Source organism: Aulostomus chinensis, chromosome 8 (genome assembly GCF_037954235.1).
Source record: "Aulostomus chinensis isolate RoL2024-O1b breed Wild chromosome 8, RoL_Achi_v1.0, whole genome shotgun sequence".
NCBI classification, from domain to species: Eukaryota; Metazoa; Chordata; class Actinopteri; order Syngnathiformes; family Aulostomidae; genus Aulostomus; species Aulostomus chinensis.
Window position 1 is genome coordinate 3,095,696 of NC_141327.1, and position 53,528 is coordinate 3,149,223.

The 53,528-nt window shown below is 44.0% G+C and overlaps 3 protein-coding genes across 7 annotated transcripts in view; 1 reads left to right on the plus strand and 2 right to left on the minus strand.

Moving 5' to 3' along the window:
• LOC147256827 (deoxycytidylate deaminase-like) overlaps positions 1-808 on the minus strand; it is a 9,064-nt gene extending 8,256 nt beyond the window's left edge. The window contains exon 1 of the mRNA XM_086210463.1: positions 629-808. Within this exon, the coding sequence (XP_086066589.1) occupies positions 629-675 (47 nt within the window). The 5' untranslated portion in view covers positions 676-808. The remainder of the gene's footprint in view (positions 1-628) is intronic.
• A 3,716-nt stretch (positions 809-4,524) lies between these two features.
• cep44 (centrosomal protein 44) lies at positions 4,525-14,970 on the minus strand. 5 transcript variants are annotated; one of them, XM_086210460.1, is made up of 11 exons: positions 14,695-14,968; positions 13,106-13,203; positions 12,715-12,862; positions 12,293-12,430; positions 10,452-10,526; positions 9,105-9,296; positions 8,695-8,811; positions 7,178-7,279; positions 6,105-6,172; positions 5,156-5,193; positions 4,525-5,075 (listed from the first exon to the last, which is right to left on the minus strand). In XM_086210460.1, exons 2-10 carry the CDS (start codon positions 13,195-13,197, stop codon positions 5,184-5,186), a joined length of 942 nt encoding a protein of 313 aa, XP_086066586.1. In that variant the 5' UTR covers positions 13,198-13,203; positions 14,695-14,968; the 3' UTR covers positions 4,525-5,075; positions 5,156-5,183. The 5 variants fall into 5 exon arrangements, 4 of the variants coding, with proteins under 4 accessions (XP_086066586.1, XP_086066585.1, XP_086066584.1 ...); XM_086210459.1 differs by lacking the exon at positions 14,695-14,968 and adding an exon at positions 13,734-13,754 and having other exon boundaries at positions 4,534-5,075; positions 6,105-6,176; XM_086210458.1 differs by having other exon boundaries at positions 4,543-5,075; positions 6,105-6,176; positions 14,695-14,858.
• Positions 14,971-15,032: 62 nt separating this feature from the next.
• Positions 15,033-28,773, plus strand: fbxo8 (F-box protein 8). Its single transcript, XM_086210462.1, has 8 exons — positions 15,033-15,269; positions 16,657-16,780; positions 17,615-17,698; positions 20,518-20,662; positions 20,800-20,926; positions 21,224-21,342; positions 22,587-22,783; positions 26,344-28,773. The coding sequence occupies exons 2-8, from the start codon at positions 16,657-16,659 to the stop codon at positions 26,529-26,531; spliced, it is 984 nt and encodes a 327-aa protein (XP_086066588.1). The 5' UTR covers positions 15,033-15,269; the 3' UTR covers positions 26,532-28,773.
• Positions 28,774-53,528: the final 24,755 nt, after the last annotated feature.

Here is a 53,528-nt window from a genome sequence, read left to right on the forward strand (position 1 = left end):
GGGATTGGGACTTTCCTATTGAGTTTTTCCACAGTGGGTGTGAGGGTCTAGGGACACAGGACGTTGTGATGATGCCATGTAAACCCTTTGAGACAAACTGTTTGTGAAAAAGGGCTCTACAAATAAAATCGCCTTGCCTTGCCACACTCTGCTCACCTGATTTGGTGAAGGAGGTGACGTCATTCCAGTTTGTTTCTTTACTGTCTCAATGTTTAAAAGAGATGTGTGTTGTGACTCCCAAAGGGGCGGGGCAGTGGAAAAACTACAGGAAATGACTCTCCAGTCCACCGTCATGGGGCAATGACACTGAAGCAGTGACTTCTACCTGCTAGTTTCTATGTTTCTAATTGGTGAAACGTGGAAAGAGCAGCTTTTGCCCTTCAACGAACCTGATAGCTCCTTAGCTTTATCAACTATTACATTTCTCAGCTCCTACGTGAAGAGCAGCAACGCACTCGAGCTTCTTACGACACAAACCATGTGCCTGGCGAAATGGAACAAATTATTACAAGAAAAACAAGTAGGAATTCGGTAAAAGAACCATGTGTTGTGTTGTGTTGGTTCCACGCCCTTCGTTGAAAGGTGGAGGGGTCCAAAATAAGGTTTCGTTAACCAGAAAAATTCTTACCCGTTGGACGAACCGGACCTGTCTTGCTGAACTGCCTCCATGTTCATCTGAATTCTGGTGTTGCCGACACTTTCCTTCTAATTTGATTTGGTTGTTTGTTGAACGCGTCAGCCTGAACGCGACACTGTAAGTCAACATGGAGTAGAAGGAAATTTCCCGCACCGTGTCGTCATTTCCTGTAGTGACCCCGAGTTCTGCGGTACAGGACAAAACCTTGGAAGAAAACTTTATCGATAAATACAGCTGCCATTTACAACAGAAAATAGAGGGTGTGTTATATATATTTCTAAAGATAGTGTCGCCATTGTGAGTCTGACCCTGACAATTTAGTGTAATTCGAAATAATTAATCTGGACAAGGGTTGCCTGGCAGGCAAACTCTGGGGCACAGTACGGAGTTTACTTCTTGAGCTTCCATCTCTGCTCTATTGCTGCCACCTAGCGGACAATCATAGCGAGGAGTTATGTAAGGGTATTAATGGACATAAAAGGTGTTCTTTTTATTCAAAGAAGTTCTATTTGAAATCTGAGAGGCATCACAAATACAAAATTACCATAATGTGACACAAAATGTAAATGAAAAAGAGGACACAGATTAATGAAGTTACACTGAAGAAGTTGAAAAAAGAACAGAAATAAATAGATGAGATCAAAACAAGGTGCTGTTTAGGTATGCGGCACATTTTGTATTTATTAATTTAAGGGTCTGAGAATAAAGTTTGATCTCACTTTTAGTGTATGAGGACCCTGATTATGCATTAGCCCCTGGTACACATACTCTTCCTGGGGGTACACACAAAATACAAACACGACAGAATATACTATTAGTAGTAGTATTAATGATATGATTTAATGATAATAATTAGTACTTCTAGATTTATCTGTGTATTATAAATACACGATAAACATAATACTACTACATAAACAAGGCCACAGGCTAGTTTGCTACTCCAGCTTTAACTCCCTAGTGAATGAGGGTGGTCTGTCTCTCTGCACTTCATATATAAAACAACGCACAAAATTGAATACATGATATAAAATACTACACTATACTACAGAGGAGCATGCAGTCCTATATTGATATATGATAATAATGTTACATGTGCTATCTACAATGAACATTACTGAAGTCTTTCAATTAGGAACCCAAACTGATTTCAGTATGAAGCAGGCATCGCGGGGGTTCTGCCATCTGAACGTGCTTCGTCTCCCCTGCGTACCGTGGCGAGAGACAAAGGGAGTTCACGTGGTTTCACCTTTACAGAAAACACACACCTTTCACAGCTCGAAGCGGTCTTCAAAAAATAAAACAGGAACATTGGTCTTAATCCTTTCATAGATCCCACTGAATAAAAACTGATAACATCTGCATGAATTGCATAGAGTTAAAGAGTAACGAAGTATGTACGCATAAATTAATAATATCTCTAGTATGACAATAAAATGCAGTCGAATAAATACATAATTGGTTGTTATTTTCATGTAATCAGTAGATTAAGGAGCCTAATGGGTGGGTCAGTCATTGGATAAAAACATTATTATATACCGTGGCTGCACGGTGGTGCAGTGGTCAGCACTGTGGCCCCCCAGCAAGAAGGTTCCGGCTTCGAGGCCCGGCTGGAGCACGGGATCTTTCTGGGTGAGTCTCCATGTTTTCCCTGTTCCTGCTTGGTTCTCTCTGGTACTGCGGCTTCCTCCACAGTCCAAAGACATCAAGAGGGGACGAGGCTGATTGATTCTCTAAATTGACCGTAGGTGTGACTGTGAGTGTGAATGGTTGTTTGTCTCTCTATGTTGGCCCTGTGATGGACTGGTGACCTGTCCAGGGTGAACCCCGCCTCTCGCCGTTGACGCTGGGATAGGCTCCACCCCCCGCGGCCCTTCATGTAGGAATAAGCGGAAGACAATGGATGGATGGATTATATACTGTATGTAAACATGTATCCAACTTTTCCCTCCATCTATTTCTTCAGTTTGGCTCCAGAATTACAGCATGAGACGTCACTGCAGGTTCAAGTCTTGGACAAAAGCCTGTCGGCAAAATTCTATACAATTACTTTGGCTAAAAAGAGACTCGTGAGGCCGGCCCAGGACAAGGCTGTCTTAGAGGAGGGAGGGTAAAGATTCAGAAACTGAGGGACAAAAAACATCATATCATTTGTAAGATGAATTGTTGGCAAATATAACTTTCGGAGGGGTTCTCATTCTTCCATGGCCTGGATATTGCTGACGACAGCTTATTCACTAGTTTTAGTATCATTATTACTTTCGTTATTACTGTCGTTGACCTGGAGCTCTCAGGCAGCCAGGTTCATTTTTGCTCAGAGGCTCGACTCTAGAATGTCTCTGTAGAAGTGTATTTTTTAGGAGGCCTGCTATCATAGCGACCTAAGCCCACCCAAATGTTTCCATTCCGTCCTCAAGTCCCAGAGTACACGTTGACAAATTTGAAGAAATTGACCCCTTGACCTTTCTGAGATGTGACTTGAACGAGAACGGGCCAGACGGACCGCGCAAACACACGGCAGGCTAGTTCAAGACACGCAGCTGTTCTCCAGCAGCAGATGGCGGTCGGTGTTTGCCGGCTTGCCTCCTCTGCACACCTGCAACGGGCTTCCTCCACTAACTTTCCTCCGCTACTCGCTCCTGTATGGTGACATCTGAGGCCTAAATATTAACTACCTGGCATTAAGACTCAATAAAACCCTGTAAAAATAGTAAAAGATGACATCTGATACAATACACATTCAATAAAAGTTGATAGGAGCAGTTTGTCACACTGAGTAAATATGATACTTAGATACAAATAAGAGTGTAAGAGGTGTATGAGAGGAGCTAGAAATGATATAAAAAATGTGACAAATGCATGTGAATTAAGTCTTTACTGATTTTCATTATTAGACACAGAGTTTAGGTACTTCAAGCTTCTAGGCTGTAAAACAACACAGCGGCTGTGTGATGAAGGTACTTGATACTTTCTGCACAAGTCCATCCATCCCTCCATCTTCTCCCTCTCCTCCTGTTGAGGGTGGTGGGGGTGGAGCCTATCCCAGCAGCCTTCCCCCTGGACAGGTCACCAGTCCATGGCAGGGCCAACACATAGAGACAGACAACCATTGGCTCTCCCAGCCTACGGTCAATTTAGAGTCTGGATTAACCTGGTCCCTCTTGATGTCTTTGGACTGTGGAGGAAGCTGGAGTACCAGAGAGAACCCAGCAGGAACAGGGAGAACATGGAGACTCACACAGAAAGACCCCGTGCTGCAGCTGGGGCTCGAACCTGGAACCTTCTGGGGGGCCACAGTGCTGACCACTGCACCACCTTTCTGCACAAGTCAAAATGTGTAATCATGGAGGAGCCAAGTAACTGGGCAGGATTTGCTGCTGTGGAAATGTGACATTTTTAAACACGCCAGAGCGAATATATGAAATGTCTCATGACTCATTTTCATTTGTGTTTTCATCTGCGAGTTGCGTGACAGCAGCCTCGCTGGAGCCGACGGGGTTGAAACGGTAAACCAGAGATCATTTCATCGTTTATCTCAGCACACGTCTGTTTTCTAGACGCAGGCTGCCTTTTAATATTCTTCCATCTTCCCTACTGATTTACAGCTGACAATGTTGACTCAGCACAAGACAATCTTGGGGTGCAAAGAGAACAGAAAAGCGAGTCAGGGAGAAGCTGCTCAGTGAGCCCGTCTGAACAGCACCTGACGCTAACCTGAACGATCTGTTATTACCGTTCTTATGCAGGACTGATCGATGCACGTCTTCAGTTGATGAAGCTCGCTGCATTTTGCTGTCTTCAAAGTGCTGAATGGTTCCAACTACAGGCTAAAAGAGGAAAAGTAACTGGCTTGTGAAGAGAGAAGCATCCCCACATTTTAAAAGCAAACCTTTGTTGGTGGATGGCAAACAAAGTGGGAATTATTTATTGACTATTCTCTCGCAGTAACTTTCACATATTTTATTTTGAGACCATGTAAAAAGACCAGTGGGAGTATTGGTTAGTATAAATGTAGCAAATAAAAAAAAAGAAAAACAAATTTATAGGTTGATAAATGTAATAATTAAGACAGAAAAACAAGCAAACAGCCCAGCTGATATTACATTGAAGAAGACCGAGTTCTACTTCTGCTTATCTGAGGTCACATACAATAGTTTTTAATGGTACAATGTGAGGTGCTTCAATGATGCATTCATAAGTCATCAAACTTGAGAGAGCCCTGAAGATTGTCTCCAGTATATTTCTACATCATGCAGCGCCCCAGGGGTGCTGCCCCCCCAGCAGGTTGCCAGGGGTTGTCCAATTAGAGGAAAGTGGGCATTAAAGAGGCAGGAGCAAGAACAGGGGACCAGTGGAGTAGAAAGTCTAAGCAGAGATGTAAATGTGTGCTCACTCCTGCCCTCAGTGGGCTGTTGTGGAGGATTCAGTGCTCCTCGTCAGCCTGCAAACACAAACACACCAGTAAGACTGTAACAATGACAAATGCTGATTATAATGTGTTATAGTCAACTCATAGCTTACATGTTGGTGATCCTCTCCAGTCTGCCACTCAGATCCTCCTGGACAAAGACACAGTAAGCAGCAGTGAGTCATGAGCTCCCAGCCAATCATCTGGCGTCAACACAGAACACAGCCAACCGGACAGGCTTCTTCTTATACGTGGTTTGGATTTTTTTTTTTTTTAAGTCAAATGATCCTCCATAAAATGAGTATTTTTATGATCAATACACTCACGAGATAGTAAAAAATGTCAAAAGTTCAAGAGGTTTCTTTTTTTTATCATTGAAGATCAAGAAATGTACAAAGTCTTCCAAACAGGTACCTAAAACTAATAAATATTTGCCATAATACCTTCCCCCGCTGTTAATTCACGGCTTATGCTGACTTGTTCTGTTAACTTTACTGTCTACCTACAAAACAGTGGACAAAAGAACCATCAACAACCTGAAAAACCTGTCTAAATAGTTCCGTATAATATGTTTAGCTGAGGGCGGCACCGTGGAGCAGTGGTCCTCACTGTGGCCCCCCAGCAAGAAGGTCGTGGGTGGAGCCCCGGCTGGAGCACGGGGTCTTTCTGGGTGAGTCTCCATGTTCTCCCTGTTCCTGCTGGGTTCTCTCTGGTACTCCAGCTTCCTCCACAGTCCAAAGACATCAAGAGGGGACCAGGTTAATCCAGACTCTAAATTGACCGTAGGCGTGGCTGGGAGAGCCAATGGTTGTCTGTCTCTATGTGTTGGCCCTGCCATGGACTGGTGACCCGTCCAGGGTGAACCCCGCCTCTCACCTGAAGGCTGCTGGGATAGGCTCCACCCCCCACCCCACCCACGACCCTTAACAGGATAAGAGGTAGAAAATGGATGGATTGATGGATGTTTAACAGTCTCTTGTTTTTCTTTTTTCAATGAACATTTAAAACAATAATGATCCCAATCACAGGAGAAGTGAGTGCATTCAGAGAGAAGGATCTCACCTTCGATGCATCTGACATGGAGCTGGAAGGACTGGACGTGGCAGATGCCTGGCACCGTGGAGGGACGCCTGACTAGGACAAAGAGGTGAGATGACTCATGTCACAGCAGTAGTTCATGATATTTTGGATAGTCCAGTGAGAACAGAGCCATCCTTTGAAGATCTTCCTGTTCTTGTGGGAGGTACCCATGATCCTGACGTTAACCACTCAGAGGATCTTAACTTGGCTGCACAGGCTGTCAGTTGTTAGTCATCCAGGGAGGGGCGTCTAGCAGCATTCTTGACTTTGCTGTGACAAGGCCTGCTGAACCTACAGGGTTCAAGTTGTCAGGTGGTGATGCAGGTCTACTCTAATAGCCACATTATACCTAGCCCGGAACGGCATAAATCCTGAGGTCATATTCCTCTAATCACCGTTGTTAATGAGAACCACATCCATCAGGGCGGGTCTGTATTGTGACGTTCCACATGTTCCTCTTCAAGTGGCCTGCTGCTTCTTACCCGGATTCCTCTTGGTAAAAGTGCAACTGCAGCCTGAACGGTAGAGGCTGTACAGACCTAGAACCCACACACCCGCACGATGAGAAGTTATTGTAAGAACTGTGATGGTCCAAATACTTAACAAGTATGTGCACCTTTGAGCTTACAGGTCCAGCTGGGCGCTGGGCTGGACTTGCACAGGGGTTTAGACTCCACTCACACCTGCTCGCAGGCCTCGTTGCTTGTCGTGCTTGACGGACAGTCGCTTCTTGAGATGAATGTACAGCTCTATTCATTCAATTTAATGTCTTTTCATGTCTGTGTAAATGATCAGCAAGACAGCAGAGCCTGTTTGCAGAGTAGCCTAGCAGCATGAACTACAATCACCACGGTCATGTGGACATTCACATGAATGCACGTGTCTAAGCCCGAGTGTGATCTAAGAATAAGCCTAGGCTTGAGTTTGGTGGACTGGTCTTAAAAAAGACAGACTTAGCAGTTTGGAACAATTTTGTCTACATTGCAAATCGTAGCAAGTTTCACTGTGTGAGTGTGTGAGTGTGTGTGTGTGCGTGCACGTGTGCTGTGTCCTACCTGTGTACAGCTACAGCTCAGTTCTAGTTTGGTTTCCAATAACAGGACTCGGCTCGTCAGGTTTTCCCAGCTCTCTCTGGATATTGTGATGACCTCTTCTTCCTTATGGAGCAGAAAAGAAAAGAATAAAACAGAATCCGTTCTCACATGTAAAAAGTGCATCTCACAGAAAACAAGTCGACAGCACGAATATATTTTATTATATTTCTTTCCAGAGTCTTTCAGCCAGACGTTGACCTCACTGCATACGTCGTAAGATTTTGGGGGATCTCTGACCACAGCCCCTATGTACGACTATTGTCTGTCTAGTAGTGATGTGGGGGCTCAGGTTTTTAAGACCTGCACTCACTCCGCCCATTTCAAGAGCCAATCCACTCCATCAACCAGCAAAACCAGCCGCCCAAACTAAAACTCCAACCCACAAATCAACCATGCACTCCGTGGTGCGGACACTGCTGCTGCTCCTGCCTACAGCTGTGAGAGGAGGTGAGATAAACACACCCCTTATTCTATTGCATTCTATTCTAATGAGGTGAAACCAGAAAGTCCTCATTCAGGCTCGATGTACCATCACCATCTCATAGCACAGTTTCAGGGGGAGGCTCAGTGAATGGTGATTAAAAAAAAAAAATCATCAGATATCAAAACCACATCATGGAGAAGAGCTTAAATGTGTGTGGTTTGATTAAAGACACATTTAGGAGCCACAATAACCTGGAGAATTTGACAGTTTTCCCTACTTTCCAAGACTCTGCCAATGATAGGTGACAAACGACAAGAGTGTTCTTATGTACTTGACGTATCAGAAGTTAAGAGTAACAGCAACATTAGTCTAGATCAGATCTCATGTAAAACCACTGGGTGTCACACAATCCATCAAATGGCGATGTCAGCCCTTACAATAATGCAACTGCAAAAAAAATGTGCTCAGCCATGGAACAGGGAAGCAGAAGTGGTCCTGCATTTACAATCTGTCTTATTCAGATAAACTATTTTGGGGGGGGGGGGGGGGGGGGGGATGATCACATTATCAATAAATTCTCCACCCTACAATCTACTGTTCCAAAAAACAAAACAGGCTTTCCAGATATTTTGTGTTATGGCCTTTTCACAAATGTTTTTTTTCTGTAGGGTTCATGCTCGTTTAAGTTTGGATGTTTGAACTGAGAGATGCACATTACAACATAATCAGTAAGGAATGCAATTTTCTTAATAACCAAGATAGTAGATCTGATGCTGTTTGTATATCATATCGCAATCACAAAGTGTGATATTACACATAATATGACCTCGGCCTATCACCAAGCCATAAAGCACTACTACAATAATGATTCTACGCAGGCGTCAGAAACAAAACGAGGAGTAACGTTAGGAAGGGTCAGAATTCTAAGCTCCGACTAAAGGGAGACCCACCACCTCAGACTTTTAAAACCCCTGTTCTAGTTGACCCAAAACTGCCTCACTACCACTCATCGCCCACAAATACATGAGATAAGAGCAAGAGTTGTCCTGTCTACCTCGTGTCTCTCAAGCTTTTCCAGCTGTTTCTCCAGGATACTCAGACTGTCCAGCCCATGAAGAAGTCTCTCAATTCTTGCTTCCAGTGCGGAGAGCCGTCCCTCTACCTCTGACGTCTGAAAGACAGAAAACAATTGGGTACTGAGAGTTTAAAATGGCATGCATCTTGATTTGGATGAGGATCCAGTGAGCCACAAGTAGAGGACACAAGTTCAACCTTAACGTACTGAAACCAACAAGAGGGCGCAAGTAGCCGCTGAGACTCTGTGTACTCCTAAGTGACGGAAATCTATCTTATCTATTACATAAGCTGTAGCTTTTACTGAAGCAAACTAGCCTAAACATTTGCCATGATGAATAAAACACACTCACATGGTATATGCAGTATATTGTTTTAGGAAATGCTTACACGTAGGACATCCTCCTGGTCGTCCTCCCCTCCTGCCGGCTGTGTCGTCTCATTCTCAGAAGCACAGGAGGAGTGGTCATCAGGAGAGGGGTAGCTGACATAACGCCAGCAGATTTCCTCCTCTTGACCGGGCTTTTCTGAGGAACTGGAAGGATCTTGTGAATGATTCACGACAAGTGGCCTGACAAACACCTGAAACGACGACAAACTGTCATACACCCCAAGAGAAATTCTACCAATTTACATTTCGTTCCATTCACAAACTCCCACCTGACTGATAACACCTTTCTGACTATTTCCACCCAATTAACTACAACGATTCATTAGCCAGTGTATAGAATCAGATGTATGCATCTAAGCTGGTGGGTGTGTGGGCCAAAATGAAAACATCACTTTAAAGATTATAAAGCAGACATTTTGTCATTCCTTTATCCAGCAGAGCCTGTTCAGACTTCACTGTTTACAATCCTCTCTGACCACCACCTGCTGCACAGCTCTGAGTACAATCCAAAGCTACATTTCAACAGCCTGCGATTTTGTCAGAGCCCACAGGAGAGATGCTCAGAATCTTTCAAATTCTTCCCCCATGATGCACACGAGGGGTCGAAGGTGAGGAGGAAAAAAAACTACGAGAAGAACTGCAATCCTGCTTCTGGTTTTGATGGTCAAAAAAGATTTTTGACAGAGCAACAAAATCTTGATGCCACGAATACTGAGTGAACAACTGATTGCTATTGACCGGCTAATCAGAACTAAATGGAAACAAATGATGTGTAAAAAATTGCATCTAGGTTCTTTGGGACCACGGAGTGACAAAAGTGATGTGTGAATCCGCTCTGGCGTCAGCCAAATCTGCATGTGTGAATAACCCAGCCACCTGAAGGATACATTTTCTCCACGATACACATAACCGTCACACTCACGACCACATAAATCCTGTGGACAGGCAGTGGAAAAAAATAAAATAAAAAAATCAGTTGAACTCCAACCAGTGAGACCTTTAACCTCCACACACTGTAGGTTGAATGGGAAGAAAACAGCCAATCTACTTTTCAAGAACATCAGGTTCAATCCTGCGTTGTGATGCTCTTCCTCTCATTCTCCTTCAGCAGGTGTGCACAAACACCATGCAACTGTTCTGTGCTGAAAACTCCCCGCTTTTCAACCGAGGTTTACGATCAAATTAATTATCATATTATTGGCTATTACAACAGCAGTCCATGGTTGGAACTACAACCATGACCACCATCATTATTTTCATCATTTCTCTGATGCTGCCCACAGTCAGGGCCTGCCTGGTTCCTTAGGTAGGAGACTGGATGCTGAGCAGTGACCTCCACTACTTACAGGCTCTGGACTGGTCAGGGGTGGAGGGGCGTCTCCTCTGCCATGCCGGTGTGAGGCAGGGTGTCTGACTCTGGGCTAGGGAGCAAACACACGATTACACAGCTGTCGGGTCTTCTCACAACTTCATTGCTAAAAGGAAAAATAATTTTTGGCATACAGTAACATTTTTACCACCAGCTACAGCTTTGACTTGAGTAAAGTCAGAAACGGCCAGAGAAAACAGCGAGTAGTCCTGTGGTAGAAGTCTATTCAAAGCAAAGCAGTACTTGATGCTGATTTTTAAGTCCATCCATCCATCCATCCATTTTCTATACTGCTTATCCATTAAGGGCCATGTGGGGGGGGGGGGGGGGGGTGGCTGGGGCCTATTCCAGCTGACATTGGGTGAAAGGCAGGGTTCACCCCAGACGGGTCACCAGTCCATTGCAGGGCCATCAGGAGCAATTAGGGGTTCAGTATCTTGCTCAAGGACACTTGGACATGGTCACCGGGGGAAGTGGGGATTGAACCAGCGACCCTTCCACTCTACCTCCAAGCCCCTGATTATTTTTAGAACGAAAGTAAAAGCTCACAATGCAGTGCTTCAGCTTGAACCTTTGATGAGGTTACAGTACAGTGCTTCAGTGGTGTGTTCTAGTTGTTTTTGTATACACACACACTTTCTTCAAAGTACGTAGCAACTGATGAGCTCAGGTAAGTGCAGTGGATTCAAAAGCACAAAATTTCAATTGCAGTATTTTCTCTGTACTTTTATATTAAAGTACAGCTACCTCAAGATTGTAATTCAGCACAGCACTGGAGTAAAAGTACTTTCCCTCTACCGCTGTCCCTCGTTATATCAGCGTGACAGATGCTAGGTTGCACAAGTATGACAGGAAGGTCTTGAAACATCGTCACCTATCAGTTACAATCAGAATGATTAACAATAAAGCCAGGGGGCACTCGGAGAGCTCATAGCTCTCAAAAAGATGAGATGATCAAGTGAGTTCTGCCACCCTATCAAACGCACTCTGTGCGCTTATAGAACTTATTTATACCGCCAAGAGAGGAACAGACAAACATTCTAACAATCACCACAACAGCAACAATGAAAGGGGCAGGGTCAGTTTACTGAAGAGGTCAAACATCTATGAGTGTGATTTCTTGAGCCAGGGAGCATTGTGCTCTCAGGGCCACAGACACCTCCACTACATTGCTGATGTTTCCACCTGCATGTTTGTGTGTCTGTCAGCAACCTAATACAAAAACTACCTGACTGATTTTCCTGAAACTCAGGGAGGCTAAGCGAAAGCCTTTCAAATTCTGGAGCACATCTGAAAAATGTCCTTAATATCTCAGACGACAAGGACAGCACGTGGTGCAATGGTCAGAACTGTGGCCCCCCCAGCAAGAAGGTTCTGGGTTTGAGTCCCGGCTCGAGCACGGGATCTTTCTGTGTGCCTGCGTGGGTTCTCTCTGGTACTCCAGCTTCCTCCCACAGTCCAAAGACATCAAGAGGGGACCAGGTTAATCCAGACTCTAAATTGACCGTAGGTGTGACTGGGAGAGCCAATGGTTGTCTGTCTCTATGTGTTGATGGACTGGTGACCCGTCCAGGGTGAACCCCGCCTCTTGGCTGAAAGCTGCTCGGGACAGGCTCCACCCCCCGCGACCCTTTACAGGATAAGCAGAAGAAAATGGATGGATGGATCTCAGACCACGACAGCGGCCGGATATTGACATTGGCCTTTAATTCAAAGGCTGAATGCCTTACTGCTTGATGGTTCCTGATTTCAACCATTAATATGCTGACCAGTGGTATTGGTATTTACGATAAAAGAACCCATTCAAAGAAACTGTACCTTCTTTAGTTGGTTGTGTCTCTGCAAGACCAAGCTAATGATATCACAGGTGGTGGAAATTTTCCTTTGAGAGAAGCCCCACTGGAGGAACTGTTGCTTGGAGACGACGGGTTTATAGTGGAAGATGTCTCGTAGAACCTTCACACACACAAACACACACAAAAAGACTCTTGTGGTAGCAGGATCATGGTGGACGTAAGGTAATGTAAAGTTAGACAGTCACTGAGCTGTGTAGGACTAAGGAGATAAAAGTGACTAGGAAATTAGGGGAAAAAAAAGCATGTTTTAATGCTGCATGCAACCACCTTTGTGCACCCCTGAGAACAAAATATACGGAGTATGTGTGCATGTGAGAGACAGAGAGAGAGAGACAGACAGACAGACAGAGAGAGAGACAGAGAGAGAGACAGAGAAAGAGTTACCTTATAAAGCGTGTCAGTGAATCTCAGGTCTGTTTTGCCTGTCAGCTCCAGTCCAGCTGCCACTAGTTGTTCAGCGAAAGGTGGAGAGAAGGAAGTGAGGGTGAAGCTCAACACAGGGAGAAAAGCTGAAGGATCTCCTTTGGAAAGGCTGATTGGGAGAGAAAAGAAGAAGGTCATTGCTGAGTTCACCAAGTTTCGCAGCTCAGTTTACTTTTCACCATATTGAGCAGCATTCATACCTAATTTGTAGGCACTGAAAGTTATAAAAAACAAATAGTTACATTATCATTGCTTATACTAGACACAAAAAATAGATAGATAGATAAAATAAAACAAAATAATAACATAGAGGAAATCTAGCTGCTCTGCCCCCCGTTCACAAATGTCGTACCTGCTGTAGTCGACATGTCCCGGGTACCTTATTACCCGAAGGAGAGTTTCCAGTTTGCGAAGACAGCCTTGCACATCTCCAGTAGACAGCATCTCCCACTGTTCCAGAGGAGGGAAGAACAAACCCAATTCACTCGCTCTGTGTTTTATTTATTTAACAGGTAGTCACTTGAGATCAGGTGATCTCTTTTTCGAGCGAGACCTGGCCAAAACGGCAACATCTAAAACAAACAATATAACACAAAATCAGACAAGAACAAACTAAGCGAAGTAGATAAAAGTCGAAGCAAGAAGGCAGGGGGAGGCGGGGCTTTACAAAGGGTCACTGAGGAGAGGTCAGGTTAATGGGAATGTGACACATTATCCAGCAAAACAATTACATTGTCCCTTTTCAGTCTTTAAAATGTCCAAAGTCTGTGTTTTAAAATCAGATATGGTGGTGAGAGCCTGCAGTTTGAGAATTCTTTGGAGTCCATTCCAGGCAACCAGAGCAGAGAAAGAAAAATCCCTTTTCCCAAACTCAGTGTGAGTTCTGGGTGCTGAGGCATGTAAATGATCCTGTGAACGTAAGCTGGAAGACATGTTTGGTGTGAATGTGATGTATGAGGACAGGTAGAACGGAAGGTTACCAGTGATGGCTTTGTAAATGAAGGTGGACCAATGATGCAGTCTACGGGCAGAGAGAGAAGTCCACCTTACCTTTGTGTTCAGAATGCAGTGATGGAATAATGCTCTACAGCCAGTAATGAATCTTAAAGCACCGTGGTAGACAGTATCCAGCATATGCAACGTGGTGGAACAAGCAGACATATATAAAAGCTCATCTCTGACTGACAGTTACAGTGGGGTGACCATATTTTGAATACCGAAAAACCAGGACACTCAGCCTGGCAATAAGATACTCAAAGTTTTAATTTCAGTACATTTAAAGTATGCCTCCTCTGAATTGTTACAATTACAAATACTATCTATAACTAAAGACACAAATTCAGATAGGCTTCTCAGATGTGTTTATTATGCCTAAAATAATACCTCTTTGGGAAATTTCAATGGGGCAGAAATAACTTTAAAACCAAATTGAAATTAAAATGCAAAAATGGTCGAAATAACGTGTCTTCTGTGTTAGAAATATCGACCTGTAATAAAATAATGGCTCTCTTTTAAAGTCTTAATGGACAAATAAAAAAATGAAATAATATCAGCTATATTAGCAAATCCAGCTTTAACAAAAAAAAGCTTAAAGCTTTCAATGTTATGAAGTAAAAAAAAAATAAAAGGTCTTACTTCAACGAACAAAAAATATCTATATCTTGCAGCAGAGTGCCTTAATGCAGGTCAATTTAATGGCCCATTGAAAAACAATGAAACATGGACACTTTCATTACCTTCTATAAAAAAATAAAACAGGAAAAAACAAAACAGGACAGGACGTGGAACCAAGACGTTTGGTCCCCCTAAATTAGAGCTAATTAGCTAACAAGATGCTTCCTGAAAAAACGAGCCGGATTCGCCGCTACTACCGGCACACGGCGGCGTCACCGCTGCTTCTCCGCTCGACAACTTTTTGAGGACGATTTCAGTGTGTCTTACCTTTATTAAAACAGTTTAACGAGTCCAAACCGACAACGCGCTGGTCCCCTGAGCGGCCCACAACGGTTCCTGAGTTGTTTTGTGTCTGCCGGGTCAACTGCAGAACGGAGCGGGATTGGCTGTTGGACTCACGTTCTTTTACGTAACGTAGCACGTTAACGTCAGTGACGTATCCTCGAAGATATATGCTTTTCCGATTTTTTATTTTTTATGTTCGCTATGTTTACGCGTTTGTCATACACCGCGTTAAGTTATTAAGAAAAATGTCTTTGTGACGCAATGTGTAAAAGTGAAATCCTCGCCTGAGTGCTGGCCGAGAGTCCGTGGAAGGGGAGGGGCGGCAGCGGTGACGGGAGGAGGAGGCGGAGGAGGGTAAACATGATAATAGTGTTAACATCGTTATGAAAGGTGAACCCTCGGCCACCACAGGAACTGCTTTTATCGCCTGTATGGGAGCTTTTATTTGTAGTTGACTAAATGAAGTGACAAGTGAACGCGTCTGAGAGCAGGGGAACTGTATTTCCAGCTGTCCTTGTGTGCGCTGATCGGCTCGTCAGAGGAATCTTTAAACTCAGGTAAGTATGGCGGGTTACGGAGCTTCGTCGCTCTTCCGAGGCACGGCAGTGTACTTTTAATATAGACAAGTTAGACGACCTTCTGTTGTTCAACAAATAAGCCACTTTGGTGAGGCTAACACTGTCTTCGTCAACATGAAACTAGCTGGCTAAGCTATGTCAGCCAACTCAGTGCGGTGTGAGTGACGGTCGGTCTAACCAATGGCGTTCCACGGGAGGGCGCTTGATCTCTAAGTGGCTGCTGGGATTGGTCGGTGGGCGGGACTACCGGTCTAGCTAGCTTGCTAGAACTTCCAACGTTGATGTTTACAACAGTGTGATGGATTTGTTTATGCAACACAGCTGACGTTAGCTAGGCTAAGAGTGGAAGGACAACTGGGTAGTCCATGACTGCTTTGTTTATACACACACACACTCACACACACGCTCTCACACACAGAGTTTGAGCTCAGAGTTGAGTGCACTGTGACTAACATTTCATTTTCTGCTGTATTTCTCTGTTGTCTACGACTGGATTTCGAGAGCTGCGTGTAATCTCGTGTCATACAGGAACAGAGGCTCCCATTATCGTCATAGTTTATGTGACAGCTGCAGGTCCCTTGTTTGCAAGTGCGTCACTCTTTTGCCAATAACAGGATTCATAAGGCCATTAAAGACAAGGACTTGTGGTTTTCAACAGAAAGGGAATTCAGATCCCCAAAATCACAATATTCTGGGATCCAGTACATTGTCAGATTAGATTAATGGTGCTGAACTACTTACTGACCCAGATTCCGTTGCAGAACTTGCACTGGATCATGAACTTGCTGGAAAGTAAGGTCCATGAACTGGTCCATATACAATTCAATTAAATTGTTTTGGAAAAAGTTTAAATTTAAAATGTGTACATTGTTTTGATGTTGGAATTCAAGATGCTGTGTGGTTTACGACAGCATAAAACTAACAACGTTAACAACAGTAATACTGATCATTTTCAAACAAATTGCCTCTGGCATCAGAATCGATGGTTTCTGGTACATGTGTTTTGAGAGCAGATCGGAACTGAAAAATGGATCTGACCAGAATTGAAGAAGTCAGTCAGTCAAACAAGATTTTGTATCTCCTTATTGTTGATGTTTATGATGAAGCTACAATGAGCAATGAGCTTTTTCAAATATTTTTGAAATAAAGAAAAACCTTACATTTTCAAATTCCCCTTGATTATGTGGGTTTTTCAGTTCGAACAAAATGTCATTATCATTTATCATATTGTACAGATAACATTAGCATCGGCAAATATCAGCTACAGGCCAAGTATTGGCTGATGGGATATACCAGAGCGTAAGCATGTGGTCCTTTTTCAGTTGTCTCACATGTTGCTTGTTCTGTGACCTGTGCTGCCTCGTAGATGGGTCAGGCACTGTGGAGGCTGCCTCCCAGACAACAGCAGCAGCTTCAGGAAGAGCTAGCCGACCGACTGGCCGACCGAGGAGGAGGAGGAGGAGGAGGAGGAGGAGGAAGACTAGAGCAAGGTAACCCTGAAATGAACATCACTTTTCAGGCCTCCGTGCCGTGATGTTGTCCAAACGTCGAGGTCATGACCAGGATCCTTGGACGCAGGACCTCAGAAAACGTGTTTTACGGCCCTGAGAACATGAGATCCCAGTCATGCGTGAATGGAGTTTGATTTGATTTTTGTGGTCAAGGTCACTGTCTCCTCATATGGAGGTGATATCTCAGGAACACCTTGAGGGAATTTCTCCAAATATGGTACAAATGTTTAAATGGACTTAAAGGAACACGCCAACTTTTTGGGAAATGAGCCTGTTCTCCATTATTTTTAGTCACAAGCAGCTCGATCTCTTCTTTCCTCTCTGAGTGTGTTATGGAACTCCACTGGTTCAAATCAGGATCAGGGTCAGGATCAGGGTCTTGGCTGGTTCAGAAGCAAACCAGCTCATCCTAACCAACAAAATCAGCCATGATTCATAGCAGCAGTTGCTGTTCTCGTTGCCAAGATTTGGGTTTGTTGATCTGAGAGCTTTTGAGAGGCTGCTACCGATTTTAGAGCAGAAGAAAATCACGGAGAAGTGCAACTGATATTTATGCGCTGGACTGTAAATAAACCCCTTCTAAGTTCAGTGTGCACCAATATTGTACTGAAGAAACCTGATTTCTCAGACAAATAACTTACTTTATTAAAAAAAATGATCATTGTCATACAAGACCATTTCAAGACCAAAATTAGTCCAATAAAGGCAGAGGTGCTGTGTCTTGTTCTGGCTACAATGAAGTGGGCAGAAATGATTGTATTCTGTCAGAATGCAAAACAAAGACTGAGTAGAATGACTGTTGTGTCTTCCCAGGGAGGGATGGAGGCCCACAGAGAAGAGCTCCACAGCACTGCTATGGCCCCGACATCTACCACCTGCTGAGAACACGCAGGGGAGGTACGACAAGCCCACGGAGCTCTACTTTGTGACTTCTTAGTGTATTTTATGGTTGGTGGAGTTTCCTGTGGTTGCTTCTGTGATTTGCTACGTCACGCGTGGTGTGTGCTTACAGGGACTGTTAGCAGCAGGACTTTCTGAGACGTCGTCAAGCTCATGAAATGAGAAGTTAAGCAGAGCAGAGCAGCAGCTTGAAAGTGAGCACCAGTTAACCCGTAGTGTTAAAGCGCTGCGTCTCGCCATTTAGTTGTCCACTTTATGCCCCTTTGCCAGTTTAATAATTTATTTATTGATTGTTTAATGTGCTGGAAGGCGGCTGTGTACCAAAGTGTCTCAGTGAGGGCTCCTTTATCAGCTCTAAACAAGACAGCGGTGGAACAACGGTGCTGACGTAGGCTCATTCTTTCATATGGCTCAGTCAGAATCAATGGTACTTTTACTTTTGGAGATTTGGTGCCATTGTGTGCTCTAAAAGATGAACTGGAACTGCTGCTCTCTTGTCTGAAGTGACTTCTTTGATAAATAGCTGCAGTTCACATGACAAACTCCAGAGCAGGTGGAGTCACATGTGGCTTACGGGACCTTTCCCTGAGCCGCCTCAGCCAGTTTCTCAAGGTCAGAGACACAAATCCTCTGGACTCTCCACAAGGGATATTCTTTATTTCTGGCACTGATGGAAATACTTCCAGACGTGTGTCATCTTTTCAGTTGCAAACATGCATTTCACACAGGCCTGGGCTGCTGCTCTTGGCTCCTCTCTGAGTGCATTTCTCGTTAGGCTTGCTTCGTATGCGTCACCTCTCTCATCTGAGTAGACAGTTAATTGAAGACGGTTGTCTGACTGGTTGTTCGGCTCTCAGTCTCTGTCATACAACCTATGAAGTCCACTTGGCTTCACCAGTTTTCTTCTTTCATGAGCGAAACACCAAATACTGGTAACGTCCCCACCAGTGGCCGGAGCAGCCACAGCCCGTGAGTGGGCCGTGAAGATTAGTTGAAGTTCACGTTTTTCAACGATTTTTTTTTTTCAAAAGTAGAGTATTAATATAAAAATATGATGGAAATATATATGTTCAAACCATATCAACTTTTTATCGATACTAAGACAATTGATTATGTGTTCTAATAAATCCATCACCAAACCTGAATTTGAGATGCTCAGCTAGACACGCTAACGCTGACGTTAGACTGCTGTGTTAAATAATGAAAAAGTAGAAGTGCACACCCATAAAACTTTAAAGAGCCTTGGTCTTCTCAGTGTACTTGTTGAACTCCAGAGCTCCTTCTTGTACAACAAGAAGAGGTTTGGATTAGATCAGATTAGATTAGATCAGATTAGATGAAGCCAAATAATTTGGGATTTTCGGAAGGTTTGAAATTCACAGGAACATTTCAACAGCATCGCACGTAAACAGGTTCATTTAGCCTTACGATATATCATTAATTTACTATTTCTTCTAAACAGGCTGGTTTTCGTTGATGTATCTCGATGGTTTTGATGACTGCTTCTGCCATCTTCATCGGAAGACCGCCAGGTGTTGGTTGGCGACATCACCTGTCAGGTGATTTATAGGTGTCATCCCATTACTGGGACGACGAGTTCCCCCGAGTTACTCTCGGGGGAGGGGGTGGACGCCCCTTACCACTCGGTGGTCCACCGGGGGGGGGGGCTTTTGTTGTGGGAGGGCTGGTGTGCCCCTTCCGGAAGCGCGGCCCAAAGACTGTAAACCAGGACAAAGGGGCATACCAGCTCTTCCACACCTATAAATCACCTGACAGATGACGTCACCAACCAACACCTGGCGATTCTTCTGATGAAGATGGCAGAAGCAGTCGTCAAAACTGTCAAGGTACATCAACGAAAACTAGCCTGTTTAGAAGAAAGAGTAAATTAATTACAACAGCTTGTCACTCTGCAGGGTTCTAATTAGAGGTCACTATTGGTCGGTTATCTCCTCTCACAGCTGCAGGGTACATAGCATCCAGCTAGCAAGCCAGCTGTCGTCTGTGCAGTGAAGCAGTGTGGAGGTCTGTCTCTTTTAACCTCCAATGTTTGAGGTGAGCCTGGCGTGTCAGCGACTCTGCAGCTGCCCCCTGTTCTCAGATTTATAGTGACTTTCCCCAGGACCAGAGTTGCTCCTCGAGATAAAGGCTCCAAAGGGGAGAGAACCTTCAAGGGGTTTGAGTTTCTTTGGCAGAGCAGAAAGAGGCAGACAGGAATACACATCAGTCACAGAGTGTCATCTATACCCAGCAACAAGGTGAACCGCGCCCCTCACTAAAATAAGTGAGGGTGTCACTTCTGTGAATGACCTTCCCTCACTCCTGAAGTCCTTGCTGGAAATGTAAAGTTAGGAGAATTCTGAATTCAGGCCCCAGGTGAATGCTGCTGCTGCTTGTGGCTGCTGGAGGTGGAAACCAGCCGCTGTTACTTGGTTCAGCACAAAGCTCTCAAAGGGTTGATGCTGTTATTCAGGCCTGACACACACAAACATGCAGGGTTCACACGGCCGTTTTTTACGTTAAAAAGAAAACGCAAAGCAAAACAAAACATGCCTTTTTTGGAAAAACCCAAGCTTTAAAAGGTTTCAAACATGATTACTGTCTTTTTTTTTTTAATGCATAAAAATAGTCCTAACAAATTTCTTTATTTGTTTGATCGTGTGTAAACTTATGTTTCAGAGAATGGACGGTTCTAAAAATATTCCTCATCTTCATGGAAAAGTGACGGGAGTTCGTGTCTGGTCACGTGCCTCCTCATGCTGCAGCTCTGCTACCAATGCCACCGTCTCACTCCCTGGTGTCCTTTGTGGTTGTAGGTAAAGAACAACATGGGTTTATAGATTTGGAGATGTTGCCGCCAGAGTTGGGCATCACCATACTGTCCTACCTGAATGCTACTGACCTGTGTCTGGCCGGCTGTGTGTGGCAGGACCTGGGGAACGACGAGTATCTGTGGCAGGGGTAGGTTCCCGGTCCCCTTTTTGTGGAAGTCAGAGAACTTTTCAGAAAAGCTTTTCTTTTTTTTTTCTTTTCTTTTTTTGTCACATGTTTGCAGTAAAATTCTATTCTGTTCTTTTTTCCCGGTGTGGATCCACCAGACTTTGTAAGTCCACATGGGGTCACTGCTCGATCTACAACAGAAGACTGCCTGCTGGTTTCTCATATAGACGATTGTATCTCCAACTAGATGAAGGCAGCCTGACGTTCAATGCAAATCCACAGGAGGTAACACATGCTGCACATCAAAGATCTCCACTCTTATACATCCCCAGCCTCTGGTATTTGTGAATGAGGTCACCACCAAATAATGTGCTTGATGATGTCATCATTTGGAGGGTCTGCCGTTTCAGCGATCCTTCACTTCAACATCAAAGTGTGTGTTAGTGTGTCTGGATCTTCAGATGGGTGAAGGCCCTTTTAGAGCTCAGCTCAGAAGATATATGATCTCTCTCTCTCTCTCTCTCTCTCTCTCTCTCTCTCTCTCGCTCTCTCACCCCCCCCCCCCCACACACACACACACAGGGCATCAGTTATTTCATGTCTAAAGGCATACTAGTGGATCATCCCACAGAGCTGGCAAAGTTCATCTTCTATACCAGACGGCTCAATTGGAAGATGTTGAGGATTTACCTGGATGAGAGGTTACACACACACACACACACACACACACACACCATCCTCCACAACAGTGTAGAAGCCAAGTGTCACTAAACCCTGAAACCATGTGTGCTGTAACAGATTTGTGCATTGTCTATGTAATAAATATGTAACACAACACAAAACAGGCCATTTCTATATTTTAGATTGAGCCATTTGTTTATTTTATTTCTGTATTTTCTGACTTATAGATTTTTTTTTTCCAAATGCATTTATTTCTGTATATCTGTGTCTGTCGGTACATAAGGTGGACAGTCCTGACATCAGTAAAGTGAGATTTCCCAGTCAGGTGAACCTCCACCAACCAGTCCTGCCTCAACCACACATAGAAATACAGAAATAAAAATGAATCTGTTCTTAGATAAATGTAGCACTACATGAATAAATACATAAACCTAGCAATACAAACATAAATAAAATCTTGTAAAAATTCACATATAAATTAATAAATACATAAACACTTAAATAATAAATGTAGAAATGCAGAAGTAGTGTCCTCATGCCTGCCCTCTACTGGTTGAAGCACAGTTGTCACATTTAGATGCAGTTCATTGTGAACCTCACCCCCTTTTTTAAAAAAACATCTGTCAAAATTCGGTTGCGGCTGGATTTGGCCTCGTCCCGGGGTGAAGCTGAAGCAGGGCTCCACAGTGTGGCCATCTGACCTGAGTGTGTGAGGGTGGACGAATGTGGAGGTGCGCCGGGGTGAGGGAATTTCAGCCACGTTAGTGTCAGTCTGCTGTAGGAAATAAACTAGATCTGCACCTATAAATACATGTGGAGGAGAACAAGAGCAAATCAACGCATATTGAGTTTCTAACTATGGTGCACAGTTTGTAAAACTGAAAAGTTGAATGTTAGATTAAGAAAAAAACAAACATGGAAGGCAGCATAAAACAAAGACTAAAACCATGATCTTTAAATAATAGAAATCCAGCTGGAAGAGGTCTAACCCTACCCCAGAGAGGTCTAACCCTACCCCAGAGAGGTCTAACCCTACCCCAGAGAGGTCTAACCCTACCCCAGAGAGGTCTAACCCTACCCCAGAGAGGTCTACCTGAGTGGGTTTTTTTTATTTAATGTATTTACTGAGATTAAATATCATTATATAACACTTTAATATGATGGATTTTTATTCACCACTGTTTCACATCAGAAGGCCGTATTTGGAAACCTTCAGGACGTGTACAAATAAACCAAAGACGTTGAGCATGTATTGTGTGTGCAGGCGGGACGTTCTGGATGAGCTGGTGACCCTCCATAACTTCAGTAACCAGTTCCTCCCCAACGCGCTGCGAGACTTCTTCCGACACATTCACGCGCCAGAGGAGAGGGGAGAGTATCTGGAAACACTCATCACCAAATTCAGCCACAGGTTTTGTACCTGCAATCCTGGTCTGGTCCGGGAGCTGGGCCTCAGTCCTGGTTAGTACACACACACACACACACACACACACAGAGGGAATGTTTACTGTATCTTAAGTGGTAAAATATTAAATTGGCTTCGTTTGTGGTTGTGGTAGTTAAAGACTTATTGGCAGTAAGGAGATCTTTCCCATGTGATAGTTGTGGTTTTTTGTGCGTTTATGACAACCTGCATATTAGCAGAGAAATTCTTTGCCTGATACTGATTTGTGTCATTTGATGTCAATTGAACTGTAATATTTAATGTTTAAATTGAGGGAACTCAGTCATAAAATATTTTTGCAGGAAAAATGTTTTATTGTACTTTAATGATCAGTGTCTCTGCGTGCGTGGCAACGGGACCTGATGACTAATCAGCAAGCCTTAAACCAACACATGAGGGGTTCATGGAAATGTTCGTGATGACTGTGTGTGTGTGTGTGTGTGTGTGTGTGTGTGTGTGTGTGTGTGTGTGTGTGTGTGGGGCGCATATCCACCTCAGCATCACAGCGCTTCCTCCGTCACACACACACTCACACACGGGGGGTTGGAGGCTGCCATGACAGTTGGAGACGGATGAGCGATGGTAACCTCTGACTTTGTCATCTGGCCTCTTTTATTTATCCTTGGCAGAGTATCAGCACGACCCCGGCCACATTTTTTCTGAATTTACAGTCCGAAGAGGTTGAATTATTTTGCATTTTGGAATTCCTGCGAGCTTAAATGTATCAGGACGTGTCAAATTCCAAACCCTCACCTCATAATAAGCAGCTTTTGATGATGATGATGATGATGATGATGATTATGGTTATTGTTGTAAAAATGGTGCATGTCGGCTTTGGGCTGTTTTAACCTTCATATTATTGAAATTTGGGTGCACTGATTGACTCCAAACCACGAGTACGCTGATTACAGCTGTATCCATCAAAGCACTCCACCTACCAGCAGACATTCCATTCGTAGGAGGTGTAAACGAGTGCACCCGCTAAAGGAAAGCGTTGCAGGAACCAGCATTCTGAAAGGCCCAAATGATGTAAGGAAATAACAGGATGAGTACGAGGAAATAATTGCTCTTGATGCACTTCAAGTGAAATAAGGGCTGCGTTTAAAAAGAAAATGTGCTGTGTAAAATCTTCACAGTCGCCACAGTCAAACTTCATGGGAGACGACCTGTTTTAAAGAGCCGTCGCAGCATTTGCTCCCTGACAGTAACGTTACTGCGTAAGTGCCCCACATTTGTGACCCTCACGGCACACATCTGAACACCTGGCTCTTCACATGTAGAATGAAAAGCAGCGCTGCCTTGGTTTAACAAAGCGGTAAAACTGGAGAGCCGCTCACTGCGAGGCTCCGTCGTCACGCATCCACATGAGTTAAAGAGGAGACCGAGCGACGGCAAAAACAAGGACCTCAGTCTGCGATGCCGTGAATTCATTTACGTCCTCATTTCATTTTATGAAATGAAAACTGGTCCCAGAGAGGAGGTGAGGGAAGGTTTGATCGAGCACCAGTGACGCGCGGTCAGTTACAGGGAGTCTGTAGGTGCATAAAAAGCCTAACAATTCAATATTGTTCATTTTAGCTCTGAAAAATAATGATATAATCTCAAATTTGAAAGTGGTGAGGTATCAAATGTGATCTAATGAAATTGCTTCTTTTTTATTTATTGTTTGTCAGTATGGGAAACTGTCTTTTTCCCTCTGCACGTTCGGTTGTAAAACAAAATCAAGGTGAGCATTTCTGTTCATTTGTGAATAAAACCAACACATCAAGTCCTTGACTTTACAATAACCTGCAGTGTTGAATGATCAAAAGATGATTCATCCCCCAAAAAATGCTTTGAGTTTTGGAAAAGGTCTTAAAAAGGATTAAATATAATTTATATTTAAATTTGTTGTCCCAAACCGAAGTTGTGCCGTGCTCGGTCAGGCACCTCATGGCGTGTAGAGGGCTGAGCGGGTGGCCCGTGGGTGGTGCTAGAGGAGCGTTCCTGGGTTTTCCTGAGAGGAGGAGTTTTTTTTCATCTGGAGAATTTGCAGTATTTATACACAGCAGCCAGGCTAGATTTGAAAATTTATGTTGGATATGAGGAAAGATTGAGCTGATTATCCTTTTTGGATTGATTGTTGAACAAACACACACACATACACACACACACACACACACACACACACAAACGTCACCCTTTTTTTCAAGCCTATTTTTCTGAACAAATCCCTGGCTTCAGTAGAGTCAGTGGGCCGCGCATTTACCAACTCACTGCTTTGTTATCGTCAGCGGACCATAGTGAAGCCAGTCCCCGACTCTGGAACTGTTACCTCCCGTGTGATTAGTGGGATTAGTGTAATGGTCTCTAGCCCCGGGATGGAGGGGCGGGTGATGCATGGCTGCCTCTCTCAGTTTCATGCGAGTCTTCCTCTCCCGGTTCCCCTGGACGCCTCTGGCCTCAGCAGTGGGTGGGACTCAATTTTTCAGCATCCTCTCTGAACCATCCTAAAATGCAGCCAAAGCTGCCACAAATGGAATGTGGACTTTCAAAGCTGTCCTTCTACTTTTATCAGTAGTTCAGATCATTTCAGAGTCACAGGTAATTAGTGGCTCGGTTTCCACAAGCAAAGTCTCTGGCGTGAGAGCGTCTGTGAGACCAGGCGTGACCAAGAATGCCGAATGACGGCACTGTTTTCATCATGAAGGTGCAGTTACACTCGTGTTATTGCATCATCATACAAGCCTTAAAGGAACATGTCATTTTTTTGCAAACATGTTTTTTGTTTTGTTTGGTTTTTTTTGCCGTCTGTCTTTGCGGGCACTGATAGAAGGAGGGTTGTTGGCCTATGCTGAGCGTGTGTCGTTCCTGCAGTTGGAACCGTAAGTGAGCGCAGCAGGTTTTGAGCACTAACGTGAATAAAAAGACACAGTCAGTCCCCATTTTAGCCGTTTTATTGATGTTTAAATAACCTACACACATGCATGTTTTGGTGTTTTGTCGGCATCCATCCCACGTTGGGCGGAGCTGCTCTCATCTCATATGGCCCAGTTTTTGTAGAACCAAAACCATGACAACCCAGAGTTCAGACCAGGAGGCAGAGCTGCAGTCTTATAGGCTTCCCAGCGCGTCCACTAGGGGGCATAGAGATACATAGAGACTGTCTGTCCCCCGACCACGACAGTTTATTCACTCCAGTTAGAAGAGGAGCCATTCAGAAAAACCTAATCAAAATTAACATAACCACCGAATTTTTCAAAAGAATATGAAAATTAGGTGTGGACGATTAAATATCAGATCTCTGATCCCCAAAACTGTTTTAGTGAACAAATTAATATCTGACAACCGCGTTGACCTGCTCCGTCCCACTGAAACCATGGTGTTTTGTCTCTCACTTTTAAAAACATTTTCCCCTCTGCAATTTTAAAATTGCATGCAACGGTGCAGACGTAATGAGTAGCACTGGACACACTTCCAGGCGGGGCCAGGACACGGTGGTGTTGGTGTGTTTCAGTGAGGGAAGCAGGAGTGGCTGAAGCTGAATCGGTTTGATCTCCATGACTGAGTGTGTGATGAGTGTCTGGTCTCTCCACAGACGCGGTGTACGTGCTGTGCTACAGTCTGATCCTGCTGTCCATCGACCTCACCAGCCCTCACGTTAAAAACAAAATGTCCAAGAGGGAGTTTATCAGGAACACTCGCAGAGCCGCCCATAATGTCTCGGATGACTTTGTAGGCCATCTCTACGACAACATATACCTGATTGGTCACGTTGCTGCGTAGCTCCACCCACCTGCTGTCCAGTGTAAACCCCTCATACTGAAGAATAGCTATGGGTGACTGGGTTCCTGTACACCTCTGGGAAATATGGAATGCGGTGGAAATTAGAGTAAAACAACAAACCATCCCAGAGAGATCGAAAACAACTTAAAGTGACCGATGCACTGTGAGAGAGACTGTGCCAGCCAATAAAAGAATGCCTCAAAGGTTTCAAACCAAGACGAGATGTCTTTAAAGCCACTGCAAGGACGGAGGTTTCAAGTGGAACCATGAAGGCACTCTGATACTGCACTGATGGATCAGGACTACTGACTGGTGGAGGGACCAGAACCGCCCTCAGACTGTCCAAGTTGCCCGGACGGTCATTCCCGTTCCCTACTAGCTGCTTCACAATCACCAATAGGACGTTAGCGCTGAGGATAACTCACTAACATCACTAGCAGGACATCGATAAACCAGTCCATGGCACGTGGATTTTGAAGTTTCTCCCATTGCTGCGGTGCATACGGCTCGATTTTCCCAGTCATGTGTTAGGAGTAAGATGAACAAGACAGCCGTGTGTCTCCAGTTCCACAAAATCAAATAATACGGCAAAAACCTAAAACTATGTTCAGACATTGGTTATGAAATAAATGTAACAACTGACCAGATAAAAGCAGAGTGAAACCCAACACGTGGTGCTGCAGGAACCGAGTGGGCCGATATTACCGGACTGTTTGGGTAATGGTGGAAGGCTCTGGAAGGAGAAGGGTACAGAGGAAGTAGGGTGTGGCTCTGCCGCTTCGAGCAAGTGTGAGGAGAGAACGTGGAAACGTGGAAGATGTTCGTCAAGTCAGATGGGATTTGAAAGGTCCTGGAAATTAAATTATTTTAAGTTTATTGTTGAAAGCACAGAATTTGCTGATCATGAAGGTCTGTGGTACTTAAAGTAATACAGGCATGAGGGATGCACGAGAATGGATTTTGGCTAATATTTCTCAGCGGACTCCACCGATATTTACTTATGTTGATGGTATAAATGCAAGTTTATGTATTTACATTTTCTACACCCTGAAAAATAACAACAGTCAAGTTGTTCTTTATTTCCAAACATCTGGAAAAGCCCAAAACAGGGTTGATGCAGATGTTGGTTCGCGACCTGCTGATATTATCCTGCATCCCAAACAGACATTGATTTTTTTTTTTCCCACCTGTTGCCATAAAACGCATCTGGCTCAATCAGTTCTGCAGGTGTGCTTGATTCCTCGAATTCCCTTAAAAGCTAACAGCCCAGTGACATCACTGTTGCCGTCGCAACATCGTAGCGCGACATCTCTCGTGTTGTTTTTTCAAAAACAGAAAGAAAACAATTGCTACGTACAACCATTGTAGCAGGAGTGCGCTCGGAGCGTCGTTCCGTTTTGCCATGAAATGTTGACGAAATTCTACTAAACCCTACCGCAAGTTACGCTTAGTCTGATCACCATTTAGGCAAGCTAACGGTGCAAAGTGACAGCGAGTGTTTGGTGAGTGTGCGTGTTACGGAGGGATCGTGCTCGTCATTGCTGGAGTTTACGTCTGAGCTGTTTTGCATGGATGGAAGAAACAGTTGAAAAGTGAAGCTGAAGTATTCCTGGTTTTGCTGATGACACCCTGGTATCACATGACTCTGACACAAGTGTGAGGACGCCGATCAGGAGAAACTGATGTCACCCCAAAACTTTGACATACACTTATATTGCTTTTTGAAAAGCACTTTAATCCGAATGAAGTGTGACAGTCGCTCTGTGCTACTAGCTTCTTTTGAATCCCAGCAGCTAGCATGTAGCCGTGGCTAACAATGACGTATCACATTGATCACTGAATGTTACCATAGCAACAGAGAGGATGCCACTGAGAAGCAGTTTTGTATTTTAGCCTTTTGTATGATAAACCAGTTAGCCAGATAGTTGTTGTTGATATATCCATCATTTATTTATTTTTAAATGATATTTTCTATCCGAGGTGTTTCTATTAAGACAGTTTCCTGGGGTAGATTGTAAATCAGAACATGGCTGCGGTTTGTTTCGTTGAAGATCCATTGTTGCTAATTGATCACGCTGATTTAGAACTATGACATTGTTTAATTTAAATCATGAAGGAAACCCATGTAGTGTTTTTGCCCTTTGTGTTTACTAGAAAATGTTGTGACTGACAAAATGTATTGAGACTTTGTTGCAAATATTTGACTCATTAAATCTGGGCTTACTGACATGTTTCCACTGTCTGTACTTCCACTTCCAACCAGTCTTAAAGTGATACTTCAAAAAGTGTATTTTCCTCTCAACAAATATTTTAGGTGTGTTAAGCTGACTCAGGTGTGTGTCCCTCCTGCATTACTTCCTTGTAACTTCAGGAAACGTCAGAAAGAGCCAGCTACGGCGCTTCAGCCTGAAGCTAAAGGCGCCCCATTACCCGTCACCGACAAACGACAGAGAAACTGTCAAGGAAAGTTGGTTTGCAAACTCACAACGTCATCATCCCATAGAATCGGCATCTACTTTTTGATACGGCTGAAAAAAAACAGCGCAGAACTGGAAGTGTTGGAGTCAGTTTGTGTAAGTGAGAGCAGCATTTTTGAACGTCATTTCCAGACAGAGACACAAGATAAAATAATTAAAAGAGGCCACAGAGGTAAGGAACCGTGTCTCAGCTGCTTTTACTTCTAGAAGTGACATAAATAAATAAAAAATCAAAAACTTGTTGCATATTTTGTCAGATCATCTCCTGCCTGCTGAGACATCCAGGTCTGTATATCGAAAAACCTTAGACGAGTGCAACTAGGTCAAAGTTCATGAACAAACACGGGATTTACCCTCGTCTACCTTGAGCTTAACCACACACACGCACACAAACTCATTACTGGCTTATAAAGAGGTAAATAATATATATTGCATTGAAGTGTCACTTGAATAGTGACATAAGTGTGATATAAAGATATAAGAGAAAGTTATTTTGCTCTTGCATGGTTTAGGTGTGTGTGTGTGTGTATGTGTGTGTGTGTGTGTGTGTGTGTGTGTGGCTAAGCTCAAGGTAGGCAAGAGTCAATCCTCACCAGACACAATATGACCTTTGACACTTGACCTGTGTGTGTGTGTGTGTGTGTGTGTATGTGTGTGAGAGAGAGGGGGAGAGGGAGGGAGAAAGGACCTATCCCCGGGTGGCGGTTGTTTTATGTACAGCAAATGGAAAGAGATTGGAGGGCAGTGATACATGACCTTTCATCACACACACACACACACACACACACACACACACACACACAAACACATCTCCAATGAACGCAGACTAAAGACTTAATTACAGGTAGAGTCAGACTTGGGTTTTGTCATATTTCCTCTTCATTGGTATTTTAGGAATGAAGACGACTGTCTTTTTCAACACGTTCTCTTTCCCCAACTTTCAAAGCAGAAACCAAAATGTAAAACCATGACTCTCCAGCAAAATAAAAGACACCACTCTCCAGAAATCATGACTATAACGGCGTGAGGGTCTGGGTAGCTTTGGATCTGGAAAACATTGTGTATTGAGTCTTACTGCTTCCTTACGAGTTACATGTTTACAATAACAACCACGTGGTGAAGGTTAGAGGAGGATCGTGGTTTTAATAAGACAGTCGTGTCTCGCACTTGCTCATGTGGAACTGGCGGTTGCCGTGGTCATGAAAGAGCTCCCGTAGAAAAGACTTAAGCAGTTTAAGCACTTTGACCGTTTTTTGGTTTGTTTGTTTTCTTGGTTAAATATTTAAACACAGAAATTGAACAATGCTTTCCTTTGTTAAAATGAAACTTCATGCAAAAAGTCTAATTTTTGTTATTCAGAAAGTCTGCTGTTGATGCCATATTTGTCACGGTGGGCAGCTAAAGTCCCCGGTAGGTGGAAGTCATCAACGTATCCACCCAGAGATGTTGTTGTGAGGTTGTGTTATTTAAATTGTGGAATATTGAGGATTTATCAGCTGGATAAAGACTGGGATGTCACTGGACGATGCATTTAAGAGGTTGCTACTGGACGTTTTGTACAGTTGTGCTGTTGTTATCATTCGCCTCCATTAGCTTGTAGCACCAAGTAACAAGCATGAGGCCTGAAGTCCTGCAGAAAGAGAGAAAAAACAACAACATTCCATTAAATCAAGACATCTAACAACAAGCTCTTGAAATTTTGGGGGGTACAAAATATCTTGAAAGTAATTGTGAACCATCCGTCGTCCATGCGTCTTCCTACTGCACGTGGATATTCTCTCTTTCTCTTTTCTGCTCTGCTTGTATTTACGGTGCATCTCCAGAGGAGAGGTCGTCTGTGGCGCAGGGCCACTGAGCAGCCTCGGTATTTGATGGAGAAATAACAGCCTGTGGCGATCCGATCTGATCTGTACAGCACCTGGAAACTTAAGCTGCCTCTTTGTGATGGAAAAATGCCACAAAATGCCGGCACATTTTATACTCCGTTTCATCTCGCTGTACTAAACCGTATACAGCGTTTTCAAACGTGATATCTGATAGGACTTGTTTTTGTAGGCCAGCCGGGGAGTTAGCAAATTTAAATATATTATGCTAGCATGTTCTACAGTTCGAACTTACTAGGTGCTGTTCTGGCTCTGGCTCACCAGCGATGGTCCACCTAACATCAACCAGCAGTTACTGGTTAGTAAGAGTGTAAGAAGGCAGGAGGAGCACCAGTTTCAAAGATGGAGTGGACGATCTCGAGTGGACGTCTTTGTAGAGAAAGCAGGATGATGGTAAAAGACAGCAACTACACCTGCAGGTAATGCACTGGTGAGACTGGGCTCCGTCCTGTGACGCTCCGTCCTGTTACGCTCCGTCCTGTGACGCTCTGTGACGCTCCGTCCTGTAACGCTCCGTCCTGTTATGCTCCGTCCTGTTAGGCTCCGTCCTGTAACACGAGTGAGCTTGCTAGCTTCTAGCTGGAACTGTTGCAAGAAACTATCTGAAATTTTTTTTTTTTTTTAAAGCAGCCACCACTTAAGCTCGCCATCACGGTCTTGACTTGGTGGAGGAACTCTGACAACAGAAAAACTTGTCTGCTACTGAGACGTCGTCGTCGTTTGACCACACATGGACTTGTTAAACAGATGAGTTTGTCTTTATTCTAACTGCAAGGAGTGGGAGACAAAAGGTCAATATTGGTCTTCCATGTGAGAGAGGAGACCAATTCTGACGGCGCATCCAGAACGCCACCGGGGGGGGTTTGCTGGCTGTCCCGCTGGTGGGAGCTCACGTCTTCTAATATGCCTGCAAATCTTCAAGCGGGTCCTTTAACGGAACCACAGATCTGAAGTTCAACCAACTAAACTGAGTAGCACGACTGCTGCTGTCGCTAGTTGGCGTTCTCCTGCTGTCACGTGCCGGCATTTGGACAACTGACTGGAGGGAGACTTTAGCTGCAACAAGTTCACAACTACTATCAAATGTACAACCTAGAAGTTTCTTTTTCATAAATACATCAGTCTTCCTTTGCCCTCTACTCTAAATACCGTCTCTTGTAATCAAACAAAATATTTTTCAGAAAAGGAATGCAAGAAAACACACAAATATAAAAAGTTAGCACAAGACATTTATTCAAATATCCAGTGCAGTATTAAAAAGTAGAATATACAGACACAAGTACAGCAAGAGCACAGATTGAGAAATTCTTTTGAACAAATTTTCTTTTCACTCTTTGATCAAATAAATCATAATGAGATTATCTGAAAACAACATGTTGAGTTTAAAAGGACGTAGAACTCAACAACATCAGGCTCCAACACTGTGAAATCCACGAGCTCTCCCTCTGCTGCTGCTGGTGATGTTGACCTGTTGAGTCAGGAGGAAGATGATGATGATGATGATGATGATGATGATGAAGGGGCTGGTGTTTATTTAGTCCAGCTCAGACCGGTGGGCCCGGGTCGTCGTCTGGTGGTGTCCCAGTCCAGAGAGCCTCACTTAAGCCTGATGGAGATGATGGATGGCCTCCTGAGCCCCAGAGTCTCTGCACTTCATCAGCAGGGGCAGCCACTACTGCTGACATACACACACACACACACACACACACTCACACACACACAGCGCTTCGAGTTTCTGCACTAAATAACTGCGAAGACTATAGATCTGAGAACTATTGCAAACTGAACTGATTCCATTGAGCTTTATTGTTATTATCTTAAGAAGTTGTGAGTAAATGTGTGTATTTCTACTCTTCAGGGGTGTGTATTTAAGGACAAAGCATATAAGATGATATCAATGTTACTCCCCTCCATTGTGGCTCCTTTACAAATATACACATATTCACAGCCGTGAGTGAGGAAAAATTACCATATGCAACAGAGACGCATGTACAGGAAAAACAATCTAGACAGTGTGTGTGTGTGTGTGTGTGTGTGTGTGTGTGTGTGTGTGTGTGTGTGTGTGTGTGTGTGTGTGTGTGTGAGAACATTTACGGCACATCGGTGGGCTGACACACTAGTAGCATGGATGACCGTCCATCCAGAACGATTCAAGACAAAAACAGTAGAGGACTTAAGAGAAGAGCCTCTCCATGAGAGAAGCTTCAGCTGTAACCCAGCGTGCTGCAGCCCGGGGAGGTGAGCTCGTCAGCCTCCTCACATTCTCTCCCCTCAGACTCTCCTACCCAGCAGTCCGAATCCTGAATGTGAGATTAGAGAATGTATGCAAATGATTAATGGAGGTGTGATGTCATGAGGAGCACATACGGCAGGTGTGTCATTGTCTTAAGGGGTGATGCCGTCCTACACGTGCATGTCTGACACTGCGTCTTTTCCAGGTGTGTATTCCAGGTGTGATGCATTGTGAACTTTACTGCCGTGCAAACATGACAAAGATCCAAGACAGACCGAAATGACCTCATGGATGATTGTGGCTCGTCCTCGTATGCAGGTGAGAGCCTGGGTACGGGGTTGCCCCTGGGAGGGGGAAGCAAGTGGTGGTGCAGCCACACTGCTGGACAGATGCTGCAGCAGCTGGGTGGGAGCCGCCGGATCCAGGACCAGCAGCTCCCTCGCTGGTGTTTGTGTCTGGGCTTGCTAGATCTAAGGGTTAGGGCTCTTAAATTCATAAATCAGTTAAAAAGGTGATGAAATTACACCAAACAGAAATTGAAAGTTAAATCAGAACTTTGTATCTTTGTGCCAAATCTGGCTTACAAGAAAAACAAAGAGGTAGAAAAACAATCACGGTGATGTTATAAGGAAAATAAATCCTTCGTGAAAAAAATGGATGATAAGAGGTTAAAATCGTTGTACTTTTGGACTGGTGCATCTGTTTGTCTCCCTTCAGTTATTTGTCATACATCCATACTATGCTGATGATATACAGGCTCAGAATCAATCTTTTAGCCAGTTTATGAACTGCAGTCTCATCTGTTTATATTGGTACTGGATGTGCACTGTAACGGCAGCGATCGTGTCCCAGTTTAACTGAAGATGAAATGAAATTAAGCCTGGCGCTCCATCTGCTAAATGAAAAGCACCACCACATGAGGCAGCGACGGAGAATCAATAAAAGCTCAAATGAAAACCAGGACGTCAAAGACAAAGAACAACAGGGAGGATATTAATTCAGTCACACAGTGTAAAGAGAGAGAGAGAGAGAGAGAGAGAAGCTGATCGAATTAAAGTAGAGAAGAAGAAAGAAAATTTGGAAAGCAACTAGATTACTGATATCATATTGCTGCCGCCAGGAATGACTGGCGACCAGGTGTGTGTGTGTGTGTGTGTGTGTGTGTCAGTCTGTCCATGTAAAATGATTAAATCTAGAAGTGGACTTGAAGATGGTGGGGGCATTCATCAAAGCAGGTATGTATTGTAAAAAGCTGAAAATGTGTTTGAGTAAATGCGGGTGAATGAAGCTAACGAGAACGTAGCCACGGTCTGTTTGGGTCTGATGACGTTTGCGTCACAGCACCAGTGTTGCTGTTCTGATCCAGTAACAAAAAGATTATTTTGGACCCATTTGCTCAACTAGTTTCAGTTTAAAATTGTCTCTCATAGTTCACTAGAAGAACGTTTGGAACATGAAGTTGTTAGCAACCAACGGTGACATGGAAATTGTCCGAGTGTAAATAATAACAGGAATAATCCCACGCCGGTAGAATTCAGGTACACGACATAACCCACAAGTATAATAATCCAAGAATGATATTTAGAAATCTCACTAAATCTGAGCTAAAACAAACAAACGTAACAAACTGGCGACTCCTTCTCTCCAAATAATTCTACCATGTCTTTTAATGGTGGGACAAAAACTTGACATGAGTTATTTTTCCTTCTCTGGTATGACAGCAGACTTCAGACATGGTTGCTCTCTGCGCAGGACTTTCACTGTTAGCATCCACTGCTAGCGACAAAATGAAAGCTCTCTGGCCACTAAATTCCCACCTACACAAAGTAACAACGTGCCACTAAAACTGAGTGACAGGAGTCGCAGCGCCTCTGACGCCCCTCTGAACCTTTGTGCCAAATTTGGCACCGCTGGGCCATTAAAAGGTGCATAAACTGGAATTAAATCAAAGTAACAATACAGCCAGGCAAGACCAGATTTGGTACAGTGGTCCACCTCCCTGCGCTGAGTGGAGACAATAAATACGCAGCAGCCACTAGGTGGTGCTAGTGCAGAATGCTGTGCTAGCAGCTCACAGATCGCTGATGTATGTTGCAGACTGAGCTCATGTTGGGACAAAGTTCAGTTTCCGTTATAAAGAATTCAAGACACCTTTGGCCAGTTTGCTGGCACTGCTGGCACTGCTGGCACTGCGAGGTAAATCAAGATTCACCAAAACCACAGAAAAACCTCCTCCAAACACACGAGGATCGACACCCTTTCTGCTTTCTGTCTCTGTGCCTGCTGCTGGTTTTCCTGGACTGGCCTGGAGATGCCGCCCCCCCCCCCCCCCCCCCCCTCACTCTCATCACCAAATATTGAACGAGCCTCTACAAACGGTAGCAGTAGTTGTGAGTAGATCCTTGCAGTTGTAGTGAAGTATTACTGCAAGATTGAATCAGTTGGATGAAAGTACACACCCACAGTGCTGTCAGGACACCAGGCTGGCAGCTACGTTTGGAGTGGGATTCTTCATGTCTAATTTCAACAGGAACCGTGTGTTCATACTACAGCTCATTAGACTTTGTGGCTGCTCTTTTGGTGTTCCTACCCGTCAGATCCCACTCTGGGTCATCCTGTCAGGCAAAATAAAAGTCACGCCTGCCACAAAATGGGAGCCCTTAAATTACTTGAACAGCAAAACTCTACCCTGTACTACATCTGAGTGTGGTACATGTACACTACATCAAAAATGCTGGATTACTTTTTGAAGTAAAGTGCTTGAGCAGCCTCTGGAGGCGGTAAAACATCTCTGATAGCAATGAAGCAATAGAATAATTAGTTAATTCAAGTCCATTCAGGGGAAAAAATGAATAAATAGATTTTTCCCCGCCTCGAATGAAAAGTTTAGTTGTTGATCTTTTTAATATTTTAAAAACAGACAAGCTGAAGTTACTCACTGTGTTATAGGCCACATGCCCAATAGCTTTCCAGCGATCGCCACTGTGCACGAACAGTAAAGAAGAGTAACCCACAGAGTGAACAGCCGATGCAGGTCACTAACAGTGCTGATCTGCTGTTGCGCGTCTGTCCGTGCCGGAGAGCGATCCTTCCCGCGGGGCTCCCTCAGGTTCCTGACACATTGTTCCCCGTAAAAAGGGTTTCCTTGAGGGGGGAGCGATCCTGTGAAGCCCCTTAAAGCAAATTAGCATTCGTGATTTTTGGATCATAAATTCACTAAACCAGTTTCACCAGTTTGGAGCTTGTGTTGGAACCCTGAGATTAAAAGTATTTCCTGGAGGAGCAATCTGGGAACACAGTTAATATATACATGTATTTAATAACTGCATATTTATTCCAAATAACTGCATAAACCTGTATTATTAAAATGAAGACTTTGACATTTCCCGTCATGTCTTCAGCCAGCATCACATTTGCACTGTTGTCACAAACATGATTGCTGATACAGTTTTGTATATGTTGATATGAATGTTTATGCATAAATAGCAGTTTTTAAAAGTTAACCCCCCTCATCCGGACCGTTGTTCTTCATTGTTTAAGCCGTTTATGGATTCCATCCAGCGGTGGTCAAACCACTTCTCTGCACGTCTTCACACATCTGGCCGACAAAGTTGATTCTGATCCCGATTCAGATTTTTCGCTGAGAGAAAAAAGAAACAGGGCCTCTAATTGAAATTAAACGCGAACGATTTGAGCAGCTCAGTCAATTTTCTGACAATTAATCGTTAGATAATCTTTGATCATATATGCGGCAGCTGTCATTTTCTCTGAGCGCACAGCGGAAAACTCAGCATATTGTTTGAGTGAGAGAAGGGAAGTCGGCGTTCCCAGAAGGCTCTGGAGGAGAGCAGGAACATGCCGGTCTCTTGGTTGCGTAAGAGGCACCTCTGTGTGCCTCAGGAGAACTCTGTCAATATGACGGAATAAAACTTTTCTCTGTCACACAAACCTTTGGGCAATGTATTTTATGTATTTCATATTGCAGATTGGTATATAGGGAGAGTACACAGGTAGTACTCACTCAGAGTACTGAGGAAGTCTGGGATCATAATGTGCCAGTGAATGCTGCAACGGTGGTAATGTACCCACATGAGTTAATTTTGGATGTTAATGAGGTGATAAATTGGAGGGCTTAAGTGTTATTTTATATCTATGACTTTTTGTAGCAGTGATCCGTTTTTCAAATACATCAACATCACAAACTTTAGTCAAACTGACAACAACAGTTTTCATCGTGGACGTGTATTTGAATCATTCAGCCTCTCGTTGCAGCCATCCGGCACCTGAGAGAGCAGAGCAACGGCACCGCGCAGGCCACGGCATCGACCTCCTGCAGATCCTTTCCTCATTTTTCATTGCATCTGTGATACATCAGGTGACAGTCGCTGAGCCGTTCGATACCTGGCAAGCAATTAAGGGTTATTTAAAGGCTCTTCGGAATCAGCATGTAGCCTGAAGAATAGCCCCGAGAGTTTGGGCCGGCAAGTGTGAGGAACGATGAAGCAGGCCAGAGCATTTTCCAATTTAAAATAAAAAAAACAATAATTTAAATCTTACTTTAAATTGTATATGTTGTTAACTTCCTGCAGCAAACCGTATCTGTAAATCTCAGCCTCCAGAGAGAAGCTTCTACCGTTCAGCAGCAAACAAATGTCTTTGAACTACTTCAGTTCTAAGAGTAATGAGTCACAGGAGGCACCACAAGCACCTCTGAGGCCAAAGCTGTCTGGAAAAAACACAAAGGTTTTATAAATAATCTTTGGAATTATTGTTCATGTTTTTTTTTCCATTTTTCACCCTTTTTTTTAAAAAAAAAACAACCTTTGGGTTTATATCTAAATTGACAGTCTTACTTTGCGAAGCTTTGGGAGGAGGTCTGGTATCCCACTAGAGGGGTACGTCCGACACTGATGTTTATGCACCGTAGGGGGGAGAAAAAAGTGCTTAAGATGAAATTATCCAGCAAATTAGGTAAATTTGTACACAAAGACGGAGACGAATTAACTCGGTTTGTCACAAAACATGACTTTGAAAAAAAATCTGCTCATTTTTATTGCCAGTTAAATCAAGTAAAGTTGAATACGTAAAGAAGGGGGAGAGAGAGGGAGCGAGGACAACAAAGAGAAGAGTAAAGCGCTTCATTACAAAAACACGTCACCAGAAAACTTTGACAGCTTCCAACACAGTGTGACCTGAATGAGCCCTCGTTCCAAGAGCAGCAGATTTAGTTTGAGCTCCAGGAACTAAGCGGACTCTTAAGACCGCCGCAGTCATGGAAAAGCATTCGAGTAATTCACTTAAAAGTATTAATGCCCCGATGAAACAATGGGATAAAAAGCACAGCACTCAACTTGACGTGAAGTAAAACAAATAGAAAATCATCGTGTGAAATCAAATTGCAGCAAAAAAAACCAAACAGTCGATTTAATAATGATTGGCATAACCAGCAGTATAGCAGCATTACAGCGTGAATCAACGCAAGGATAAACCTCAGTGCTGGATGGAAGCTGGTGTGTATCTAATGACCACAGGCATGCAGGCATCAGACGACCAGGGGCTGCTGACTTCCTCCTCGCTGCTTCTCATGGTCAATGCTGCTTTCAATCAAGAGTATCAGCGTTCGGCTCATCTCAGCGGGACAAATCCCTGCCGCTGAGTTTTGTGAAACTGTTGATGGTCCGATAATTATGGAGGGAAAAGACAGTAACACGTTTAAATGCACGCCACTCCACACAAAGTACTGCTCGAGCTGGAGCCTCATAAATTAAAGGTGCCATGTGTAAGAAATAGGCCTCCACCGCCAAACCACCGACTCACTTCGAATTCCATACACTTGGAACTATCAGTTAAAAAAATAAAAAGCCAAGAATACAACAACAAAAAAAGCCAGGCTTTCTCATCACGTTCACATTCTGGTATGAGCCTGTAGTTTTGCTACATTGTCGTTAGCTTAGCTTTTTTTTTTTTTTTAGCAACATTTACACAAGAAAAGTCACAGGAAATCCTGTTTTTCGGTTCGTTTAGAGATCATACATGAGACTATTTAAGATATCAAATTGCTATTAGGTGGCATTATTTCATCATCACCTTCAATTGAATGACTCACTGATGGGCCTTGAGGTGCTATTTGGAATTGCCAGACAGGACGGAGCGGCGCTAGCTGGTTGGCATGCTAACTTCAGAGGTAAACTTCTAGTTACCGGCCTTTTATTTTGCCACGTTTTATTACATTACAGACTCATTTCTGCATGGTTCTCCTCATGTTTTAGTGTCTGTTTTGTGCAGTGTCTTCATTTTGAAAGTGGTTAAACAAATAAATAAAGTGCTATAACTTGTGGTTACTAGTTTCTATTTTGGTGTCCGTCCAGCGCCTACAGATAGACCTGATTACTTCTTGACTTAGCTGGAAGACCTCGTGGTTGCGAGGGTATGCTGAAGTCACGAGGACATTGGAGTGTTAATATTTAGACTTCTATTGGCCTCGGGACTGAAATGTGACGGTACGTGCTAGGCTGTGGGAGCGTGTGTGGCTCATCTCTCGGCTGCCGACTCCTGTGGTTAATCTAACTGAGATGTAAACGTGATGAAGCTGATTCATACTCGACCACATGACAAAGTTTTCTGTATGTAAACAGTATTAAAAAATTAAAAACCAAAAGATTTGCGGCTCAGTGACTGAGCAGCAGCACCTGCGGGGACCAAACTGCTCTCCAAAGACAAATATTAGTTGTGAACTTAAAACACTACATTGACTAAAGAGTGAAATCTGAGCGGGCCGAGAATGTCTGCAGCGCTGCGTTTCCATGTTTGCTCTCAGATCCTGGTAAGCAGCTGTTATCCATATTGTTGTCCAGGCTCTCTGCTCTGGGCTGCCCGTGTCACAACTCTTGTCAGATGTTGTGCAACACTCTGCTGCAGATGGCAGAGACACGCATCCCGAGCAGAGACCCTCTCAATGAAGATTTATGCGTTCAGAATAAACACGAGGACACAATCGCTGTTAGATCAGGGTTTTTTTCCCCTCTCTCTCTCTCTCTGTCTCTCCGTGTTCGTCTACGGGGAGATTTACTGCTGCCTGTGCAGCTCCACGACAGCAGAGAGCTGCTAGCTTATGTTTTCATCACAGGCAGGAAGGAAGGAGGAAATTGAACGAGGTGAGCAGTGAGCATTATGTGAATGAACAAAATAATTGTATTAGTGATGAGAGGAAGGAGGGGAAGAAAAAAGACACGAGGCTCTTCAACGGAACATTCTTAAAAAGAAAAACATGCTGCAACTCCACAGAATGTCAAAACAATGAAGAATATGTATGAATTTTGGAAAAAAAAAATTGGAAATACAATTCAGAAGAAGACTCCAGTGTCAGGATTTTAAAGATGCAAATTCAGCAAAAATTTCAAACAGAAACCAAGTGAAAATAGGTGCAGCTGCGCGTTGGTGTGTTTCAAAGGCTCCTGGCCAGAGGAGCTGAGCGGGATGAGATGAATAAGCCCTCGTTTCCACTCAGGAGGAGCTTTCTGGCAGATCCACTCCAGACTGCTGTTCCATCAGAGAACGAGCGCCGTGGCATTACTGGGCTTAAAGAGCTGATGGGAATTCTCATGGCTGAAAAAAAAAAAGAAAAGAAAAAACAACCTTCCGAAATCCTGTAGTCCCTCTAATCCCACTCAGCTTTCCCACTGTGCTACAGCAGCATTTCTGGCCATGAAGCCAGAGGGACTCGCCGTACCTCACTGACGCGCGCTAACCTGGGCTGAAAGTGTCACCAAAGTCCCAGGATGAACAATAAGAACAACAAACGGCACACTCAGGTAATCAATTCATCTCATGGCCGTCTCGAGATCACGGGCGTATTCACACCAACAGAGTTCCTCACGTCGTGTCAGCCAACACTAACCAGGTGCGGCGATATGGAATGACTTTAAATCATCAGGGAACAAAATAGATACGACCAGAACATCTCAAGCTGCAACCCTGAGAAGAGAAGGCTGCAGAGGATCTGACACGGATCGGTCCAAGTTACCCCTTCAATATTACCTTAACTTTGTTATTTTTGCTTTGTTCCCATCATGCATCGTACAACAATTGTTAAAACAAATGAGAGCAAATCTGGTTCAAACCCCGCCTACTTCGTATTTGCAGCACAAACACAGGAGAGGATCATTGCGTTGGTGAAGAGAGTCAAATAGTGACCAATCATCACCAATATGATCAATATCCTCCTCATCAATCGGGCTGATGCTCATGTGGAGGCTCAGCGGCGGCTCTGCGCCTTTTCCTTCCGCTCCGATTCTCTCTCAGTTGTCAGAGAAGAGCTCAAACTGCCCGTCGTTCGCCACCTGCTCAGCACCAAACAGCCGGATAAATCAGAGGTCATCACCTGTTGGCTGGACAGCTCAAGTTAAAGGGTTTTTTGGGTTTTTTTGTCATCATCAATGTTGCCTCCAGACCAAAAACCTGTTGTGTGGGTGTGAGGAAATAATTAGTCGGCAGTCGTTTGAGCCCAAACCCAAATGTTTTTGTGCCTAAACCTAACCAGGCTTTAACCAAAGCCGAAAAAGCTTTGACACTTCATGAAATGTAATTGTGTCGTTAGGGTGTAGGAGGGCGCAAGCGATGTTGAATCTGCTGATTAGATGAGTCGGTTTAATTAGAAGACCTCAAAAAGAAATCAAGGCTAAAGGCTCGTTATACCTGGTTTAGGTGGCGAGAGAGGAATCCGGCTGGTCCGAGGTCGTCGGCCTTCATGGGCAAAAATCATGTCCTCTCCTGCTCTACAGTTGACTCCAAGGTTTGATGGTGTTTCTATAGCAACAGCAGGTCCATCCATTCTCTACGCACCAATCATAATCAAATCAACAGTTCATGGTAGAACCGGGAGAAAGAAACGATGCCACTGAATATCAAACATCAAGCGCGTTCCATCGTTTCACGTCGGTCCAAACAGAGATGGCTGCCATGGCAACAGGAAGAGGTCGGCGGGATCCATCTGGAGCCGTAGCCTGGTGCGTGCAAGGGGCTGCTGGAGACCCGAACCAGTCGTTTAAAGAGGTGAGGAGGTGACACGCTGGGATCCTGCCAAACCTCTGAGAAACGTCGTGACATCATTTTTCAGCCAAATGCCCCTGAACTGTCGCAAAAGCCCCCGGCGCTCCGCTACACCCGAACAACAGGATCCTCTTTCCTCCTGAAAACGCGTTCACCTGTTGATCGCGTCTCTTGTTTCTGTCGGTCTCGATTGTCTATTTGTTTGCCCAAAAAGAAGCGTAAAAAGTAAGTGCTTGATGGTTTTATCTCTCATTCATTTCAAAAATACTGTCATGACTGCTGGTTCGAACTTCAACTTGCTGTCATTTCATTGTAATAAGAATAAGAAGACTTTATCAATCCCACACAGGGGAAATTGAAAAAAGTGGGACAAGATGATGCCGAAATAACTTCATTTTTACAAAGTGCCCCCTCTGAACGAAGTTCGCCTCAAATCGACTCTTGTAAATTCTGAGCTGACAATTTACAACTTGTGCGACTGTGCACATTAGTGTGACAGTGACCCCACGTCCCATCACCCCGCATGAACAATGCAGCCTCCCCTCCCGTACACAGAGGGGACGAAACTTGACTATCAGATGTGCTGATGAAACAGAGACAAGTAACTGCTGAGGAGGCGGCCAGAGACACGCAGAGATGCTTCCAGCTGAACAGATAGCTGCCATCTTGGCTGTAGCCTGCTCCCACGACAGAGCCACAGATGAGAAGAGGTCGTGTGTGTGTGTGTGTGTGTGTGTGTGTGTGGGTGTGTGTGTGTGTGTGTGTGTGTGTGTGTGTGTGTGTCAGCTATGGCCATCTGCTAACCAGCTGTGGAAAGATGTCTCACATTGTACCTCTCACTCTGTCTCCCCATCAGTCCCTCACTCGCTTGCTCGGCTGACCCCTCCCCTGACAAGAGACGGGAGAGGCCAGCTGAGCTAAGTGGTGCAGAGATGCTTTATGGGTAAAGAAAAACTCTCAAAGGGGGCTTAGCTCACTGACAACACACACAGACACACACACACAAGCATGCACACACAAACACACACACAGACACACCTGTATTTCCATCTGCATGAGGACATTCATGCACCTTAACCATCACAACTAAATGCCTCATTCTAACCCTAGAGTCCAATTCTAACCCCCAAATCGTGGAACACACACACACACACACACACACACACACGTAGCAGTATTTGTACATCCAACTTCTGACGCTGCTTGGCGTAACCGCGGTAACTGTACAACAAATATATTTGTCCCAAAAAAACACTGTGATGACAGCAAATGTAGAAGACCATGAAACACAGAAAAGGCAATAAAAAAATAAAACACAAGGATTACGAAAGGTGGCCAATGTGGAGAGATAAAACTCAATATAGAGGATCAGGATTAAAACCTCAGGATAATGAGCAGCGCCAGTCCAAGGAATTTTGAAGAGGTTTTTAAACTGACGCTTTGATACTCAGGGTAACGTGACAGTGTGAGTTTGTTCCACACGGTTGGAGCTCAAATGCTAAAAACATGATTCCCCTTTGTTTCCTTTGCCAAGGAACCTTTAAAAAACAATTTCTTCTCCGATCTAAGGGGATACATTTAAAGCCAGACCATACGGGGATTTAAAAGTCATCAATAGAGTCTTGAACTGAAGTCTGTAATGAATGAGGAGCCTGTTTTTAAACAGAAGTCCGCCTGCTGCGACTGCTGCATCGCTCAGGCGGCTAAATAACGAATAGCTGGGAGGAAACCAGGCTCCGGATAAGTTCTTCACCTGTGTTTTAGGAGAACGTTGATGAGCAATGGATGGACACTCACAAAACTGATCAGGGCCGACAGGATTTCAGTTCAATGTTTTGTGGGACGCAGAGCAGCGCATTTGTCACCCGGTGGAAGGGAATTTTCTTTTTCAATCTTGTATTTACATTTTACTGCCAGATAAGCCGGAATTCATGTTTTACTTGTATGATTTTAATGTCTTAAGTATTCATTATTTCAGATGACTGCTTTTATTTTGAAGTGCAGAACAAGAATGTTTTGCACTTCTGGTTACATCGATTACGCTCAACGCACCTGGCAAACTCGACTCAGCAGTGGTTCTGAGGGGGGCCGATCGAGGTTGACCGGGAGAAGAACTGGCACACTTGGAGGTGCTGGGCGACAATGGCGTGACGTGTGCGTGTGCCACTGTGACAGCTTTTAGCAAAAACAACCACGTGTGGGAGGAGGAGAAATATATGCGTTAATTAGTTGGAAGAACAGTCCATCCATCCATCCCTCCATGTTCTCCCTCTTCTCCTGTTCAGGGTGGTGGGGGTGGAGCCTATCCCAGCAGCCTTCCCCCTGGACAGGTCACCAGTCCATGGCAGGGCCAACACATAGAGACAGACAACCATTGGCTCTCCCAGCCACGCCTACGGTCAATTTAGAGTCTGGATTAACCTGGTCCCTCTTGATGTCTTTGGACTGTGGAGGAAGCTGGAGTACCAGAGAGAACCCAGCAGGAACAGGGAGAACATGGAGACTCACCCAGAAAGACCCCCCAGCCGGGGCTCGAACCCGGAACCTTCTTGCTGGGGGGCCACAGTGAGGACCACTGCTCCACCGTGCCGCCTGGTCCGTGATATGTAGAAGTGAAATACACAACAACACTCAGTGGAGTTGTTAGGGTCTTTGGAGAGGCTGGACACAAACTAGCGCTGGACAAATATAAGAGGCTCATTCTCAGTGCAAAGAGGAACAATTACTCCAAGAACTTCTCTGGACAACATTCAAGAAAGAATATCACGTTTACAAGAAGCGAGAGGAGTCTCGAACGCGATCTCAGAGAAATCCCTCAGAGGAAGTCTCACCTTGCACAGTGCAGGGCAGGGGGAAGGTGGAGCGAGACGCTCTCAAAATGAACTGCAGCTGTCCTTGAGTTGATAGAAGATCGATGCCAACTCCTTCAATGACCCTGAAATGTCAGGATTTGGTTGGTTTTTGGTCGTTTATGTCAGAAAATGAAGAGTGTTTGGGTTTTGGAGTGTTGGATGGAGAAAAGAGCAAATGTGAACACGTCATTTTGGGCCCTGGGAAATTGTGATGAGCATTTTTCCATTTTTTGGGGGGGGGGGGGTGGATAATTTATAGTCGAAGCGATTCATCCACTAATCGTGGAATGTTGCACACACACACACACACACACACACACACACACACTGATGTTTACATGAGTGTCAACGAACAGAGAGCTTCAGTTGTGTGTTTTTGGTTGCAGCTCCTGGAAAACTTAGCCGCAGTCTGGTTAGAAAAAGATGCTCGAGACGTGGACATCTGACTCAAGAGCGACTGATGAGAGTACCTGAGAGTCGAACCTGCTGGTGGCTCAACACTGCCAGCGTCACAAATCTACAGTCAAAAAAACCTTGTGGTTTGTGTTGGCGTTGAGCGTAGTCTCCCCTCCGCATCGCACCCACACTGGTGGACTCTTGTTTGAACATTGTGTGTTGTTGTGTTGTTTTTCCTCAGTTGTGACTTGGGCGAACACTTCGATCAGACCCTCAGGAACTGAAGCTGGAGAACGGAAGCTGGAGAACGGAAGCTGGAGAACGGAAGCTGGAGAACGGAAGCTGGAGAACGTCTGCGCTGTTGCCAGCAGGGCAGACGCACCCGTGAGCTCAACGCAGGTGCAATAGCTACAATGATTGTTACTGCAAGAGGTGCGTAGCCTGGGAGTGGTTTCAGAAGCCCTATGCATTCTGGGTATTGAAGGTTTTCCGTCTTTTGGGGGAAAAAAATGCAGTACCACAACCTGTGTTTTCTCAGGTCATGTAGCACCTCTGTGTCCAGAGAGAAGGAACCGCGACCACAACCCTGAACATACAACCCAGTTTTGAGAAAATACTTTTTTTTTTAGGACTAAAATTCTTTGGTTGTCATGGTTACAATATTAACACAAAGTAAAAAGGTGAAACTCAAGCTTGGAAAAACAAACAAGAAGCCGTCTCAAGTGGCTAAGTCTGATGTTTCGTCGCTAACTCGCCATGCAGCAAATGTGACGCAGCTCAAACAGGACTGGAACAAAAACCTGCAGTTCTCAACGGACGCCGTCACAGATCGACACGACAGTTTTGAGTCAAAAGCAAAAGATTTTTCAAAAGTAACCACACTGCTACTCAACCTTTCCACTGGTTTGTCAACTTTAGTGGTGTGTGCGTGTGTGTGTGCGCGTGTGTGTGTGTGTGTGTGCGCGCGCGCGCGTGTGTGTGTGCACGCACGCGTGTGCGTGTGTGTGTGTGTGCGTGCGTGTGTGTGTGTGTGTGTTAACACTCCAGTGCTGATGAATCTGAGTACAGTGAGCTGGATTTCAAAGAAGAGTGATGAGGCGACCTTTGACCCCTGCTTCAGTTTTTCCATTGCAACCTTCCTCTTTCCACGTTCACGTCATTTCCTCACTATCACACTGTTTGATCCTTGTGCAGCCGCTCAAGAGAAGTGTGTGTGTGTGTGTGTGTGTGTGTGTGTGTGTGTGTGTGTGTGCGCGTATGTCTGTCTGTCTGTCTGTGTATGCACCTGGTTTTTGTTACCTATCGGGGATCTTTTCTGGTATAAATACTGACCTTATCAGGACCTCCTAGCCCTCATGTGGACTAAAGACTGGTTCCAATGTAATTTCTGGATTTTTGGTGAAAGTTGGAGTTCAGGTGTGAATGGAGGTTCGGTTCAGGTTAGAATTGGACATCTATTAGTCAGGATTAGGATTAAGGCTTGGTTTAGACTGTCCACATGAATAGAAGTCAATGGAGTGTCTTTATAATCTGTGTATATAGCTGTGCAAACGTGTGTGTGTGTGTGTGTGTGTGTGTGTGTGTGTGTGTGCGCACACTATTCAGCTCCCCACAAGTCTTCATATATAACAAGCAACATAAGCTGGCTGGATATTTCTCTCCGCGGATGTTCTATCCTCCTGAAGACGTTTTCCTTCGTCTCCAAACTACAACATCATGTTTTTGGGTGCTCAAGGGCACTTCAGCTTATTCCTCATCTTTATTTACAGAATTTTAGAACCGTTATTTTCCATTAAACCATTAAACCCTAACACCTGTTAAGATCTTTCACATTTTTTTTGCCCTGCCGTCTCACATTTGAAAGGCTAACCGCTAATGACGAACGCCGACCATCTGACTCCTGATCTACCGGCGTGAAAAACGTCCATCACTCTGAGACACGAGTGGCTCATTTATATTGTGACACTGCAAGCGTTATTATGGAAAATTATGTCACGACTGGAAAATCTTCTACTTTTACAAGTAAGAAGAAAAGTTGTTGTTGTTTTTTTTAAACTCAAATACGCAGCAGTGTTTGACCTCCAGGGGTAACAGGAAGATGAAGTGGATGGAGACCCGGCGAACGTTGGCCAGCTCCATCCTAAGTACACTGTAACAATGTTTTATAACGCAGTGAACTTCAGAGTTCCAGACTGCAACAAGCAGGAGGATAATAGTCCACTAAAGCTCTGAATGTTCCTAATAGCGTCAGGCTCCACTGGGGGTCCGCGCTGCCCCGGAGGAGCAGAGCGTAGCGCTGATCCAGGCACGACCAGCGCTACCAAACTCTCCGTCCGCGCCCTCGTGAAGACAAATTCAGAATTCAACCTACAAAAAACGATCGCAAACATGTAATTATTAAGTATTTGCTATTATTACAAAAATAATGTCTGGAAGGTAGAGAGGGATGAGGAGGGGCCCTCTGTCTGACGACCATACCGCTACATGCTAAATATCATTAGTGAATGGACGCTAAACACTTGAGGACCAGAGACGTGCAGACGTTGTCGTTTCTGTTTTATTCTGGGCTACATTCATTGATCACTTACTTTTTAAACTTGAAGTTGTTAATTACTGAAGCAAGTTAGGATGGTACACTTTTAAAATCAGAATTCATGGGTCACGTTATTCCCTGCAGTCTCCTCGCCATGTTAAGATGAGGTAGGTTTAACAGCCAGCATCGGCCCGGGGTTCTCGCTCCTGAGGACCCGTGGGACGGCTGATACCGTCGCTCTTCACGGCGGGTAATGGAGGAGCGGTGCCACCTGAGAGCCGGCTGAGGCCGCGGCAGCAGGCGGCGACGAGAGCTGCCGGCGGTGCCTGAGCCTTGCAGACGTAAATAAATCTTTGGAGATGGGCCGTGTTGTGCCGGGGTCGTCTCGGGGTCAGCTGATCTTCCTCCGCTGGGCTTTTGCGAGTAGACGAACAGCACAAGTTTTATTTTGCCACTGTGACACTGTACTAGTACTATAAGTACTATAAGTTAAGGTGCAGCGCTACTCAAGTTTTGATGAAAGTACACGTTGAAGAACGCCGCAGGAAGTATACAGTTTTGCAGTTAGTTTACAAAAGAATGTAGGAATATTCTTCAGGTTGTAGATGAGTAAACGAAGTAACTACCGTTTTTTTTTACAGCAAATATACTTTGAACGTCAGTGATGGAGGGTAAAGTCACAGTTTACAATAATGTATATTTTTATGGTATTAAGCATCGCCTTTCAAATTATAAAGGTACTTTACTGATGATTGTAACAGTATAATGAGAACTGAATAATCAATAATAATAATAATAATAATCTGAGTTTCTATTAAACCCCCAGAAACTCTTATGTGCAACTAAGAAGATTTGATTAATCCAATAAATACTACTTAAAAAATACATCGGCCTATAGTATGAGGGAACTTTCCTTTAGAATACTTCTATCAAAGGTAGTTTACATAAAACACAAAGTGAAAACATACAAAGGAATACCTCCAAGACACACACGCACACACACAACTTGTGCTCTCGCAGACCACCAGGTCACGCACACACACACACACACACACACGTTGGAGGAGTTTGTTGGAGGCTGTAGCCCCGTGGTTTTCGCTCTCCACGGAGCAGCAGGCAGCGGCCCACTGGCCGAAGGGGGACCCCAGGCCGGCCCTGGAACCTTCTTGAATGTAAAACAAATGGTTGAGGGGCCCAAAAATTGAGCTTTTCTTTATCTGAGTCTTTTTCCCCCAGCTTTTGCTGCGGAGGAGGTTGAATTTTTAGTCGTGTTTTTTTTAAATACTTTTTTTCAACATTTTCTCAGTAGTAAATTGTTGTTGTTTTTTTAAATTTTATTAGTTGCTCTCTATCTTGTGTTTGTTTACCTCACTGTTATGTAGCAAAAAATAATTGGATAAATATATTTCAAGTTAACGATACCGATCTTCACTACCCCCCCCCCCCCCCCACAAAACTCACCTGTTAACAAAACTCACCTCTCAGGCGTGTTCGTAGGTGTGATGTAAAGAGTCTTTGTGCTGTTGAGTAGAACTCAATCACTAGAACCCAGCAGAGACCCTCGGCGCCATCGCAGGGTTCCTGCTGGAACCTGTTATTATTATTGTTCCCTCACAACTGACAACTTGCAGACAAAGTCAGAACTATTCTCAGTCACCCCGGAGCAACTCCAGCCTTTCTTTGAATCCATCTTTCCCTCCAAATACTTTCCAAATGTTGAAAAACCAGGAACTGCGTCTGTGACTGTTTGCTTCAGTAGAACCAGTCCCGCCGGCCCGCAGCTCCGGTTCTGTCCCTCTCAGGTGACACCGGTGTGGTCTGGGATCCCCGCTGGGACCCTGACACCTCCCACGGCAACTCGCCCGCACCCGCCGCGTCTTGAGAGACTGTTACACTCAACAAAAGAATTAAAAAATAAAATCAAGAGGAAAAGGGTCGGTGGCGCGGGGCTGTCCGCCATTATTTTGGATTTCCTCGTGCCCATTAATGTGCTGTCGGTGTGCGCGAGGCCGTCGGTTCTCACCGCGTTCCTCTTTTGTGTATTTTCGGAGCTGAAAGTGTAACGAGCGTCAACTCTGGGCTACCATTTATCATCTTAGCAATCAGCAGGTTAGCGCGCGCGCGCACACACACACACACACACACACACACACACACTCTGGAGGTCAGCCACTTAACCCGCTTTAATCACAGGCGCCATTAACATCATCACGGTATTATGTGGAAATCAGCACCGAGACATAAACTCGCTGTCGCTTCCATATTTCAAACCCAAATGCTCCAATTATCAATCAGCTGACGTCATCACGCCGCCGTAATGAGCCCGCCGCGCGCACCCATCCGTCATACGTGTTCCAGTGTCATTGCGGTTTTTTTTTTTTATTAAATTTTATTTTCTAATTTCATCCGCGTCCTCAACCAGCGAATCACGTTGTTTTCTAATCTTTTTAATTGCAGAAGAGAAACAGAGCAGCCTCCCTGATTTATGGTCTTTTTGTTGATGCACAATTAACTTAAATAATTCAGCACGAATTTAATTAGTCGAGATTTACCATGTGTAACTACGTGTGTACATATATATATATATATATATATATATATATATATATATATACATACACATGAATATATATATATACATACACATGAATATATATATATATATAGATGTGTAAATGTGTGTATGTAAAATTATTTATTTATGTGTATATATGTACATATACATACACAAACATATATAAATAGATACATATATTTTTAATTATATATACATATATTTATATATATTTATATATTATATATATAAATATATATATTATATATATTTATATATATATAAATATATATACATAGATATGTAAATGTGTGTATGTAAAATTATTTATTTATGTGTATATATGTACATATACATACACAAACATATATAAATAGATACATATATTTTTAATTATATATACATATATTTATATATATATTTATATATTATATATAAATATATATATATTTTATATATATTTATATATATATAAATATATATATAGATATGTAAATGTGTGTATGTAAAATTATTTATTTATGTGTATATATATGTACATATACATACACAAACATATATAAAAAGATACATTTTTTTTAATTATATATACATATATATATAAATATATATGACCTAGAATATCTTCTCTAGAATATAACAATAATGCCAGGATAGGTCAAGTAGCTTTTAATGCAGACAAATGTATTTCTGTTTAATATACTACTACTACTACTAATAATAATAAGGACTATAATAATATAATTTTAATATGAGTAATGATAAGTATAATAATAACAACTTTAATATTATTATTATTATTATTATTATTATATTACTATACTACTGCCTATTAGAGGCCTTACTTTATTTTTTAAAATTTTCTTAGAGAAAACCCTAAGCACTTAGTAAGCACGCTCTGCAAAATTATAATTAATATAATAACATCCCTGTTACTATGGTTACTCTCACTTCATTGTTTTCATAATTGTTTGTCATGTTAAAATGTAAACTTTTTTTTGTAGAACTGCGGAGACTTTAGGTTTCATTTCAATGGAAGCAACTAAAGCAGTCCACGCTGTTACCAGACCAGCCTATTTTGTTATTCGACGGTCAAAATAAAGAAATAAATAAAATTAAAATTAAATTAAATATGAAATGACGAACATCGTCGGGACTCGTCTGTAATATTCTTTACAAAAAATGCTGAAAAAAGTGCAGCCGAACCCGTCAGAAACAAGAGTTCAAGTACCGCTTATATTGAGAAAAATTAAGGAATAAATGCCTCTTTTATGAAGACGTCATCAGGCTTTTACAGGCTTTAGTTATTTTTTCCACTGCAGATTAAAAAAAAAAACTCATCAAAAGCGTTTTAACCTCGCGCGCTTAGTTTTCTACCGATGCGTTTGTGGCCCGCGGACCCGCGGGCGGGCCGCACCCCCCCCCCCCCCCCCATATAAATGAGCCTGCAGCTCATTTATGAATGACGTCATAAAGTGGATCCCCGTCATAAATTACATGTTTTTCAGCAATAACAGCGACTCGGAGCCGATGATGCGATCAGCCGGAATATTTCTGGCTTCCAGCAAACCCGGGTCACCTCGACCCGCCAAAAAGGCCCATTGGTGATTTATGAAGCGCTCATAAAAGATATTTACGGGGCTTCATATGAGTATTAAACGCTTTACAGGACACGCGAGCTAATGGGCAACATGTTCCCACGAGCACGAGCCGAGTCATCCTGGACACGCAGATGAGAACGCCGCTCCAGGTCACTCCTGGTCACGTGACACACACACACACACACACACACACACACACACACACACACACACACACACACACACACACACACACGCACACGCACACAAAACCCTTTGCACAGCCGGGCGCGTTCACCGCCCGGAATTTAAAAAAAGAAAAACGAAAAAAAAAAAGAAGAAGCAATAATCGGAGCTATTTAGTTATTAAGGCACTTTTGGCTGTTATTCATCTCTCTCTCTCTCTCTCTCTCTCTCTCTCCCTCCCTCTCTCTCTCCCCTCCCTCCGTGAGGTGAATGGAGGAGCAGCTTATTAGCGCGTCCCGCCACTGGAGTGCATGAGCAGCTCGGAGGAGGAGGAGGAGGAGGAGGAAGATGTGTCGGTATCAGGATGAAGATGTCACCGCCGCCGCTGGACGAAGAGTGAAAGCAGCTGCCGAGCACGTGCGTGTTTCACTCATGTGCTCCATTAACATCTGCATTGTGACACAGGAAGCAAACGTTCTTATTTTTGTCTGACGTGTTTAAGTCGCTCCAGATTCGAACAAATCGTTTAGTTCAGGACTGATCCTCTGAGATGTGATCCCTTCTTTTATTGAGGCTTCATGTTCGTGGCACCGCTGCCCTCAGGACTCACAACTGTAATTACATTTATTTTGTCAAGAGCCGGTCAAAAATTTCAAGGCCTTGGATTTAAAAATACTTTTTCAACTCAACTGAAATGTGTGTATCATGTGAAGTGAAAGCAAAGTAAAATAAAGAGCTCAGCAATGCTCGTCTTCAAGCCCGGAGCAGAAGCACCAGCATGCTGGAGCCGCTGCTCCGGTGCCTCCTGGACCAGATTCCAGTGCTGCAGCTCCACCGGGGCCCTCACAGACCTCCTGCTATAAACATGCACCGCTTTCAGCCCCAGAACCTTCAATCATCATCGTGGTCTCGAGTCCCAGGAACAACTGGAGCTGCGTGAGATCCACCAGGCCCTCAAAACCATGGGCCTCTCTCAGTGACACGAGTATCAAGTCCAGATTAAGGCTTACGCTTCACTTTTGGACCCAGCAGAACCTGAGCTAGTCCTGGACCAGTATTCTAGCCAGCGTAAATGAGCCCGGCGGGTCGGACCTACCTTGGTCTGAGGAGCCGGCGCGGAGCTGTGCAGGACTGCCGTGCAGCCTGGAAGGTGATTGACACGCCGTGGACGCACACTCAGCTTTTCAAGCATGTGAGCACAGGCGCAGAGCTTCTCCCCAGCAGACGAGAGGCTGAGCTGCAGGCTGGCTGTACC

What these genes read in the sequence shown, in the direction of transcription:
- cep44 (XM_086210459.1), bottom strand. Translation starts at nt 13,197, where the DNA reads ATGCTGTCTACTGGAGATGTGCAAGGCTGTCTTCGCAAACTGGAAACT. An exon ending in ACCAGGAGGATGTCCTACGT is followed by an intron (nt 8,812 to 9,104) that starts GTAAGCATTTCC and finishes TCTGTCTTTCAG; the next exon opens with ACGTCAGAGGTAGAGGGACG. An exon ending in CCATGTCAGATGCATCGAAG is followed by an intron (nt 5,194 to 6,104) that starts GTGAGATCCTTC and finishes GTCTTTGTCCAG; the next exon opens with GAGGATCTGAGTGGCAGACT.
- fbxo8 (XM_086210462.1), top strand. Translation starts at nt 16,657, where the DNA reads ATGGGTCAGGCACTGTGGAGGCTGCCTCCCAGACAACAGCAGCAGCTT. An exon ending in AGGAGGAAGACTAGAGCAAG is followed by an intron (nt 16,781 to 17,614) that starts GTAACCCTGAAA and finishes GTGTCTTCCCAG; the next exon opens with GGAGGGATGGAGGCCCACAG. An exon ending in GCTGAGAACACGCAGGGGAG is followed by an intron (nt 17,699 to 20,517) that starts GTACGACAAGCC and finishes TTGTGGTTGTAG; the next exon opens with GTAAAGAACAACATGGGTTT.